Here is a 72,089-nt window from a genome sequence, read left to right on the forward strand (position 1 = left end):
AGTAGATAGAGAAATTTTTTTCCGTCTTGCAGCACTAGTGCACAGTGCTCTGCATCTGTACTGTTCACCGCTGTCTGCAAGGTCTGGTGTGTGAGTGCAGCTCACCCTGTAGTGTGTGCTTCAACCCCGTCTGGTTGTAGTGCACTCAGTGTGTGTCACTGCCTCATACATTGTCCTTTATTGCCAATTCATAATTTTTCCTGATATCTCCTATTAGTGTGGTGGTTCCATCTGTATTCAGCTAAATTGGTTCCAAACACACTATATAGGAGTAGATAGAGAATTTTTTTCCGTCTTGCAGCACTAGTGCACAGTGCTCTGCATCTGTACTGTTCACCACTGTCTGCAAGGTCTGGTGTGTGAGTGCAGCTCACCCTGTAGTGTGTGCTTCAACCCCGTCTGGTTGTAGTGCACTCAGTGTGTGTCACTGCCTCATACATTGTCCTTTATTGCCAATTCATAATTTTTCCTGATATCTCCTATTAGTGTGGTGGTTCCATCCATATTCAGCTAAATTGATTCCAAACACACTATATAGGAGTAGATAGAGGAGCCTTTCTGCAGCATTGGGCCCTGCAGCCCCAGCCAGATTAGTATTAGCCTATTTTTTGCAGCCTCATCTATTGCATTGTAGGTTACCTTCCTACATTGTAATAGCTACAAAAAGTTTGTGATACTATCGTTATTACATCTTTAGGCACATCCAGTGTCTTTTTGTGACAAAAAAAACCTAAATAAAGTTCACCAAACACTCCACTTTACAGTTGTGTAGGCCACATTAGCTCATATTAAAGTCTAGTCCACACTTTATAAAATTAGTGTTTCTTATACCTGTTAGCAGCTGTTCAGGAATAAGCACACTAAGCCCTTAGTACTTTTCTGCCTATCTTTATCAGTCTACCAAGATGAAGAAGGCAGGGAGTAAGGCATGTGGTCGTGGTCATGGGCGTGGGCGTGGAGTTTCTGCAGGGAGAGGACGTGAGGATTCTGTGCCTGCTGCGGGCACCAGTGACTCAGCATCCCCCAGTTTTACCAGGGAACAGTCCTTTATGCGCAGCTTTGTAGGAGCTAGCCGTACCCCACTGCTGCGCGAGGACCAAATTGAAGCCGTTGTCGGATGGATGGCAGCTAACGCATCGACTTCAATTAGTTCCAGATCCTCTCAGGTCCTGAGCACTGAAGAGCACCCATCTGTCTCTTCACCACCTGCCAAATTGCCCAGGCAGTCAGAGAGCCCTGGACAGGAGCCATCTCTACTTCTGTTCTCTGAATCTCTTGGCTTGGAAAGAGGGGGCCAGCCAAGCAGAATTCGAGAATTTGAAGAAGAGGTAGTATGCAGTGATGCGCAACCGTTTTGTCTCTCTGAATCTGAAGAGGCGGGTGGGCCAGTGCCTATGGTCAGCAGCACACCTCAGTACGCATCTGATGATGAGACTCAGGTGCCACTTTCTGGTGCGTACTGTGCTGTCGAGACTACCCAGGAGAAGCAGTTGTTTGAAGAGGGTGGTGTAGATGATGAGGTCCTTGACCCATCATGGCGTGAGGGACAGGAAGGTGGTGGGAGCAGCTCTGAGGAAGAGATTCCCCGAACGGCCCAAAAAGGAGGGAGAGGGAGGGGGCAGACTTGGTTGCCTGTAGCCTCCACTTCGGCACCCATTAGGAGCATGGCTCTTCCAAAATCCAAAGCGGGCGCTCCCAAGACTTGCAGTGCCTGGTCCTTTTTTGACACAGTTGCAGATGACATTTGCTTTGTCAAATGCAAGCTGTGTAATCAGAAGGTGAAAAGAGGGAAAAGTGTCAGCAACCTCAATACCACAAATATGTGGAAACATGTGCGGACCAAGCACGTGGTGGAGTTACACAAACACACTGAAGACCTAGGCCAACCTACAGCGCCACCTACCACCTCTTCAGCTCGTGTTGTAGCCTCTTCCTCCAGCTCACACACAGCTGGTTCGGCTTCCTCACAGGATCGCCATGGAAGAATCTCTGGCACTGTTGTACAGAGACACAGTGTAATTCCACCCACAGCATCACTTTCCCAGTCATCCTCACACTCCCAGGCCAGTCTACAGCCATCGTTAGCACAGGCATGGGAGAAAAGGCGCCCATACTCGGCAAACCACCCCCGAGCACAGGCTCTGAATGCTGGCATTGCTAAACTACTGGCCCTTGAAATGCTATCATTCAGGCTGGTGGAGACTGACACATTCCGTAACTTTATGGCATTGGCAGTCCCACAATACAACGTGCCCAGCCGCTTTTATTTCAGCAGGCAAGCCGTCCCTGCCCTGCAACATCATGTGGAGGGAAAAATTAAACATGCGCTACAAAACGCCGTCAGTAGCAAGGTCCACCTGACCACTGATGCGTGGACCAGTAAGCATGGACAGGGACGATACCTTTCCCTCACTGCCCATTGGGTAAATGTTGTGGAGCCGGGTACAGATCTTGAGAGTGGCGCTGTACGTGTTCTGCCAACTCCAAGGATTGCAGGAATCCAGTCTGTACACATTGACTCCTCCTCATACTCCAGTTCCTCTGAATCAGCGCTGCAGGAGCCGTCACGGTCTACCTCCACATCGACCCGTGAACGGTTACCTGTTATGATGACCGATATGAGCACAGCCGTGGCCAAACGTCAACAGGCCGTATTAAAATTAATTTCTTTGGGGAATCGAAGCCACACAGCGCAGGAGCTCTGGAATGCCATCAAGCAGCAGAGTGACGTGTGGTTTGTGCCAGCGAATCTCCAGCCAGGCATGGTAGTGTGTGACAATGGCCGAAATCTGGTGGCAGCTCTGGGCCTAGGCAACCTCACTCACATCCCATGTCTGGCACATGTGCTCAACTTGGTCGTGCAGAGTTTTTTGAGGGACTATCCGGATCTTGATGCACTGCTTCACAAGGTCCGCATAGAGTGCGCTCACTTGCGGCGTTCCAGCAATGCAAGATCACGCATTGCAGCTCTGCAGCGCCGATTATGTCTTCCGGAACATCGCATCATATGTGACCTACCCACCAGGTGGAATTCAACGTTACATATGTTGGAGAGGTTGTGTGAGCAGCAGGCAGCAGTAATGGAGTACCAGCTGCAGCAGGCGCAAACAAGTCGCAGTGCGCGCCGTTCACACTTCACCACCACTGAGTGGGCCTCTATGAAGGACATTTGCCACGTTTTGCGTGCCTTCGATTATTCCACGCGGATGGCGAGTGCAGATGATGCACTAGTCAGCATGACTATCCCCCTTATCTGCCTGCTTGAAAAAACACTGCAAGCACTAAGGGACGAGGTTTTGGAAGAGGTGGAGGATGAGGAGTCACAAATGCCATCTGCTTCTCTACAGTCTGCGCAACGTGGTTCCTCACAAAGGCCTAGGCAGGGGACACTTTGTGAGGAGGATGAGGAGGAGTCAATGGATGAGGAAGACATCTGTCCAGAGGAGGGAGGTACACAATGCTCTAGTAGTCAGTATCTAGAGCGAGGGTGGGGTGATGCAGAGCAGGCAGAGATCACGCCTCAAGCAGGGGACAGCGTTTCTTGGCCAGTTGGCAGTCTGCAGCACATGGTTGATTTCATGCTGCAGTGCCTCAGAAACGACCGCCGCATCGCCCACATTCTCAACACGGCTGATTATTGGGTGTCCACCCTCCTAGATCCTCGCTACCGGGACAACTTACAAAGCCTCATAACACCATTGAACCGGGAGCGTAAAATGCGGGAGTACCAAGACGCACTGGTGCATTCCATCATGTTCTCCATTCCAACCGAGAGCAGTGCTGCTAGTGCTTTACAAAGCAGCTCAGTGCGTCGAGGCAGTGGAGGAAGCTCTGCACAAAGAGGGAGCAGAAGCAGCGCCTCAGCACAAGGCAAGACCAGTATGGCCGAAATGTGGCAAAGTTTTGTGTCCCCGCCGCCACAAATGTCTACACCATCACAGACAGCTCCAGTCAGCAGGAGGCAACGTTTCCGTCAGATGGTGACAGACTACATGTCTTGCCCTCTTAGTGTACTCCCAGACGGCTCTTCTCCCTTCAAGTTTTGGGTCTGTAAGCTGGATACATGGCCAGAGCTTAGTCAGTATGCACTGGAGGTGCTAGCTTGCCCTGCTGCTAGTGTATTATCGGAACGCGTCTTTAGTGCCGCAGGTGGTGTACTAACAGACCGTCGCATGCGACTATCCTCCGATAACGTTGACCGGCTTACTTTTCTCAAAATGAACAAGGCCTGGATCTCTCATGAATTTGCCAGTCCTCTTCCAGAATAAATAATTGGTTGGCAACAGTATCCAGGTCTCCTGTTCTGTTCATGTTTCTACCACCTGAACTGTAATCCCTGAGCTCCAACACCGCCAGTTGGCGCTCGGAAGTGCCGTCTGCACAGTCAACACTTGCTGCCGTGTTATTGGGGTTCAGTAACGTCAGCTATTCTCCTGCTGTGCGGACGGCAATTTCTCCTGATTTGTCCACATCCACTGTACTACACATTTTAAAGTTGCTCCAATTACTCCTCTGGCTCCTCTGTTTTCATTCTTATCCCTGGGCTCCAGCACCGCCAGTTGGCGCTCGGAAGTGCTGTCTGCACAGTCAACACTTGCTACCATGTTATTGGGGTTCAGTAACGTCAGCTGTTCCCCTGCTGTGCGGACGGCAATTTCTCCTGCTCTGTCCACATTCTCACTACTACAGATTTTAAAGTTGCTCCAATTACACCTCTGGCTCCTCTGTTTTCATTCTTATCCCTGGGCTCCAGCACCGCCAGTTGGCGCTCGGAAGTGCCGTCTGCACAGTCAACACTTGCTGCGGTGTTATTGGGGTTCGGTAACGTCAGCTGTTCCCCTGCTGTGTTCACGGCAATTTCTCCTGCTCTGTCCATATTCACTGTGCTACTTATTTAAAACTTGCTCCAATTACACCTCTGGCTCCTCCGTTTTTAGTATTTACCCTGGGCTCCAACACCGCCAGTTGGCGCTCGGAAGTGCTGTCTGCACAGTCAACACTTGCTGCCGTGTTATTGGGGTTCAGTAACGTCAGCTGTTCTCCTGCTGTGCGGACGGCAATTTCTCCTGCTTTGTCCACATCCACTGTACTACACATTTTAAAGTTGCTCGAATTACACCTCTGGCTCCTCTGTTTTCATTCTTATCCCTGGGCTCCAGCACCGCCAGTTGGCGCTCGGAAGTGCCGTCTGCACAGTCAACACTTGCTGCCGTGTTATTGGGGTTCAGTAACGTCAGCTGTTCTCCTGCTGTGCGGACGGCAATTTCTCCTGCTTTGTCCACATCCACTGTACTACACATTTTAAAGTTGCTCGAATTACACCTCTGGCTCCTCTGTTTTCATTCTTATCCCTGGGCTCCAGCACCGCCAGTTGGCGCTCGGAAGTGCCGTCTGCACAGTCAACACTTGCTACCATGTTATTGGGGTTCAGTAACGTCAGCTGTTCCCCTGCTGTGTTCACGGCAATTTCTCCTGCTCTGTCCATATTCACTGTGCTACTTATTTAAAACTTGCTCCAATTACACCTCTGGCTCCTCCGTTTTTAGTATTTACCCTGGGCTCCAACACCGCCAGTTGGCGCTCGGAAGTGCTGTCTGCACAGTCAACACTTGCTGCCGTGTTATTGGGGTTCAGTAACGTCAGCTGTTCCCCTGCTGTGCGGACGGCAATTTCTCCTGCTCTGTCCACATTCTCACTACTACAGATTTTAAAGTTGCTCCAATTACACCTCTGGCTCCTCTGTTTTCATTCTTATCCTTGGGCTCCAGCACCGCCAGTTGGCGCTCGGAAGTGCTGTCTGCACAGTCAACACTTGCTACCATGTTATTGGGGTTCAGTAACGTCAGCTGTTCCCCTGCTGTGCGGACGGCAATTTCTCCTGCTCTGTCCACATTCTCACTACTACAGATTTTAAAGTTGCTCCAATTACACCTCTGGCTCCTCTGTTTTCATTCTTATCCCTGGGCTCCAGCACCGCCAGTTGGCGCTCGGAAGTGCCGTCTGCACAGTCAACACTTGCTGCGGTGTTATTGGGGTTCGGTAACGTCAGCTGTTCCCCTGCTGTGTTCACGGCAATTTCTCCTGCTCTGTCCATATTCACTGTGCTACTTATTTAAAACTTGCTCCAATTACACCTCTGGCTCCTCCGTTTTTAGTATTTACCCTGGGCTCCAACACCGCCAGTTGGCGCTCGGAAGTGCTGTCTGCACAGTCAACACTTGCTGCCGTGTTATTGGGGTTCAGTAACGTCAGCTGTTCTCCTGCTGTGCGGACGGCAATTTCTCCTGCTTTGTCCACATCCACTGTACTACACATTTTAAAGTTGCTCGAATTACACCTCTGGCTCCTCTGTTTTCATTCTTATCCCTGGGCTCCAGCACCGCCAGTTGGCGCTCGGAAGTGCCGTCTGCACAGTCAACACTTGCTGCCGTGTTATTGGGGTTCAGTAACGTCAGCTGTTCTCCTGCTGTGCGGACGGCAATTTCTCCTGCTTTGTCCACATCCACTGTACTACACATTTTAAAGTTGCTCGAATTACACCTCTGGCTCCTCTGTTTTCATTCTTATCCCTGGGCTCCAGCACCGCCAGTTGGCGCTCGGAAGTGCCGTCTGCACAGTCAACACTTGCTACCATGTTATTGGGGTTCAGTAACGTCAGCTGTTCCCCTGCTGTGTTCACGGCAATTTCTCCTGCTCTGTCCATATTCACTGTGCTACTTATTTAAAACTTGCTCCAATTACACCTCTGGCTCCTCCGTTTTTAATATTTACCCTGGGCTCCAACACCGCCAGTTGGCGCTCGGAAGTGCTGTCTGCACAGTCAACACTTGCTGCCGTGTTATTGGGGTTCAGTAACGTCAGCTGTTCCCCTGCTGTGCGGACGGCAATTTCTCCTGCTCTGTCCACATTCTCACTACTACAGATTTTAAAGTTGCTCCAATTACACCTCTGGCTCCTCTGTTTTCATTCTTATCCCTGGGCTCCAGCACCGCCAGTTGGCGCTCGGAAGTGCTGTCTGCACAGTCAACACTTGCTACCATGTTATTGGGGTTCAGTAACGTCAGCTGTTCCCCTGCTGTGCGGACGGCAATTTCTCCTGCTCTGTCCACATTCTCACTACTACAGATTTTAAAGTTGCTCCAATTACACCTCTGGCTCCTCTGTTTTCATTCTTATCCCTTGGCTCCAGCACCGCCAGTTGGCGCTCGGAAGTGCCGTCTGCACAGTCAACACTTGCTGCCGTGTTATTGGGGTTCAGTAACGTCAGCTGTTCTCCTGCTGTGCGGACGGCAATTTCTCCTGATTTGTCCACATCCACTGTACTACACATTTTAAAGTTGCTCCAATTACTCCTCTGGCTCCTCTGTTTTCATTCTTATCCCTGGGCTCCAGCACCGCCAGTTGGCGCTCGGAAGTGCTGTCTGCACAGTCAACACTTGCTACCATGTTATTGGGGTTCAGTAACGTCAGCTGTTCCCCTGCTGTGCGGACGGCAATTTCTCCTGCTCTGTCCACATTCTCACTACTACAGATTTTAAAGTTGCTCCAATTACACCTCTGGCTCCTCTGTTTTCATTCTTATCCCTGGGCTCCAGCACCGCCAGTTGGCGCTCGGAAGTGCCGTCTGCACAGTCAACACTTGCTGCAGTGTTATTGGGGTTCGGTAACGTCAGCTGTTCCCCTGCTGTGTTCACGGCAATTTCTCCTGCTCTGTCCATATTCACTGTGCTACTTATTTAAAACTTGCTCCAATTACACCTCTGGCTCCTCCGTTTTTAGTATTTACCCTGGGCTCCAACACCGCCAGTTGGCGCTCGGAAGTGCTGTCTGCACAGTCAACACTTGCTGCCGTGTTATTGGGGTTCAGTAACGTCAGCTGTTCTCCTGCTGTGCGGACGGCAATTTCTCCTGCTTTGTCCACATCCACTGTACTACACATTTTAAAGTTGCTCGAGTTACACCTCTGGCTCCTCTGTTTTCATTCTTATCCCTGGGCTCCAGCACCGCCAGTTGGCGCTCGGAAGTGCCGTCTGCACAGTCAACACTTGCTGCCGTGTTATTGGGGTTCAGTAACGTCAGCTGTTCTCCTGCTGTGCGGACGGCAATTTCTCCTGCTTTGTCCACATCCACTGTACTACACATTTTAAAGTTGCTCGAATTACACCTCTGGCTCCTCTGTTTTCATTCTTATCCCTGGGCTCCAGCACCGCCAGTTGGCGCTCGGAAGTGCCGTCTGCACAGTCAACACTTGCTACCATGTTATTGGGGTTCAGTAACGTCAGCTGTTCCCCTGCTGTGTTCACGGCAATTTCTCCTGCTCTGTCCATATTCACTGTGCTACTTATTTAAAACTTGCTCCAATTACACCTCTGGCTCCTCCGTTTTTAGTATTTACCCTGGGCTCCAACACCGCCAGTTGGCGCTCGGAAGTGCTGTCTGCACAGTCAACACTTGCTGCCGTGTTATTGGGGTTCAGTAACGTCAGCTGTTCCCCTGCTGTGCGGACGGCAATTTCTCCTGCTCTGTCCACATTCTCACTACTACAGATTTTAAAGTTGCTCCAATTACACCTCTGGCTCCTCTGTTTTCATTCTTATCCCTGGGCTCCAGCACCGCCAGTTGGCGCTCGGAAGTGCTGTCTGCACAGTCAACACTTGCTACCATGTTATTGGGGTTCAGTAACGTCAGCTGTTCCCCTGCTGTGCGGACGGCAATTTCTCCTGCTCTGTCCACATTCTCACTACTACAGATTTTAAAGTTGCTCCAATTACACCTCTGGCTCCTCTGTTTTCATTCTTATCCCTGGGCTCCAGCACCGCCAGTTGGCGCTCGGAAGTGCCGTCTGCACAGTCAACACTTGCTGCGGTGTTATTGGGGTTCGGTAACGTCAGCTGTTCCCCTGCTGTGTTCACGGCAATTTCTCCTGCTCTGTCCATATTCACTGTGCTACTTATTTAAAACTTGCTCCAATTACACCTCTGGCTCCTCCGTTTTTAGTATTTACCCTGGGCTCCAATACCGCTAGTTGCTGCTCAGAAGTGCCGTCTGCACAGTCAACGCTTGCTCCAGTGTTATTGGGATTCAGTAACGTCAGCTGATCCCCAGCTGTGTGTCCGGCAAATTCTCCTGCTTTGTCCACATCCACTGTAGTACGGATTTAAAACCTCCTCCAAATACACCTCTGGCTCTTCTGTTTTTAGTATTTACCCTGGGCTCCAGCACCGCCAGCTGGTTCTCGGCAGTTCCATTGGCTCTTGTACCTTCTGCTACCCATCCGGGTTCCAGTACCGTCAGCTGGTTCTCGGCAGTGTCTTTGGCACGGGTACTCCCTCCTGCCCAGCCTGGTTCCAGCACGCCAGCTGTTTCCGGGTAGTGTCAACGTCACTTTGCCTCCAATGCGTTGTCCTGTCGTGTTGCGGTCGGGTTAGCCGACTCTATGGTGCCTGCAGTTTAGGTGACTCCTATGTGGGCTGCGGGATCTGGCAATGAAGGCTGGTTCCATAGTGCCAATAGGACAAGCACCCTCTGTAGGACTGTGGGTTTTGGTAACTGCGGCCGGCTCGCGGCCTTGAACTTTTTTTTTACATGGGTACCTTCTGCTACCCATCCGGGTTCCAGTACCGTCAGCTGGTTCTCGGCAGTGCCTTTGGATTAGGTGCCTCCTTCTCGGTATCCAAGTTCCACCAACGTCTGCTGGTCCTTGGTAGTGCTTTCTGGCACAGGTACCTCCTGCTTAGTAACCGAGTTCCAGTAACATCAGCTGGTCCTCGGTAGTTCCATTGGCTCTTGTACCTTCTGCTACCCATCCGGGTTCCAGTACCGTCAGCTGGTCCTCGGTAGTTCCATTTGCTCTTGTATCTTCTGCTACCCATCCGGGTTCCAGTACCGTCAGCTGGTTCTCGGCAGTGCCTTTGGATTAGGTGCCTCCTTCTTGGTATCCAAGTTCCACCAACGTCTGCTGGTCCTTGGTAGTGCTTTCTGGCACAGGTACCTCCTGCTTAGTAACCGAGTTCCAGTAACATCAGCTGGTCCTCGGTAGTTCCATTGGCTCTTGTACCTTCTGCTACCCATCCGGGTTCCAGTACCGTCAGCTGGTCCTCGGTAGTTCCATTTGCTCTTGTATCTTCTGCTACCCATCCGGGTTCCAGTACCGTCAGCTGGTCCTCGGTAGTTCCATTTGCTCTTGTATCTTCTGCTACCCATCCGGGTTCCAGTACCGTCAGCTGGTTCTCGGCAGTGCCTTTGGATTAGGTGCCTCCTTCTCGGTATCCAAGTTCCACCAACGTCTGCTGGTCCTTGGTAGTGCTTTCTGGCACAGGTACCTCCTGCTTAGTAACCGAGTTCCAGTAACATCAGCTGGTCCTCGGTAGTTCCATTGGCTCTTGTACCTTCTGCTACCCATCCGGGTTCCAGTACCGTCAGCTGGTCCTCGGTAGTTCCATTTGCTCTTGTATCTTCTGCTACCCATCCGGGTTCCAGTACCGTCAGCTGGTTCTCGGCAGTGTCTTTGGCACGGGTACTCCCTCCTGCCCAGCCTGGTTCCAGCACGCCAGCTGTTTCCGGGTAGTGTCAACGTCACTTTGCCTCCAATGCGTTGTCCTGTCGTGTTGCGGTCGGGTTAGCCGACTCTATGGTGCCTGCAGTTTAGGTGACTCCTATGTGGGCTGCGGGATCTGGCAATGAAGGCTGGTTCCATAGTGCCAATAGGACAAGCACCCTCTGTAGGACTGTGGGTTTTGGTAACTGCGGCCGGCTCGCGGCCTTGAACTTTTTTTTTACATGGGTACCTTCTGCTACCCATCCGGGTTCCAGTACCGTCAGCTGGTTCTCGGCAGTGCCTTTGGATTAGGTGCCTCCTTCTCGGTATCCAAGTTCCACCAACGTCTGCTGGTCCTTGGTAGTGCTTTCTGGCACAGGTACCTCCTGCTTAGTAACCGAGTTCCAGTAACATCAGCTGGTCCTCGGTAGTTCCATTGGCTCTTGTACCTTCTGCTACCCATCCGGGTTCCAGTACCGTCAGCTGGTCCTCGGTAGTTCCATTTGCTCTTGTATCTTCTGCTACCCATCCGGGTTCCAGTACCATCAGCTGGTCCTCGGTAGTTCCATTTGCTCTTGTATCTTCTGCTACCCATCCGGGTTCCAGTACCGTCAGCTGGTTCTCGGCAGTGCCTTTGGATTAGGTGCCTCCTTCTCGGTATCCAAGTTCCACCAACGTCTGCTGGTCCTTGGTAGTGCTTTCTGGCACAGGTACCTCCTGCTTAGTAACCGAGTTCCAGTAACATCAGCTGGTCCTCGGTAGTTCCATTGGCTCTTGTACCTTCTGCTACCCATCCGGGTTCCAGTACCGTCAGCTGGTCCTCGGTAGTTCCATTTGCTCTTGTATCTTCTGCTACCCATCCGGGTTCCAGTACCGTCAGCTGGTTCTCGGCAGTGTCTTTGGCACGGGTACTCCCTCCTGCCCAGCCTGGTTCCAGCACGCCAGCTGTTTCCGGGTAGTGTCAACGTCACTTTGCCTCCAATGCGTTGTCCTGTCGTGTTGCGGTCGGGTTAGCCGACTCTATGGTGCCTGCAGTTTAGGTGACTCCTATGTGGGCTGCGGGATCTGGCAATGAAGGCTGGTTCCATAGTGCCAATAGGACAAGCACACTCTGTAGGACTGTGGGTTTTGGTAACTGCGGCCGGCTCGCGGCCTTGAACTTTTTTTTTACATGGGTACCTTCTGCTACCCATCCGGGTTCCAGTACCGTCAGCTGGTTCTCGGCAGTGCCTTTGGATTAGGTGCCTCCTTCTCGGTATCCAAGTTCCACCAACGTCTGCTGGTCCTTGGTAGTGCTTTCTGGCACAGGTACCTCCTGCTTAGTAACCGAGTTCCAGTAACATCAGCTGGTCCTCGGTAGTTCCATTGGCTCTTGTACCTTCTGCTACCCATCCGGGTTCCAGTACCGTCAGCTGGTCCTCGGTAGTTCCATTTGCTCTTGTATCTTCTGCTACCCATCCGGGTTCCAGTACCGTCAGCTGGTTCTCGGCAGTGCCTTTGGATTAGGTGCCTCCTTCTCGGTATCCAAGTTCCACCAACGTCTGCTGGTCCTTGGTAGTGCTTTCTGGCACAGGTACCTCCTGCTTAGTAACCGAGTTCCAGTAACATCAGCTGGTCCTCGGTAGTTCCATTGGCTCTTGTACCTTCTGCTACCCATCCGGGTTCCAGTACCGTCAGCTGGTCCTCGGTAGTTCCATTTGCTCTTGTATCTTCTGCTACCCATCCGGGTTCCAGTACCGTCAGCTGGTTCTCGGCAGTGCCTTTGGATTAGGTGCCTCCTTCTCGGTATCCAAGTTCCACCAACGTCTGCTGGTCCTTGGTAGTGCTTTCTGGCACAGGTACCTCCTGCTTAGTAACCGAGTTCCAGTAACATCAGCTGGTCCTCGGTAGTTCCATTGGCTCTTGTACCTTCTGCTACCCATCCGGGTTCCAGTACCGTCAGCTGGTCCTCGGTAGTTCCATTTGCTCTTGTATCTTCTGCTACCCATCCGGGTTCCAGTACCGTCAGCTGGTTCTCGGCAGTGCCTTTGGATTAGGTGCCTCCTTCTCGGTATCCAAGTTCCACCAACGTCTGCTGGTCCTTGGTAGTGCTTTCTGGCACAGGTACCTCCTGCTTAGTAACCGAGTTCCAGTAACATCAGCTGGTCCTCGGTAGTTCCATTGGCTCTTGTACCTTCTGCTACCCATCCGGGTTCCAGTAACATCAGCTGGTCCTCGGTAGTTCCATTTGCTCTTGTATCTTCTGCTACCCATCCGGGTTCCAGTACCGTCAGCTGGTTCTCGGCAGTGTCTTTGGCACGGGTACTCCCTCCTGCCCAGCCTGGTTCCAGCACGCCAGCTGTTTCCGGGTAGTGTCAACGTCACTTTGCCTCCAATGCGTTGTCCTGTCGTGTTGCGGTCGGGTTAGCCGACTCTATGGTGCCTGCAGTTTAGGTGACTCCTATGTGGGCTGCGGGATCTGGCAATGAAGGCTGGTTCCATAGTGCCAATAGGACAAGCACCCTCTGTAGGACTGTGGGTTTTGGTAACTGCGGCCGGCTCGCGGCCTTGAACTTTTTTTTTACATGGGTACCTTCTGCTACCCATCCGGGTTCCAGTACCGTCAGCTGGTTCTCGGCAGTGCCTTTGGATTAGGTGCCTCCTTCTCGGTATCCAAGTTCCACCAACGTCTGCTGGTCCTTGGTAGTGCTTTCTGGCACAGGTACCTCCTGCTTAGTAACCGAGTTCCAGTAACATCAGCTGGTCCTCGGTAGTTCCATTGGCTCTTGTACCTTCTGCTACCCATCCGGGTTCCAGTAACATCAGCTGGTCCTCGGTAGTTCCATTGGCTCTTGTACCTTCTGCTACCCATCCGGGTTCCAGTACCGTCAGCTGGTTCTCGGCAGTGCCTTTGGATTAGGTGCCTCCTTCTCGGTATCCAAGTTCCACCAACGTCTGCTGGTCCTTGGTAGTGCTTTCTGGCACAGGTACCTCCTGCTTAGTAACCGAGTTCCAGTAACATCAGCTGGTCCTCGGTAGTTCCATTGGCTCTTGTACCTTCTGCTATCCATCCGGGTTCCAGTACCGTCAGCTGGTCCTCGGTAGTTCCTCAGCTTTCTTGTACCTTCTGCTACATTTCCAAGTTCAAGCTTTTTGAAATGGTTCTTGGTAATCACTCTGGATCTCCCTGACGAGGACCCTGAAGACGAGGACCCTGAAGACCAACCCTAAGAAGACGAGGACCCCGAAGACAATGACCCTGAAGACGAGGACCCTGAAGACCACCCCGAAGAAGACGAGGACCCTGAAGACCACCCCGAAGAAGACGAGGACCCTGAAGACCACCCCGAAGAAGACGAGGACCCCGAAGACGAGGACCCAGAAGACCAACCCGAAGAAGATGAGGACCCCGAAGACGAGGACCCCCGAAGACGACGACCCTGAAGACCACCCCGAAGAAGACCAAGAAGATGACCCTGAAGAAGTTGACCAAGAAGACAAAGAAGAGAAGACAAGCACCAAGATACAGAAAAACAAGAGACAGAAAACCAAGAAGCAGAAATACAAGAAGCTGCAGAACAAAAAGCGGAAGAACATTAAGCATAAGACTAAAAATCAGAGCAAAAGATAATATCTAAATTATAAGCAGAAGATGACTAAGCAGTGTATGGGGGTGAGTCCGTTCCTCCTCGTGGTGCCCCTGGAAAAGACCTGCTGCTGCAGGCCAAACTGAACGCGGACAAATCCTGTTGTAAATCTTTTGTGACGGGCAGAACGAAAGGTGTAATGTCCAACCTTTTATAGATAACAACTACAGGAATGCCTGTCACAAATAAGAATATGATGAAGAAGAAGAATATGAAGAAGATGAAGAAGTAGAATATGAAGAATGTAAAAAAAAGAATAATACGAAGAAGGTGAAGAAGAAGAAGGTGAAGAAGAAGTGGATGAAAAAGATGCTGAGGATGATGAAGGAGAAAGTGTGGGAGAAGTAAAAAAGAAGGTGAAGAGCATGGAAGTAGTGAAACATAAATATCTGACAAAATATAAAAATACTTAACATAGTTAATATTTCCGTAACTCAGAACATAATAAAAAAATATTAATTCCTGCTATTCCATTTGACTGGGCTAAACCTCTATGCCTTTATTGTCTCCCCCACCTCCCCCAATACATTCTACATTATTCTTAGTTGTTTTCCTTCATGTAGAAATAACCTACAAGGAAAGAAAGGGTTTATTTTAATTCCGATATTTATGTCCCATTGACTTGCATTGGTTTCCGGTATCGGAATCGGCGATATCCGATACTTTTTCGGTATCGGTCCGATCCAATCCGATCCGATATTTCCCGATATCGGAAGGTATCGCTCAACACTACATATGACATAAATGTATGTCATATTGTGAAGAGTAGTGTTGAGCCACCCCCGTAGTGTTCGGGTTCGGTTCGGTTCGTCGAACACCGGGATGTTCGAGGAACTGTTCGTCGAACTGTTCGTCGAACACCTTAGAACACCGTCGAACACCGTTAAAACCAATGGCAGGCAAACAAAAACACATAGAAACACATAGAAAACACCTGCAAAGGTGTCCAAAAGCTGACAAACTGCTCAGAAGACACTCTCTTTAAAAAAGCCAGCCGGCAAATTCAGCAGCGGCATACACCGGTACCCGACAATTTAGACAAGAAGGAATAGAGCATCACACATAGATTAGATAGATAGAAACATGTCAGTCACACATATAAGAAGCACAGTGACAGTGTTGGTTACTGCACTTGTCATTTAGTGTAAAGGATTTATTAAAAAAAATATTAGTGTTTTCATGCACCGTCTCTTTAAAAAAGCCGGCCGGCAATTCAGCATCTGTACCCGACAATTTAGAACAGAAAGAATAGAGCTTCACACATAGATTAGATAGATAGAAACATGTCAGTCACATATATAATAAGTACAGTGACAGTGTTGCTTACTGTACTTGTCATTTAGTGTAAAGGATTTATTTAAAAAAATAATAGTGTTTTCATGCACTGTCTCTTTAAAAAAGCCGGCCGGCAATTCAGCAGCGGTACCCGACAATTTAGAACAGAAAGATAGAGCATCACACATAGATTAGATAGATAGAAACATGTCAGTCACATTTATAATAAGTACAGTGACAGTGTTGGTTACTGTACTTGTCATTTAGTGTTAAAATAAAGGATTTATTAAAATAAAAATTGGCGTGGGATCCCCCATAATTTTAGGCTCTAGCGGAGGTTAAGCAGACGGCTGGGGCAGATGTTTGAAGCCTCGGAAGGGGGTAATACCCACGGAGCTTCCCAGGCTACTAATATCAGCCCCCAGCTGAAAACTTAGCCTTTACTAGCTATTAAAATGGGGGACCCCCCCAAAAAAATGACGTGGGGTCCCCCCTATTTTAATAGCTAGCAAAGGCTAGGCAGACAGCTGGGGGCTGATATTAATAGCTCAGGAAGGGTGCCATGAATATTGGCACCCTCCCAGGCTAGAAACACCAGCCGTCAGCCGCCCCAGAAATGGCGCATCCATAGGATGCGCCAATTCTGGCACTTAGCCTCGCTCTTCCCACTGCCCTGTAGCGGTGGCAGTGGGGTAATAGGGCTGGGGTTGATGTCAGCTTATAATGCCAGCTGACATCAAGCCCAGGTTAGTAATGGAGAGGCGTCTATAAGACACCTCCATTACTAACCCCATAGTCAAAGTTAAAAAAAACACAAACACCCAGAATAAAGTCCTTTAATTGAAATAAACACACAATTCTTTATTGTTCTAAATTAAACCATACTTACCGTCACGCCCATTCCAGCTGAAGCCAACGATCTCCTGTAATAAAAATAAAATAATAAACCAACATCATCCTTACCTTTCCATGGTTCCCAGGACAGCTCCAGCTCTGCTACATCGAGATGACTGGCTGGACCGCAGCAGAACGCTGCCATCCAGCCTGTCATCCCGCAGACACTGAGAAGCGCAGGCATGCTTGCGCTCCTCACTGTCTCGCTGTGACGGCATCCAGATGAGCCGAGGTCATGTCCAATGAACTCGGCTCACCTCTTGCACGTCACTGACAGCGTGGGAAAATTCTCACGCTGAAGCGCTGAGTGCAGGAGAATTTTCCCACGCTGTCAGTGAGGTGCATGAGGTGAGCTGAGTTCATTGGACATGAGCTCACCTCATGCACGTCACTGACAGCGTGGGAGAATTCTCCTGCACTCAGCACTTCAGCGTGAGAATTTTCCCACGCTGTCAGTGACGTGCATGAGGTGAGCCGAGTTCATTGGACATGACCTCGGCTCATCTGGATGCCGTCACAGCGAGAAAGTGAGGAGCGCAAGCATGCCTGCGCTTCTCAGTGTCCGCGGGATGACAGGCTGGATGGCAGCGTTCTGCTGCGGTCCAGCCAGTCATCTCGATGTAGCAGAGCTGAAGCTGTCGTGGGAACCATGGAAAGGTAAGGATGAGGTTGGTTTATTATTTTTCTTTTATTGCAGGAGATCGTTGGCTTCAGCTGGAATGGGCGTGATGGTAAGTATGGTTTAATTTAGAACAATAAAGAATTGTGTGTTTATTTCAATTAAAGGACTTTATTCTGGGTGTTGTGTTGTTTTTAAATACTTTACTAGAAATTCATGGCGGTCATGTCTAATACTGGCGTGACCCCATGAATTTTGGGCTTGGGGCCAGCTGATAATACCAAGCTGGCCCTAACCCCTTTATTACCCAGTGAGCCACCGCACCAGGGCCCTGGATGAGTTGGGTACAGCGCCAGAACATGGCGCTTCTATGAACGCGCCATTTTCCGAGGTGGCTGCGGACTGCAATTTGCAGCGGGGGGGGGGGCAGAAAGCTTGGGCCTCCCTGCGCTGCAGATTCCAGCCCCCAGCTGCCTAGTTGTACCTGGCTGGACACAAATATAGTGCGACGCCCCACTTCAATTTTTTTTAATTATTTCATGAAATTCATGAAATAATTAAGAAAAAAAGGCCTTCCCTATATTGTTGTGTCCGGCCAGGTACAAATAGTCAGCTGGTGGTTGGGGGCAGCCCGTTCCTGCCTGCTGTACCTGGCTGGACACAAATATAGTGCGAAGCCCCACTTCAATTTTTTTTAATTATTTCATGAAATTCATGAAATAATTAAGAAAAAAAGGCCTTCTCTATATTGTTGTGTCCGGCCAGGTACAAATAGGCAGCTGGTGGTTGGGGGCAGCCCGTTCCTGCTTGCTGTACCTGGCTGGACACAAATATAGTGCGAAGCCCCACTTCAATTTTTTTAAATTATTTCAGGAAATTCATGAAATAATTAAAAAAAAATTGACGTGGGGCTTCGCACTATATTTGTGTCCAGTCAGGTGCAGCAGGCAGGAACGGGCTGCCCCCAACCACCAGCTGCCTATTTGTACCTGGCCGGACACAACAATATAGGGAAGCCCTTTTTTTCTTAATTATTTCATGAAATAATTTAAAGAAAATTGACGTGGGGCTTCGCCCTGTTTTTGTGTCCAGCCAGGTACAACTAGGCAGCTGGGGGCTGGAATCCGCAGCGCAGGGAGGCCCAAGCTTTCTGGGCCACCCCCGCTGCAAATTGCAGTCCGCAGCCACCCCGGAAAATGGCGCGTTCATAGAAGCCTGGCGCTGTACCCAACTCATCCAGGGCCCTGATGCGGTGGCTCACTGGGTAATAAAGGGGTTAGGGCCAGCTTTGCATTATCAGCTGGCCCTAAGCCCGAAATTCATGGGGTCACGCCAATATTAGACATGACCACCATGAATTTCTAGTAAAGTATTTAAAAAAAACACAACACCCAGAAAAAAGTCCTTTAATTGAAATAAACACACAATTCTTTATTGTTCTAAATTAAACCATACTTACCATCACGCCCATTCCAGCTGAAGCCAACGATCTCCCGAAATAAAAGAAAAATAATAAAGCAACATCATCCTTACCTTTCCATGGTTCCCATGACAGCTTCAGCTCTGCTACATCGAGATGACAGGCTGGACCGCAGCAGAACGCTGCCATCCAGCCTGTCGTCCCGCAGACACTGAGAAGCGCAGGCTTGCTTGCGCTCCACAGTGTCTCTCTGTGAGGGCATCCAGATGAGCCGAGTTAATGTCCAATGAACTCGGCTCACCTCATGCACGTCACTGACAGCGTGGGAAAATTCTCCTGCACTCAGCGCTTCAGCGTGGGAGAATTCTCACACTGAAGCGCTGAGTGCAGGAGAATTCTCCCACGCTGTCAGTGACGTGCAGGAGGTGAGCTGAGTTCATTGGACATGAGCTCACCTTATGCATGTCACTGACAGCGTGGGAAAATTCTCCTGCACTCAGCGCTTCAGCGTGGGAGAATTCTCACGCTGAAGCGCTGAGTGCAGGAGAATTCTCCCACGCTGTCAGTGACGTGCAGGAGGTGAGCTGAGTTCATTGGACCTGAGCTCACTTTATGCACGTCACTGACAGCGTGGGAGAATTCTCCTGCACTCACCGCTTCAGCGTGAGAATTTTCCCACGCTGTCAGTGACGTGCATGAGGTGAGCCGAGTTCATTGGACATGAATTCGGCTCATCTGGATGCCGTCACAGAGAGACGCTGAGCAGCGCAAGCAAGCCTGCGCTTCTCAGTGTCTGCGGGATGACAGGCTGGATGGCAGCTTTCTGCTGCGGTCCAGCCTGTCATCTCGATGTAGCAGAGCTGAAGCTGTCGTGGGAACCATGGGAAGGTAAGGATTATGTTGCTTTATTATTTTTCTTTTATTGCAGGGGATCGTTGGCTTCAGCTGGAATGGGCGTGATTGTAAGTATGGTTTAATTTAGAACAATAAAGAATTGTGTCTTTATTTCAATTAAAGGACTTTATTCTGGGTGTTTGTTTTTTTTTTAACTTTGACTATGGGGTTAGTAATGGGGGAGTCTTATAGACGCCTCTCCATTACTAACCTGGGCTTGATGTCAGCTGGCATTATAAGCTGACATCAACCCCAGCCCTATTACCCCACTGCCACCGCTACAGGGCAGTGAGAAGAGCGAGGCTAAGTGCCAGAATTGGCGCATCCTATGGATGTGCCATTTCTGGGGCGGCTGACGGCTGGTGTTTCTAGCCTGGGAGGGGGCCAATATTCATGGCTCCCTTCCTGGGCTATTAATATCAGCCCCCAGCTGTCTGCCTAGCCTTTGCTAGCTATTAAAATAGGGGGAACCCCACGTCAATTTTTTGGGGGGTCCCCCATTTTAATAGCTAGTAAAGGCTAGGCATTCAGCTGGGGGCTGATATTAGTAGCCTGGGAAGCTCCGTGGGTATTACCCCTTCCCAGGCTTCAAACATCTGCCCCAGCCGTCTGCTTAACCTCCGCTAGAGACTAAAATTATGGGGGATCCCACGCCAATTTTTTTTAAAATAAATCCTTTATTTTAACACTAAACGACAAGTACAGTAATCAACACTGTCACTGTACTTCATATATATGTGACTGACATGTTTCTATCTATCTAATCTATGTGTGATGCTCTATTGCTTCCATTCTAAATTGTCGGGTACAGATGCTGAATTGCCGGCCGGCATTTTTAAAGAGACGGTGCATGAAAACACTATTATTTTTTTTAATAAATCCTTTACACTAAATGGCAAGTACAGTAATCAACACTGTCACTGTACTTCTTATATATGTGACTGACATGTTTCTATCTATCTAATCTATGTGTGATTCTCTATTCCTTCTATTCTAAATTGTCGGGTACCGCTGCTGAATTGCCGGCCGGCTTTTTTAAAGAGACGGTGCATGAAAACACTAATATTTTTTTTTATAAATCCTTTACACTAAATGACAAGTACAGTAATCAACACTGTCACTGTACTTCTTATATATGTGACTGACATGTTTCTATCTATCTAATCTATGTGTGATGCTCTATTCTTTTGGTTCTAAATTGTCGGGTACCGGTGTACCGCTGCTGAATTGCCGGCTTTTCATGTTTCACTGTGAGCACAGTTCCCATCGATTTGGGCAATCACTGTAATGCCACAACCACCATGGCTGTGGCATTACAGTGAGTGGCAGACAATCCCTGCATGATTGGTGCTCTAAATAGCGCCAGACATGCAGGACACGCTTTTGGTGCACGAACAGTTATCGAACATAACCTCGAACAGCCGAATTTTTTGCAAATAGTTCGGGTTCGTCGAACAACTCGAACATCGTCCAAAACAGCTCAAATTTGAGATTGGCGAACAGTTCTAGTCGAACACCGCTCATCTCTAGTGAAGAGGTTAAAGAGCTGCAAACTGTAAATTATTGTATAATTCAAATCATTTTCACACCTTTTTTTGTGATACATGAGACCTAATTTTTATGCCTTTTTGTATATTCTCTATATTTTTTTTCCAACATTAGGTGATAACTAGTGTTGAGCCACCCCCGTAGTGTTCGAGTTCGGTTCGGTTCGTCGAACACCCGTGTGTTCGCCGAACAGTTCGTCGAACTGTTCGTCGAACACCTTCGAACACCGTTAAAACCAATGGCAGGCAAACAAAAACACATAGAAACACATAGAAAACACCTTCAAAGGTGTCCAAAAGCTGACAAACTGCTCAGAAGACACAACTAACACATGGAAAAGTGACAAGTACATATAGTCATGCGAAAAGAAAAGAGGTGGAGGAGTAAAAGGAGGGGGAGACACAGATATAGGCATGTCATGCCCTTCTAAAATCCAAAAAGTGAGAAGCCGAGACGGCCAGTCCGCTCCTGCCCGTGCCACCTCCGTGTCGCCGGGTTTGTGCCAGAGCCACGGTGAACCCTGACGGCCAGCCCCCCTCTCCCAATACTGGTGCCTGTCCGCTGGTGGGTCGAGAGAGCCCCCCTGTGGTGGAGGCAGCTCTAAGCTTTTTAATTTAAATTGTCCCTCTAATTTGAATGAATACACTTTAAATCCATTTACAAGGATCTATTGGAGGGCAAGTCTCATGCCAGCAGCCGCGTAATTCCAGCTCCAGTAGCGTCCACTAAAGCTGCTGCAGTTAAAAAGCTTTTATAAGGATCGAGCTCGGCTGTCCACCGCAAGGCATCCTAGTGCCAGTCCCAGCCCCTATGCCTTGGGGTGCCTCCTGATGCTCTTCACTAAGTATCCCGTGGTCCCGAAGCATTTCCTTTGAAAAAATTAAGTGTCCAAACTACAGGTGGTGTAGCTTGCTTAACAGCCGGGATAATCCGCTGACTAGCAGACACTGCTACTAGGCACAAAGTATTTCCTGGGCTAGATGCAGTTAAAAATTTGTAAGTAGATACTCTCGTTGGATGCTGAGAAAGCATTCCATAGAGTCTCCTGGCACGCCATATATGATTCTCTTAAAAAGCTTGGGGTAGGGGTCTAGGGGACCCTTTTATAGCCAAAATCACGGCCCTGTATCACAATACGTCACCTAGGCTGAAGATAAATGGAACTGTAGCACCGAGGGCTCGGTTGCTACAGACGTATTGCACCTCACCCAGAGGTGTGATATCTCACTCTCAGATAAGGATGGAGTGTGGATCAGGACCCGACACCTGCATGCATTACACTACATTGCCGTGGGGCAGGGCGACCAATATGCCCCTGAGATGGGCACGACAGTCCCTGTCCCTGGCTGGAGTGGGGGGAGGGAACACTGAGGAAGGGGAACCCTGCAGTGCAGGAGCAGGGAGGAAGCAGTTCCTGGGTGCATTGAGAAGGGAGTATAAAAGGTGGGCACCATCTTAGTTCAGTGCAGAGAAGTCTGAGCAGAAGTGGCAGGGAGCAGGGGCTCTGCATGAGCTCTGCTCCGGAGGCGGGCCTAGTAACAGAGGCCCAGGCCTGCAAGAGGGAGAAGGAAGGAAGAGGAGCGGAGAAGGCTCCAGGAACGAGGAATGAAGGGATCCCAGGGGTGCGGATGGGCGAGTCGCCACCGCACGCCCGAATCCACCTGCGTGGAGGGGTCAGGCCAAAGGGGGAGACCAGTCCCCGAACTAGTGGAGGCAGGAAACGACCCTCAGCTAGAAACCGGAGGCTCTGACATTTTATGTGGCGCAGCCCCTTGCTCCACCCGCTAGGAAGGCACCACATAGGGTCAGGGAAACTGGCGCCAAGTTTACCAAGAGGAGGCCCGAGGCAGCCGGACAGAAGTGTTGGTAAGAAAGGCCAGACAAAGGACACACAAAGGGGGTCCTGTGAAGCGCTCCAAAGTTATCTGGGAGTTGTCTGAGCCCCTCACCTGGTGAGCACAGTACGACGTGGGCAGCCGTTACCTGCAGACGTGGTCTGGATAATAAGAACTGTGAGTAAAGGCCCTGAACTGCATCACTGACTCCGTGTCGTTACTGCTGCTGCCCTGCACCATCACCCCCATCCTCCGCATACACTGCCCTGAGGCTATACTCCTCCCGTGGGGAGTTATGCTACGCTCTGCTGCACCCACAACACCAGCCTTAGCGGTCTGCCCTGTAGCGGCGGTTCACTCTGACCGCAATCCACGGGTGGCGTAGTCGGACATTTAAACATCAAAACCACATAAATAGTTCCGCCACTGGTTTGACCGCCCTGAGCCACGGAACCGGATCGCCGCCACGAAGACTACAACCACCAGCATCCACCAAAAAGGGTCCGGCTCCGGGTGTCCCAAGGCCCAGGGGGTGCGTCAGAACATTTTCATCACCTTTCACAATCACCAATGGGACAAGGCAGGGATGTCCTCTGTCCCCTCTCTTATACATCCTAGTGACGGAGCACCTGCTCTCATCAATTCGCCATAACCCCAATATTAGGTGGATTGAGGTGGGAGGCACCGAGTACAACTGCTCTCTATTTGCTGATGATGTCCTAGTATATATCACTCAATCACATATATCCATCACTACAGTTATGGCTGAAATAGATCACTTTGTTACATGGTAAAATTTTAAAATCAATGCAGCGAAGTCTGAGGCCCTCGATGTCTCCCTCCCTAAATCCATATAGGATTCCATCCAGTCCAACTTTCCCTTTGCCTGGCCCTCACAGGGTATCAAATACTTAGGAATTCCTATTCATAGAGACCTCTCCCATCTATGTTATCTTAATTTTGGGCCCTTTATTGAACAATTCCATACAGACCACGGTTGGCAAGTTAGAACTGTAAGATTCACTACGTGAACCACTGGTGTTTTGTGGAAAAGCACATGTACACCGCGTTCCAAATTATTATGCAAAAAGTGTTTAGGAGTGATAAGGTAAGAATTTTTTTGTTTGTCAGTTAAACTCATTGATGGTGATGTGTGTCAGGGCTCTTTATATCACTGTAAGCAATTGCAGACACCTGTGCTAATTAGTTTGGCAGGTGTGTCCAATAAAGGCAAGACTACTTAAGAAGGCTCTCTCACATTATTAAGCAGCCTACATTTTCTGCCAAAATGGGAAAGAAAAAGGATGTGTCGGCTGCTGAGAAGCAACAAATTGTGGAGTGTTTAGGTCAAGGCATGACTACAATCAACATTGTGCGATGATCAGGATGAAGTGTCTTGGCAATCAAGAAGTATGTAGCTGATTCACAGTACACACGTGTGCGTGCTGATAAGGGCAAATTGAGGACTCTTTCCTACAGGCAATTACGTCAGGTTGAAAGAGCAGCGGTAAAAAAGCCTTGTCATAGCAGCAGACAAGTTTTTGAAGCTGCTTGTGCCTCCAACGTCCCCCGAACAACAAATGCAGGGTCCTTCAGAGGTTTGCAGCTGCGCATACGCCATCCTGTCGACCTCCTCTATCCACTTCACACAAGCAGAAACGGCTCCAGTGGGCCAAACATTACATGAAGACTGATTTCAAAACTGTTTTGTTCACGGATGAGTGCCGTGCAGCGCTCGATGGTCCAGATGAATGGAGTGGAGGATGGCTGGTTGATGGACACCCCACGCAAACACGGCTACAGCGCCAACAAGGAGGAGGTGGAGTAATGTTTTGGGCTGGAATCATGGGGAGAGAGATTGTCGGCCCCTTTAGGATCCCTGAAGGCGCTAAAGATGAACTCCATAATGTATGTGGATTTTCTCAAACAGCACTTCCTGCCATGGTTCAAGAAGAAGAACCGTGTATTTCACAGCAAGATCATTTTTCTGCATGATAATGCACCATCTCATGCTGCACATAAAACATCTGCATCTCTGGCTGATATGGGCATAAAAGGGGACAAACTTATGGTGTGGCCCCCATGCTCCCCTGACCTCTACCCCATTCAGAACCTTTGGAGCATCATTAAAAGGAGTGCCTATGATGGCGGGAGGCAGTTCACATCTAAGCAACAGCTCTGGGAGGGTATTCTGTCCTCATGCAAAACAATTGAAGCAGAAACCATCCAAAACCTGACAAATTCAATGGACGAGAGAGTTCAGAAGCTCCTTTCGAACAAGGGGTCCTATGTGAAAATGTAACATCACCTAGAATAAAGTTTTGAGTTGAAAACTGTTTGATTTCAGTTTCTAACAACCTGCTAATGCTTATAATTTCAAAAATGACCATTTTTTTGGTCTTTATTAAAATGAAAAGGTTGATCGAAAAGTTTGGGGGATCTAAGAGTGTGGCAACCCAGTAGTCATGATTACTTCGAATTCTGACAATATGAGGGTCATGCTGCAGGTAGTGCAGCAAGAAGGCACTTATGTGTCTTGCGCATCTCGGAGCCCCAAAATTATTTTCCGGGCTAGATGCAGCTAAAAATTATTTTTAATTTTAAATCTGGTGAAGCTTATTATAGATGGCCTAATAGGATCAGTGCTGCACACTGCTACAAAGCCCAAATTATTTTCCAGTCAAGATACAGATAAACATGATTAGTAATTTGAAAGCTTAAAACGGTTGGTAGGGTGATTTTAACCAATCATCAAGCTTTTACTCTCCCCAGGATGACACAGGGGTAGAAAAGTCGTTTCGGATCCATGATTTGTTCATCTTTATGAACGTGAGTCTGTCTACATTATCAGTGGAGAGCCGCGTGCGCTTATCTGTCAGCACACCACCAGCAGCGCTGAACACACGTTCAGACAGAACGCTGGCTGCGGGGCACGACAAGATCTCCAAGGCGTAAGTGGCTAGCTCCGGCCATTTATCCAGATTGGAAGCCCAAAAAGAGCAAGGGTCCAGTGACACAGTCGTGGCTTCAATGTTTACTTGGAGATACTCCTGTACCATCGTCTCTAGGCGTTGACTATGTGTCAGACTTCTTGTCTCCTGTGGCCTTGCAAAGGATGGGCTAAAAAAGTGGTGAAATGATTCCGCAAAATTGATGTTACCAGCAGATACTGTGGTTCTGTTACGGTTTGAGTGCTGAACACTTGACGGTCCCACGGTTGGCAAGTTGGAACTGTGAGATTCACTACGTGCACCACTGGTATTTTGTGGAAAAGCACATGTAAGATTCTGCAACAGTCTCTGCTGATACTCCTGCATGCGTGCATCCCTTTCTATGGCAGGAATAATTTCTGCAAATTTACTTTTGTACCGGGGATCTAACAGTGTGGCAACCCAGTAGTCAGGATTATTTCTAATTCTCACAATTCGAGGGTCATGTTGCAGGTAGTGCAGCAAGAAGGCACTCATGTGTGTTGCGCATCCAGGAGCACCAAGTCCCTGTTGTGTTGGTGGCGAGGTAACAATCATGCTTCCTTCCTCTGTCCTCTCCCCCCAACCTCGCACAACAGAAATGTGATCAAGGTCTCCCTCATCTGATGAGTCTTCCATCAGTTCGTCCTCCACTTCTTCCTGGGCTCCTGCACCTTCCTCACTAGTTTGGCTGCTACCATGCGCCCTGGTTAAACCATCTCCCCCACCCTCACATGCCTGCCGCCTTGGTGCTGCCGACCGTCTGGACCTTGCAGATGTTAGCCCTTCCGCATACAACTCCTCCTCCTCTACTTCCTCCACCTCCTCTTGTGCCACCACCTGACTCCGAATTCTGTTTAACATGTGCTCCAGCATGTAAATCACCGGAATAGTCATGCTGATAATGGCATCGTCAGCACTAAACATCTTCGTCGCCATTTCAAAACTGTGCAGAAGGGTGCATAGGTCCCTGATCTGAGACCACTCCTCCAGCGTGATTTGCCCCACCTCTGAATCTCGTTGGCCCAGGCTATACGTCAGAACGTATTGCACCAGGGCTTGTCGGTGCTGCCACAGTCGCTGCAACATGTGCAGAGTTGAATTCCACCGGGTAGGCACATCGCATTTTAGCCGGTGAAGTGGCAGGCCCAACGACTTCTGTAGAGATGTAAGTCGCTGAGCTGCGGGATGTGAACGGCGGAAGTGAGCACACAGCGACCGTGCCCTCTGCAGAAGGCCATCTAGTCTGGGATAGTGGGCTAAAAATTGCTGGACAACCAGGTTCAACACGTGAGCCATACAAGGCACGTGTGTGACATTGCCCCGGCGAAGGGCCGCACCCAGGTTTGCAGCATTGTCGCACACGGCCTTCCCTGGTTTCAGGTCCAGTGGAGACAACCATTCATGAAATTGGTTCTCCAGAGCTGACCACAACTCCTCAGCTGTGTGACTCACATTTCCCAGACATTTCAATGTAAAAACCGCCTGATGACGTTGAGCCCTACTGCCAGCATAGTAAGGAGGTGTGCAGGATCCCTTCTGCGCAGTTAGAAAGCTTGTGGCATGACCAGACAGGCTTTGGGTGCAGGTGGAAGACCGAGAGGAGGTTGAGGAGGCAGAAGCAGTGGAGGAAAAATGACATAAAGAGGATTGACGCACAACTCGTGGGGACGGCAAGACTTGGACAGCAGCCCCTTGTCCTGCTGTCACCATAGTTACCCAGTGCCCAGTCAGCGACATGTAACGCCCCTGTCCATGCCTACTCGTCCAAGTGTCTGTGGTGAAATGCACCCTGTCACACACAGAGTTTCTCAAAGAAGCGGAGATGTTGTGTGCGACATGCTCGTGGAGCGCAGGCACACCTTTCTTTGAGAAGTAGTGCCGACTGGGCATCTGGTACTGGGGCACTGCGACGGACATAAGGTCTCGAAAATCCTCTGTGTCCACCAGGCGGAAAGGCAGCATTTCTGTAGCCAAGAGCTTGCAGATGGTGAAATTCAACCTCTTAGCTTTCTCATGGCTAGGAGGAAATGGTCTTTTACTTGTCCACATCTGAGGGACCGAGGGCTGGCTATTGTGCTTAGACGGGGTTGATAAGGGTGTCCCCGGCAAACTGCCGGTCTGTGAGGAAGATGTAGGCGGACATGTTAGGTTGCCTTGATCCAAAGGTGGTGCTATCGATGTCGGACAGCGCTCAAGACCAGCTGGTGTTACCACCTCCAAAGAAAATGATGACCTGCCAATCACGCTGGCTTTTGCGGGTAAAGAGGTGGCAGGTCTGCGCCCCAAAACAGGTGTGACTGCTGTCCCCCCAGTCACAGAGGATGAAGAGGCCGCGGATGCACAAGATATGGCAGACGGTGGTTGGCCCGGCCGGCTAGACCGCATTGTAGCACACTGAGCTTCCCACTGCAACTTATGCTTCATGTCCATGTGCCGGTTCATGCATGAAGTACTCAAACTATGTATTTTTTGGCCTCTACTTAGCTTTTGCTGACAAATGTTACAGATAACACGAGTTGGGTCATCTTTATCGATCTGAAAAAATGCCCAGGCTATGCAAGGCTTAGCACCCATGCGACCTGAAGAGCCACCACGACTTGTGGTGAGAGGCAGAGTTGTGTTTGAGGATGCAGTTGTTGACGTGCTTCCAGTACTACGTCTCTGTCCAGGAAGGCGCAACCTGACCTCGTCGTCACTAGCATCTTCCTCCACCTCCTCTGCTGACCTCATCTCTTGGCTGACTGTGGGTTGACAGTAAGTGGGATCTCCGACCTCATCATCATCACCCTGTGCGTTATCACACCCGTCGTCCTCAGAGCCAACCTGTTCCTGCCCTGACAAAAAACTAAAGTTGTCGCTCCAATCAGGTATTTGAGTCTTATCATCGTCTTCCTCATTGTCTCCACCAACAGGAGTTACAGTTTGGGAATGAGGGTCTACATTATGGTCAGAACCTTCTGCGTCTGGTCCTGGATCCGACTCATAAAGATTCTGGGCATCAGTGCAGATCATTTCCTCGTCTGGATTCACAGAAGCGCTGGAGTCGACCTCTGATTCCCAGGCTATAGTATGAGTAAACAGCTCTGCAGACTCAACCATCTGTTCTACCTCATACTCAGACGGGCAGCTGGAGATTTGGGAGCTGTGAGGAAGCAAGTGCGATTTGGGTGACACCTTTGAGGACTGGAGTATTTGTGATGCTGAAGTTGATGTGGAGGAGAGCCCACTTAAAGGAGCACTTGATATCCGTTGAAGCACCTGCTGTTTTTGTGCCTCATCTGGAATTTGTAGCGATTGGCATGGCCGTAAGAAAGGGATCTTATCACATTGTCCGCTAAAAGAAGTAGACATTTTAGTTTGGCTGGAAGATGGTCTTTCTTCTGCACCTACCCCACGGACACAACCTTTTTTCCCCTTCCCAACACGCCTATTCCCCTTTCCACCAGCAGCAGGCCTTTTTCCACTCATTTTGGTGGTTAACTAATTCACAACTCTGGAGTTGTTTGCACAAAAAAACAATGGATGGTAACCGAGCAGAGCTGAGTGGCCAAACTGTGGTATTAGGCCAAAACTATTGGCTGGGTTAGATGCAGAAAAAAATTATTTTTAATTTGCAACCTGATGGAGGTCAGTATAGATGGACTAATAGACCAAGTCCCACACACCGCTAGAAGCCCAAATATTTTTTCAGAGCTAGATGCAGAAAATTTTTTTATTCAATTTGCAACCTGATGGAGGTCAGTATAGATGGACTAATAGACCAAGTCCCACACACTGCTAGAAGCCCAAATATTTTTTCAGAGCTAGATGCAGAAAAAAATTATTTTTAATTTGCAACCTGATGGAGGTCAGTATAGATGGACTAATAGACCAAGTCCCACACACCGCTAGAAGCCCAAATATTTTTTCAGAGCTAGATGCAGAAATTTTTTTTATTCAATTTGCAACCTGATGGAGGTCAGTATAGATGGACTAATAGACCAAGTCCCACACACTGCTAGAAGCCCAAATATTTTTTCAGAGCTAGATGCAGAAAAAAATTATTTTTAATTTGCAACCTGATGGAGGTCAGTATAGATGGACTAATAGACCAAGTCCCACACACTGCTAGAAGCCCAAATATTTTTTCAGAGCTAGATGCAGAAAAAAATTATTTTTAATTTGCAACCTGATGGAGGTCAGTATAGATGGACTAATAGAACAAGTCCCACACGCTGCTAGAAGCCCAAATATTTTTTCAGAGATAAATGAAGAAAAAAATTATTTTTAATTTGCAACCTGATGGAGGTCAGTATAGATGGACTAATAGACCAAGTCCCACACACTGCTAGAAGCCCAAATATTTTTTCAGAGCTAGATGCAGAAAAAAATTATTTTTAATTTGCAACCTGATGGAGGTCAGTATAGATGGACTAATAGACCAAGTCCCACACACCGCTAGAAGCCCAAATATTTTTTCAGAGCTAGATGCAGAAAAAAATTATATTCAGTTTGCAACCTGATGGAGGTCAGTATAGATGGACTAATAGAATGATGCTATGCCCAAAAGATTTTACTTCACTAGGTGCAGTTAAAAAATTGGTATTCTATACACAGGTGGTATATCTTGCAACACAGATAGGCTACTCCACTGACTAACACACTCTGCAATAGGCCAAAAAGGATTAGCTTTGCTAGATTCAGCCAAATGCTGTGAAAAAAACTTGCACAGCACTGGCACAGACCTGCCTGGCAAAAACTGATAGGAACTGATGTAACCTAGTCCTGAAAAGGACTCCAATTACAATTAGTCTTTACTCCCACAATCTATCTATTTAAGAGCACAGACCTGCCTGATAAAAGTCGTAGGAAATGCTGTAACCTAGTCCTTAAAAGGACTGCAATCACAACTATTCCCTACTCCCAAGCTATCTGTATATTTGTGCGAAAATTGGCTTGAAATTAACAAGGTATAGCGCACACAGCAACAGCGGTGCCGTCTAACACGCAGCTGCAGCAGTGAGAAAATGGTGGCGACGGGGAAAATGGCTTGGTCTTATAGGGCAAGGACATGTGACATACACTGCCAATCACACATGCCCTTGCTTGTGTGAAAAAAAGCACTTCGCTCCGTGTGTGCGCTGCTGATAGGCTGACAGATTGCACCTCCCCACTGCAAATGCGGGAAAGAGAAAAAAAAATGGAGATCTTCATTGTTCCTGCAGAGATCCATCCCCTGCCCCTCCCCCCGCCCCGCTGTACACTCAAACTGCGTATTAACATTAATTTTCATCATTACTGAGAAAAAATCCAGTTATGATTTTGGTGCACGAACAGTTATCGAACATAACCTCGAACAGCCGAATTTTTCTCAAATTGTTCGTGTTCGCCGACCGGCTCGAACACCGCCCAAAACAGCTCGAATTTGAGATTGGCGAACAGTTCGAGTAGAACAACGCTCATCTCTAGTGATAACAGAGGGGGGAAAAGGAATAACAAGTCTATTTTTCTACTTTTCTCAGTTTTTTATGACCACAAAGGACTACTAAAATACATTTTAAAATGTGTTCCCTTTTCCATAAAAATTATTTTTCTATATTGCATTGGACAAGTGTTTCATTTTTTTATGGGGATGATTTTAGACATAGCAAAAAGGTGATAGTATTTACCAGCCAAGGTCACAAAGGAAAATGCACAAACACGATGCAGCAGACCCCCTTTCTAAAGGAGGTTTTTATTTTACTGTAGTGTAGGGACTCAAGATGGTGAAGACCCTTGACGTGGGTTGTGAGCTTGCATATTTTGGCCAAAATATTAACCAATACCTCCTAATATTATTATATAACATTTTTGAACATTTTATCTTTACAGGGTACAGCCAGGCCCATCAATGGTGACCTTGTAAACTAGAGGCTTGCACCTCTGTGATTCTCTGGTAAAGTGCCAGGCAGTCCACCTAATAAAATAGAAGGGGCGTGTAATAGGCTGTTAGCTGGGTACTGTGCTATACATGTGTGTGACTTGTGCTCAATGCAAGCTTCATCTGTGTGCAATTCTAATACTAGGTCATCAGCATTCTGCACCTGTGTTACCTCCTTTAGTAAGGGGGTCTCCTGCATCCTGTTTGTGAATTTTCCTTTGTGACCTGGTAAATACCATTGCCTTTTTGCTATGTCTATAATTGAACTATATGGGGAATTTTTTAAGCTCCTTTTACTTCTTTGGCTGTGCTGTTGACTTTACTGTAATGGGGGTGGATTTAATCAAAGCTATTTGAACTATAAGCAGCTTTTATTTTATTTATTTACTTTTTTCCTCATTATTTATTTATTTTTCATTTATGTCACATATTGTGTACCCCATAGTTTCAAAACAGACCTTTGGGGTGCATTTCATCATTTAAATACTTTCTTTTTAAATTGGTTTCCACTGTAATTTTAGCTGGTATATTAGCCCAAGTTACAGGGGAAATTCAGCCTCTTGTCTGCAGAGTTGACTAAACAGCTTCTGTTCTCTCCCTGTATCCAGCAGTTACACAGAATCAGGAAGCTAGAGACAGTAATAAACTCTCTTTGCCTTTTCTACCAGGAGTCTGGCTGTATCTCCCAAAGCCACACATTCTTGGACACCTCCTATACTATGCAGTGACTAAATTAAGTTAACTAAATTTGCCTAAAGGTAATAGGTGGTGATAGGTGTCTAAATATAATACAGATCTAACTAAGACACACGGATCTGTACAGTCACAGTGCAAAAGGCATCATCTTTAAAATGGTCCATTTAAATGAAATAAGTAGTGAAAAGATGTTTGATCTTCCCTAGGTCAAACATATACTTGATTTGTTGTCAGCAATCCTAATGGTCTGTAAAACTGAACATCTGGAAATAGCTTCTTGAAGTGCACAAACTAGGCGTCAACAGCTTTTTGTCGTTATTGAAGGTTGACTTGGCAACTGTATATTTACAATGTTCCGTTTGAAGAACCTACTGATAATTTACGCCTGGGAGACACGTGTGGATCTATGTTCTCTTCCCTTTCAAATCATGCAGAACCAGCCATAAATAATACACAGTTACATTGTCCTAGCTCTACAGCGGATTTATCTTTGTATCCCTTGTTACCCTGCAACTCACATTTGTACACAAGAAAAAACAGTAGTAACTAACATTTGTGCCTTTGGCAATAAAACCACAGGCCCTGCAAACCCCAAATGGCAAAAAGACATTTCCATTCCAATCCCAGTTTTAAATTAAACTGTAATGAAAAATCAGAAGAGGCAGCTGGGACCATAGACAGTGATTGTAGACTGGAACGCACACACGAAGAAAACAACAGAGAGACAGAAGAGAAAGAAAGATTGTGAAGGAAGGCTCCATAGAGCAATAAAGCAGCTGGTAAACATAAAAGTGAAGAGAAATTAGAAAAACAAATCTAGGATGGAGACAAGCAAAGATGTCTACATTGCCAAATACATTCTGGGAGGATGGCAAGACAGATTCGATGAAAATGAACTGAAGGGAATTACACAGTGGAGGATTTACATAGTCTTACACTGACACCTGCAGGAAAAGACATGAATTGTTTAATTTTTTTTTTCAATGCATTGACAGCATAAGCATATCATTACATAAAGCTCTTTGGTTGTTGTAGTTATCATAAAGGCATTGTAGGACTATAAATACATATGGCTGACATAACAGATCCATGCTGTGCTTTATATTCATGCATATTTTTTAGTCCCATTATCTGTAGTTAAAAGGAATGGAGAGAGTCACAAAAGTGTGTAAAGACTGAAGGCCATGGTCTGCTACCCTTATGGATATGTAACATTACTGGGGGAACCATATCTCAAAGTGGAGATTTTTTGGCTAGCACTGAATGAGAGCACTGTAATCGAGGTGCTATAGGACCTAATAAATGTATTGCAGTACATCCACATAACATTTACAGTAGATGTAATTTTTTGTCAACCACTGATGAGGCTGTCACCAGTGTCGGAATGTGGTGCCTAGGACCCACAGACAGAACTGACTCTAGGCGACCACACTATGTCTATATGCAAATCAAGCCAAAAATCAGCTACATGTAGAAAACGTATATAAATAAATAAATATGTACATTTTTGTATAAGTAGTACTATGCTTACTCATAAGGGCAAATAATTTACATGGTCATATCTTAAATACATATACCAATTAGACTAAATATAACAACTAACAAACTGAAGAGAACTAAAACATTTAATATAAATATAAATTGATATACTGCTTATGAAATGGTAGACCCTACATTAAATATGATAATATGATAATATGATAATATATGATCAATGTTATATAGGATTATGTACCTGCCCTACTGATGGCATCACCTCCTATCGGTATGGCACCACAAACGTCCCGACGCGCGTTTCGGTATCTGCCGGACGTCTTATGACGAAGGCAGACGCCAAAACACTCGTCGGGACGTTTGTGGTGCCATACCGATAGGAGGTGATGCTATCAGGTTTGTTATGATATGACATTCTGATTTGGTTACTTACTGACGGGACCTTTTAGAGAATAGGGCAGGTACAACATCCTATATAGCATTGATACCATCAAATTTAATGTAGGGTCTACCATTTCATAAGCAGTATATAAATTTATATATACAGTTTTTCAGTAAAGGGACTTTTCCTTTATACCTCTTTGCACTGATGCATATATATTTATTTATGGCCTAAAGCACTGATGCTCTTTTTGGAATATTTAGTATCTACTTGTAATGAATTGGCTTATGGTCATAAGCACTGATGCACTTTTTTGGAATAATTTGGTATATATATATGCAAATAACTGTTACACGTTATCCCCGTTAGAGTAGCGTTAAATGTAAAAAAAAGTTGGCTCATTAATAACTACTGTGCCCAAATCATAACTATGATGTATAATTATGGTAGTGGACATTAAAGCGGCTATTCCAGGGACCCCCAACCTGTGGCTTGGGGGCCACATGTGACTCACTGGCTCATGATATGTGGCTTGTGGCTGTCTGCCAGCTTGGGGCTCTACCACCAGGTCTAGTAAACAGCTATGAAGAGCAAGTCTCCAGATGGTGACTTTTTTGAGTATCTCAGCACAGAATAGCGGATATGGATGCGCATATACTGGCCTTGAGGGTTCAGAGATAATTTAAGTCTGGTAAGCTGGAGATAGGATGATACTGCTAGTCAGAGGAAGTGTTTGAAGCTGGATGGAATGGTGTGGATGGGGTGCTTGTTGAAGGTGGGTCAGGTGGGAATCCCTGGATTTTGGTATACTGCCTTGTTGTGATTTCTGCGGAAAAGCTTTGACAGTCATTATACCGGTAATGGGGGCTCTGGGTTTCACCACTGTGAGGGGGGCAGGAGCTGGATGTGGCTCGCGACCCTCTCTCAGAGCTAAATGTGGCTCGCGACCCTCTTTCAGAGCTGAATGTGGCTCTCAAGGTCAGAAAGGCTGGCGAGCACTGTTAATCAGCAGGCAAAAGGCCCCAATATGCAAATGAGGAGGCATAAAGCACAAAACTCTTGGCCACGCCAAGGGTGCACCAAATCCTTCTCATTTACATATGAATTAAAAGTTATTTTCTCAGGCACTGTACGAGAAACAGGTCAGTGCTAGCATGTTTGTTATAGGGGCTAAGTGCCCTTTAACACTATATAGCCCATTTGAAAAGCATTTTTGGGGTGACTGACTCCCTTTAAAGGAGTGTTTTGGTGAAAACAAGTTATCACCTATCCAACTGCAGGAGTTCAAAGTTTTGTCCCCGACCGAATATTTTTATCCCGAGTTCAAAATAGAGTGACAAGCCTGATGTTTGACCACTACTCCATTCATTCTCTTTGGGGCTGCCAAAAAAAGCTAAGCGCACCTCTCGGCATCCACATAGGGAATTGAGCTTTGGTTCAAATATGCTGCTCCAGTCTAACGAGGATAAAAGTTCTCTATTCTGTTGATCAGTGCATGTCCTATAAGAATAAGCTATCACTTATTCTGTCGATAGATGATAACCTGTTTTCACTGGAGAACCGCTTTAAAGGGGCTCTGTCAGCACAGAATGTTCACACCAAGTTGGTTTTGGTTTTGTCAAATAATTTTTATTAAGGGAATCTTACAATAATAAAGGAAACAGGAAAAAAGGGAAAAAATGCAAATCACAAAAACTTAGAATAAGGGGATAGGAATGGAAAGAAAGAAGAAAGGGAGGGGAGACTGGAGATGGGAAAAAGGTTATAAAGGTTAAAGGAAAATAGGGTATGGGTAAGGGAAACCAAGTTGGTTTCCATCTACATCCTCCCTTCTTCTGGAATAATTAGCGAACCCCGTGTCCTGTTTGGAATGCCCCTGATGTGCCTAAACAGGGGAAAACCCCACCAAGTGACATTTTGGAAACTAGATGCCACAAGGAACTTATCTAGATGTGTGATAAGCACCTTGAACTCCCAGGTGCGTCACAGAAGTTTATAACATTGAGCTGTAAAAATAATATTTTCACATTTTTCCCACAAAAATGTTTTTCAGCCTCAAAATTTGCATTTTTATAAGGGTAATGATGCGCCCCCTGGGCCGTGGGGTACTCAGTAGCCAGGCCGGTCAGTGCTGGGGGAAGTCACAGTGGCAGTGACCCAGTCCGTGACCCAGGGTGGTCAATTAAAGGGAAAGTAAAAGGGGAATAAAGTTTTTAGGATAATAATGTTCGTGACGCCACCTGTGGTATGCGGCTATATGGGGCTGCCGCTGTGGTGCAGATCCACTGGAGCTGATGGTGACGCAGCAGAGTTGGTTCAGCTCTCCACAGGTAGAGCTAAGCTCCAGGGCAAGAAATAATAAATTCTAGAGGTAGATGTTGCTGGTGCTGTGTAGTGCAGGGCTGGTGATGGTGCAGCAATTATTCAAGTACACAGTGGGGTGCAATCTTCAGGTTTTACTCACAGTTGTTAAGTTCCTCAGGTTACACTTTCTGGATTATAACCGCCCACGTCGTCCTGTGTCCTCCGGGGTAGTGATCCAGCAATCTCTCAGGTACCTCAGGAGCACTTAAACGGGACCTCGTTCTATGTACCTTTCTCAGTCGTCTCACTGCGCAGGCTCTCACCCTCCTGCCCTGCGCCTCACAATAAGTGTCCCAAGCCAGTGTCCTCGGGCCTTGTCGGGCGACTTGCAATCCCCTGGACCCTCTGTGGCCACCTTTTTGGCGATATAATTGTGGCTGTTGGCTGCAGCACCTTGAAAATGCAGCAGCCTCCGGTTATCTAGCTGAGCCTGGTTGCTCTCCACTAGTTTAGGGGCCGGTCCCCTCTCTGCGGCCTAATCCCTCCTCGTCAGCGTGGATTCGGGCGCACGGGTGGCATCCGCACTCACTGTGCCCCTGGGATCCCCTCTGTCCTCCTGGAGCCCTCCTCACTGCTTCTTTCTTCCCTTAACTCTTTCCTTCTCCTGGGCCTCTCTCACTGGGCCCTGCTCCTTTCTCCACTCCTGAGCAGAGCTCCTCCTGAACTCCTGCTCCCAGCGCTCTCTCCTCTGTACTCTCTCCTCAGAACTGACTGACTGCTTCTAGATGGTTCCCCTTCTTCTTATACTCTTCCTGTCTGTGCTCCCCTGATCTACTTCCTCCACCCACCTCCCCTACCTAGTTCCACACTCCAGCTAGGGACCAGGGACTGTGCTCTCCCTATGGAGCAATCTCGCCCTTCCCTACTGAAGTGGAGTGTATTGGATGTGGGTGTGTGGGTCCCGGGTAGTACTCCCTCCTTACCTGAGTGTGGGGTACCACACCTCTGGGTGAGATGCAGTACCTCTGTGGCGACTGAACCCGCAGGGGCGCCACATACCTCCAGGAGGTAACAGAAGTTGCACTATAAAAGTTGCACTATAAAATTTGTTGTGCAATTTCTCGTGAGTAAACCGATACCCCATACATGGGGGAAAACCACTGTTTGGGCGCACGGCAGGGCTCGGAAGGGAGTGCCATATTGCATTGGGAGAGCCACTGATGTGCCTAACAGTGGAAAACTCCCACAAGTTACCCCATTTTTGAAACTAGACCCCTCAAGGAATTTACTTACATTTGTGTTGAGTGCCATGAATCCACAGGTGCTTTACAAAATTTTACAAATTGGATCTGTAGAAATGAAAAAAATATATTTTTCCCACAAAAATGTTTTTAGCCCCAAATTTTTTTCATTTTCACAAGGGTAACAGTAGAAAGTGGACCCAAAAGTTAGTTGTGCAATTTTTCCTGTGTACGCCGATACCCCCATATGTGGTCGGAAACTACTTTTGATGCACAGTGCAAAACGTAGAAGGGAAAAAGCGCCATATTAGAGTTCAGATTTTGCTGGACTGGTTTGAGGGTACCATGTCACATAGGCGGAGCCTCTGAGGTGCCAGATCAGCCGAACCCCCAATAAGTGACCCTATTTTACAAACTACACCTCTCAATGAATTCATGCAGGGGATCATATTGACTCCACAGGTGTGTCACTGCATTTTATTCCATTGGGCAGTGAAGAAAAAATAATTAAATTTTTACCACCAAAATTTTCGTTTAGCCCCAGATTTGACATTTTTTCACTGGGAAATGGGTAAAAATGACACCAAAATTTGTAATTTCTGTTGAATGTAGAAATACCCCATATGTGGTTGTACCATACTGCTTAGCCACTATATTATTATTATTTTGTGGCATTTTTTAAAATATATTTACAACTTGTTTTATTTTTTTTCACTTTTTTTTACTTTTTCACTTTGTCCCACTATGGGACTTTCACTTTTTACAGTCTGATCACTTGTATAAAATAGGGATGCAACAGCATTCCTATGCTATTCAAACTGTCAGCCCTGCACTGACAGGCAAGTTTGTTAGATCATGCACTGTGCATGATCTAACAACTTTGCTAGCTCTGGTGACCTGGATGTCGTCATGATCACATTGGGTCACCATGGCAATGATTGAGCCCCACGATGACGTCGTGCGGTCTCCGATCCAAGGTCAGAGGGGCTCTCTTCCCTCTGCAGCCTGCTGCCTGCACGCTAGATAATGCAATCACAGTAATCACAGCATTTAGCGGGTTAAAGTGCCAAGAGTGATGTGGCACCGCTCCTGGACCTGAGTCCCGGGTGTCAGCTGTCAGAATCAGCTACACCTGGCGGCGATCGCCTGTGCACAACCCCCTATGCGCGGGCGATCGCCATGACATATATATACTCCATCGGTCGGCAAGTACTTCCCGACGATGGCATTTATATACTGCAAATGTCAGGAAGCGGTTAATATCCCTCTCTGTGGCCACTATACTGTATAATATACCCTCTGTGGATGCCATAGAGTATAATGCCCCCCTCTGTTACCCCATTTAGTAAAATGTCCCCCTTTTTGGCACTCTTTACATGGAAATTAAAAAAAAAATTCTACTCACCTGTCCCCTCTCCTATGATGAAAGACTCCATCTTCCTGTTCTATTGCAAGTCACAAACAGGACAATGCAGTAACGTCATTTCCCCAACTGTCATGTAACTTGTTGCCGCTGGCCTGTGATGCTGTGCACAGATATTGTGGGGCTCTTTCATCCACAATACTTTTCAACTGGATGTGAATCCATCAATCTGAAACTACTGCTGGCACCGGTGGGCCTAATCTCCATGGACCTGGTCACAATCACACCATCTGCGACCACAATCTTTATGAAATGTGTCAGGGTCCCATATTACAATAAATGAGAAAATTGAACATTTTTATGGCCCTTTTCAGAGAAATGATGTTTAAATGTGATATACACTTTTTACTTGAAAACAAAAACTAGTTTTCCACATGTCAGTAGCTAGTTTAGTTTAAAAAAATGCTGTTAGTTTCAGCGTGCATTCTTAACTCCATCATTAATTTCAGGCCTTCTGATATTCCGTTTGCAGTGTCATCCATAATTTTTCTCTTGTGGAAGTATTTCTCCAAGAAATATTGCTTGGCTGTGGTTAATTACCTAATTAACCATCTCAACTTCTATCCTGCACTTATTTCCTATTCATGTGCTTTAATGCTCTTCTACAGCATATTTTATCTTCCCTCAGTCGGACTGTAGCTGTTTTTTCTGGTTTCCACACTGTGGGTACTATCCCTTTCTCTCCTGCTTTCTCTAACACTGATAAAAGGGAGGGGAAGAGTAGAGAGAGCCCTGAGCAGGGGCGCGGAAGCTCTGACAGATTTATAACATTTTTGCAGATTGATCAGCTGGACTTACAGACACTCTTCAGCAGCAAACTGTGCATTTAGGAAGTAAAGAATTACAGATAAGCAGCAAATATTGCCTAAAATCAAGTTCTACAGATTCACCTAAATTCAGGCAGAAAATTCAATTTCCATTGAAAAAAACTGATGCAAATTGAATACGTCAGGAAGCTGTAGAAAAATATCCCTCTTAGGCCATGTGCCCACAATGCAGAAATGAAGCGGAAAATGTTCTGCTTCATTTCTGCATCGTGGGCACATAGCCTTATACTCACCTCTCTGAAGACCTCTGTTGAGCTCCTCTTATTGCTTTTCTCTTCTGCCTTCAACCTTCCACTTTTTCTCGGCCCCTGGAGCTGCCATTATTCACAAGGCTCCATGACATCAAGGTGAGTGCGATGTTCTAGAGGGAAGCTTTGGGTCCTAGAGTTTTTGTTACTTTGACACGTGCCACCTACCTCAACACTTCCAGGACCTTGTTCTTCTTTACGCTAAAGATAGTTCTTAATGACATTGGCTGTATGCTTGTGGTTGCTGTCTTGCTGCAGAATAATTTTGGAGCCAACCAGACACCTCTTTGCTGTTATTGCAGGATGGATAACTATCTGCCTGTATTACTCAGCATCTGTAAAACTCTAATCTGTCAAAATATACAGTGGGTACGGAAAGTATTCAGATCCCTTTAAATTTTTCACTCTTTGTTTCATTGCAGCCATTTGGTAAATTCTAAAAAGTTAATTTTTTTTCACATTAAAGTACATTCTGTACCACATCTTGACTGAAAAAAAACATAAGTGTAGAAATTCTTTCAAATTTATTAAAAAAGAAAAACTGAAATATCACATGGTCATAAGTATTCAGGTATGCAGACCCTATGCTCAGACGCTCATATTTAAGTCACATGCTGTCCATTTCCTTGTGATCCTCCTTGAGATGGTTTTACTCCTTCATTGGAGTCCAGCTATGTTTAACTAAACTGATAGGGCTTGATTTGGAAAGGCACATCCCATCTATATAAGACCTCACAGTTCACAGTGCATGTCAGACCAAATGAGAATCATGAGCTCAAAGGAAATGCTCAATGAGTTCAGAGACAGAATTGTGGCAAGGCACAGATCTGGCCAAGGTTACAAAAGAATTTCTGCATTCCTCAAGGTTCGTAAGCGCACAGAGGCCTTCATAATCCTTAAATGGAAGAAGTTTGGGACTACCAGAAGTCTTCCTAGACCTGGCAGTCCAGCCAAACTGAGCAATCGTGGGAGAAGAGCCTTGGTGAGAGAGGTAAAGAAGAAACCAAAGATCACTGTGGCTGAGCTCCAGAGATGCAGTAGGAAGATGGGAGAAAGTTCCACATAGTCAACTATCACTGCAGCCCTCCACCAGTCGGGCCATTATGGCAGGTTGGCCCGGCTGGAAGCCTCTCCTCAGTGCAAGACATATGAAAGCCCGCATAGAGTTTGCTCCAAAACACACGAAGGACTCCCAGACTATGAGAAATAAGATTCTTTGGTCTGATGAGATGAAGATAGAACTTTTTGGTGATAATTCTAAGCGGTATGTGTGGAGAAAACTAGACACTGATCATCACCTGCCCAATACAATCCCAACAGTGAAACATGGTGGTGGCAACATCATGCTATGGGGGTGTTTTTCAGCTGCAGAGGCAGGACGACTGGTTGCAATTGAAGGAAACATGAATGCGGCCAAGTACAGAGATATCCTGGATGAAAACCTCTTCCAGAGTGCTCTGGACCTCAGACTTGGCCGAAGGTTCACCTTCCAACAAGACAATGACTCTAAGCACACAGCTAAAATAACAAAGGAGTGGCTTCAGAACAACTCTGTGACCATTCTTGACTGGCCCAGCCAGAGCTCTGACCTAAACCCAAATGAGCATCTCTGGAGAGACCTGAAAATAACTGTCCATCAATGTTCACCATCCAACCTGATGGAACGGGAGAGGATCTGCAAGGAAGAATGGCAGAGGATTCCCAAATCCAGGCGTGAAAACTTGTTGCATCATTCCCAAGAAGACTCATGGCTGTACAAGCTCAAAAGGGTGCTTCTACTCAATACTGAGCAAAGGGTCTGAATACTTATGACCATGTGATATTTCAGTTTTTCTTTTTTAATAAATTTGCAAAAATTTCTACATTTCTGTTTTTTTCAGTCAAGATGGGGTGCAGAGTGTACTTTAATGAGAAAAAAATTAACTTTTTAGAATTTATCAAATGGCTGCAATGAAACAAAGAGTGAAAAATTTAAAGGGGTCTGAATACTTTCCATACCCACTGTAAAATTAATTAACCGACTTAGTAAATGGTATAGTGAGAAAATGAATCAAAACATCAGAATTTTGGCTTTTCGGCCACCACAATGTTGCAAAAAATTGCAACAAGAGGCAATCAAAACATTGTACCTATCTCAAAATGGTATACATAAATTGTTAGCTCAGGATAAAAAAAAACGCTTTCAGCTCCATCAACTGAAAATTAAAAACACTATGGGTTTCAGAAAATGGTGATACAATCAACATTTTCTTTTGACGAATTTCCACATTTTTTTCACCACAGAAATAAAAAAATTATATGCATGTTTAGTATCACCATAATTGTACTGACTTGGAGAATCATATTGTTAAGTAATTTTTACAGTGTAATGAATGCTATAAAAACAAAATAAAAAAAAACACACCAAGCACTGTAGGTAGAGTAACACTAGCAAACAATCTAAATTACAAAATGGATGTCAGAATATGCATACAGACCCTGTGGTGGAGAAACACTAACACCTATGGTAACTTGATCATGGGCAGATGTGTTTATGTGTTTATTGGTAGCCTAATAAAAAATTCTATTGTGGTGCCATGTCAGCCAGAAAAAAAAATGCAATTAATTTTATGTCAAATAAGACAAAAAATATCACTCCTTCAATAATTTTGTCTTTTGTCATTAAACTTTTAACATAGACTTTTCAATTACAAGCTGGGTGTGACATGACTCTCTATGTGCAGCCATCTTATGGACCCTTTTAATTTCACCTCATATCAGGATATAAGGCTAGGTTCACATTTGTACATTGCATTCCACTGGATGTATACATCTGAAATAATTGTGTTCAGACAGATATGGCAGCATATCCATAGCCAAAATAGCTAAGAAAATATAGTTCGGTGCAAATGTTTGGAGCAGATTTGGAAAAAATACTGAAAAGTAAGAATACTCAAAAATAAAAGTGTTAATAGTTTATGTTTAACCATTAACAAAATGCAAAGCGAATGAACAAAAAAGAAATCTAAATCAGCGGTGCACAGCCTGCAGCCCAGGAACCACATGTCATTCTCTGTGGCCCCCAATTATCTTTGGCTCATCTGTGTTCATTAACAGTCATGGACTATGGGAATACCTGTACTCATTATATAGACATCTTGACTTTTTGTTCTGAAGTGGTAAATAGAAGAGCAGAGGACACTCTTTGTCTACCATAGTGGAAGTTCCAGAAATGGAACCCCCACTTATTATTACTATGCAATATATAGTACTATCAATATGTACTTCAGATAAGAATAGCCTTTCAAATTTTATGCGGCCCTTAGGTGTGGTAAATAAATAAATTTGGAGCCAATCAGCAATTTTTTCCAAACCTGCCTAAAACTTTTGCACAGTACTTCAGTTGACTATGTTTTTTTCTTCTGAAAAAAAAAACAAAACTAAAAATACAAGAAAAATGTATTAAAAGACATTTAGTTTTTTTGTCCATCATTCTCAATGGGAGATGCATTAAAACGTTTAGCAGTATGTTTCAATTAGTCTAAAATAGAGATGAGTAGATAAATTCATGGTGGATCGAGTTTGAACTAAATTTTCTGAAATTCGTGGTTTCATACAATTTTGAACATTTTGAGATTTGAATCGTGGTTCACAAAAAAGTTTTTTAGCCTAGCACAAATTCCCACACTGCTTAAGTATCATAGCAGGCAAACGTAATTTTGCATTACCGCATGGGCCTCCCCATAATGCCCTGTAGCTATAACATCTTATGGATTATCATACAGTGGGTGCAAAAAGTATTCAGACCCCTTTAAATTTTTCACTCTTCTTTCATTGCAGCCATTTGGTAAATTCTAAAAAGTTCATTTTTTTCTCATTAAAGTACACTCTACAGTCATGGCCAAAAGTTTTGAGAATGACACCAAAATTATATTTTCACATGATCTGCTGGCCTCTGGTTTTTATTAGTGTTTGTCTGATGTTTATATTACATACAGAAATATAATTGCAATCATATTATGAGTACCAATAGGTTATATTGACAGTTAGAATGAGTTATTGCAGCAATTCAATATTTGCAGTGTTGCACCTTCTTCTTCAAAACCTCTGTAATTCTCCCTGGCATGCTCTCAATCAACTTTTGGACCAAATCCTGACTGATAGCAGTCCATTCTTGCATAATCAATGCTTGCATTTTGCCAGAATTTGTTGGTTTTTGTTTGTCCACCCGTCTCTTGATGATTGACCACAAGTTCTCAATGGGATTAACATCTGGAGAGTTTCCAGACCATCGACCCAAAATATCTATGTTTTGTTCCATGAGCCATTTAGTTATCACCTTTGTTTTATGGCAAGGTGCTCCATCATGCTGGAAAAGGCATTGTTGGGCGCCAAACTGCTCTTGGACGGTTGGGAGAAGTTGCTCTTGGAGGACATTCTGGTACTATTCTTTATTCATGGCTGTGTTTTTAGGCAAGACTGTGAGTGAGCCGATTCCCTTGGCTGAGAAGCAACCCCACACATGAATGGTTTCAGGATGCTTTACAGTTGGCATGAGACAAGACTGGTGGTAGCGCTCACCTCTTCTTCTCCGAATAAGCTGTTTTCCAGATGTCCCAAACAATCGAAAAGGGGATTCATCAGAGAAAATGACTTTGCCCCAGTCCTCAGCAGTCCACTCCCTGTACCTTTGCAGAATATCAGTCGGTCCCTGATGTTTTTTCTGGAGAGAAGTGGTTTCTTTGCTGCCCTCCTTGAAACCAGCCCTTGCTCAAACAGTCTCCGCCTCACAGTGCGTGCAGAAGCACTCACACCAGCCTGCTGCCATTCCTGAGCAAGCTCGGCACTGCTGGTAGTCCGATCCCACAGCTGAAACAGTTGTAAGATACGGTCCTGGCGCTTGCTGGTCTTTCTTGGGCGCCCTGGAGCCTTTTTGACAACAATGGAAGCTCTCTCCTTGAAGTTCTTGATGATGCGATAGATTGTTGACTGAGGTGCAATCTTTGTAGCTGCGATACTCTTCCCTGTTAGGCCATTTTTGTGCAGTGCAGTGATGGCTGCACGTGTTTCTTTAGAGATAACCATGGTTAACTGAAGAGAAACAATGATACCAAGAACCAGCCTCCTTTTAAAGTGTCCAGTGATGTCATTCTTACTTAATCATGACTGATTGATCGCCAGCCCTGTCCTCATCAACACCCACACCTGTGTTAATGGATCAATCACTAAAACGATGTTAGCTGCTCCTTTTAAGGCAGGACTGCAATGATGTTGAAATGTGTTTTGGGGGTTAAAGTTCATTTTCTGGGCAAATATTGACTTTGCAAGTACAGTAATTGCTGTTAAGCTGATCACTCTTTGACATTCAGGAGTATAATAAAATTGCCATTACAAAAAATGAAGCAGTAAACTTTGGAAAAATTACTATTTGTCTCATTCTCAATACTTTTGGCCATGACTGTACACCTCATCTTGACTGAAAAAAAAAACTGTAGAAATTTTCGCAAATTTATTAAAAAAGAAAAACTGAAACATCACATGGTCATAAATATTGAGACCCTTTGCTCAGTATTGAGTAGAAGCACCCTTTTGAGCTTGTACAGCCATGAGTCTTCTTGGGAATGATGCAACAAGTTTTTCACACCTGGATTTCGGGATCATCTGCCATTCTTCCTTGCAGATCCTCTACAATTTCATTAGGTTGGATGGTGAACGTTGGTGGACAGCCATTTTCAGGTCTCTCCAGAGATGCTCAATTGGGTTTAGGTCTGGGCTCTGGCTGGGCCAGTCAAGAATGGTCACAGAGTTGTTCTGAAGCCACTCCTTTGTTATTTTAGCTGTGTGCTTAGAGTCATTGTCTTGTTGGAAGGTGAACCTTCGGCCAAGTCGGAGGTCCAGAGCACTCTGGAAGAGGTTTTCATCCAGGATATTTCTGTACTTGGCCGCATTCATGTTTCCTTCAATTGCAGCCAGTCGTCCTGTCCCTGCAGCTGAAAAACACCCCCATAGCATGATGCAGCCACTACCATGTTTCACTGTTGAGATTGTATTGGGCAGGTGATGAGCAGTGCCTGGATTTCTCCACACATACCGCTTAGAATTATCACCAAAAAGTTCTATCTTCATCTCATTAGACCAAAGAATCTTATTTCTCATAGTCTGGGAGTCCTTCATGTGTTTTTGAGCAAACTCTATGCGGGCTTTCATATGTCTTGAACTGTGGAAAGGCTTCCGTCGGGCCACTCTGCCATAAAGGCCCGATTGGTGGAGGGCTGCAGTGATAGTTGACTTTGTGGAACTTTTTCCCATCTCCCTACTGCATCTCTGGAGCTCAGCCACAGTGATCTTGGGGTTCTTCTTTACCTCTCTCACCGAGGCTCTTCTCCCACGATTGCTCAGTTTGGCTGGACGGCCAGGTCTAGGAAGACTTCTGGTGGTCCCAAACTTCTTCCATTTAAGGATTATGGAGGCCACTGTGCTCTTGAGAACCTTAAGGAATGCAGAAATTATTTTGTAACCTTGGCCAGATCTGTGCCTTGCCAAAATTCTGTCTCTGAGCTCCTTGGGCAGTTCCTTTGAGCTCATGACTATCATTTGGTCTGACATGCACTGTGAGGTCTTATATAGACAAGTGTGTGCCTTTCCAAATCAAGTCTTATCATTTTAATTAAACACAGCTGGACTCCAATGAAGGAGTAGAACCATCTCAAGGAGGATCACAAGGAAATGGACAGCATGTGACTTAAATATGAATGTCTGAGCAAAGGGTCTGAATACTTATGACCATGTGATATTTCAGTTTTTCTTTTTTAATAAATTTGCAAAAATGTCTACATTTCTGTTTTTTTCAGTCAAGATGGGGTGCAAAGTGTACTTCAATGAGAAAAAATGAACTTTTTAGAATTTACTAAATGGCTGCAATGAAACAAAGAGTGAAAAATTTAAAGGGATCTAAATATTTTCCATACCTACTGTACCTTGTATAGTGGTGATCAGTTCCGGGGCCATCACAGATAAGTGGTTTCACAGTTTGTATGGCAGAGATGTTTTCCAGCTCTAGTCGCTGTGTAAGTCTCTCTATTTTGTAGAGTGTAAGCTCTTATGATCAGTGGGGTCCTCTCTTTCTCCCTCTCGCTCTCTTTCTTACTTCTGTAGAGTGTAAGCTCTTATGGTCAGCAAGGTCCTCTCTCTCATAAAGAGTGTAAGCTCTTATTGTCAGCAGGGTCCTCTCTCTCCTAAAGAGTGTAAGCTCTTATTGTCAGCAGGGTTCTCTCTCTTTTGCAGATTTTAAGCTCTTATACGTGTATTTTACAAGCATTTACAACCTTTCCAGTATTGAAATCCACACAAAGTTTGAGAATTAAAATATTAAAGGTACCACTCATCTCTAGTCTAAAACTTTTTCATTTACCTATCTGTAACATCAAAAACTAGTGGAGAAAAGAATGAAAAAAAGACGTATATAGATGTAGATGGATGTAGATTAACGTATGTGTCGAAATTCAGACATAGTTTTATGTATGGCACAAGCTTCCATACCTTAACCCCTTCAAGACATACGCCGTACATGTACGGCAGATGGCGTGTGTCCCCCTTTGATGTGGGCCCGGCAATGAGCCCGCACTTTTCCGGGCACTTTCGACTGGTGCAGCTCAGTGGTTGGCACTCAGAATTTCTAGCCTTCTACATTCAAACACATTCAGGACAATGTCCGTTTCCTGATTCCGGTGTGACTTGCTTTATATTTCTGTGAAATTCAGTGCAATTATACTGTATAAGTAAGGAAATAGATAACTTGCTTAACGAGTTTATATGATTTTTTGCTCATTATTCTTTCAAGAGAACAGGATATTTATAAGTAATCAGTGCAGAACATTGTATTATTCTTTTAATTATAAGAAATACTTCAAAGAAATGTCTGCATGTTATATAAAAAAAAATCAAACCAGAATAACCATTTTTTTTATATTGTTTTGAAAATGTACCCCATATATCTATTTCTCTGCTGCCCCTTTATGTTAATAGGATCTTCATATCATAATCATTTTCCCAGGAAAACATTTGTTACCATGGCAATATGATGTTGTTTTCCTCATGATAGATATGGGGGAAGGTTACAATTACACGGCACAAAGAAATGTTTTAATTTAAATTTGTAATGTTAAAGACATAACTAAATGTTCTCTAATTATTCTATTGTGCTAATCGAACATTGCTAAAGTAATGCTATGTGTCATCAGCAGACAAAGAGGGCTTTCCAACTGCAATATTTTCTGACAGATCTTTTAGACAGAATAATAAATTGGAACGAATTACCCGTATGGGTGCCCTGCAAAATGGTCCAGGTTGGTCAACCACTAAGGTTTTCTTGAACAAGTGCTATCCATGCTTTTCACAAATAGCATTCAAACTACTGATAGTCTAAGGGGTAGTCCAGGCATTTCTCCCTACTTTTACAGAATAGAAAAAGGGATAAACTATGTGGTAGGCAGAAAATCTTGACCACCTGGCCTTGCCACACCCCCAAACCACTCCCATTTACCATTTCTTTCTACCCTGTCAGGAGGGAATGTCAGAGGGGGCATAGTAGCCATTAGGGACATTCAGCAGACCACCCAGTATTGCAGGGCGTAGACCAAAATCCGGGACTGTCCCTTTGCATCTGGGACGGATGCGATCTTGTTAACTGCAATAATTGTTGGGACCAGTCAAGGATGGGAGGAGTATCGTAGGCACAAGAGAGTGTAGCTTCCTGTTATTAAGAAGATAGGGGAAAGTATTGGGAAGTGAATAGACCTAAGGTCTTGTTGCTCACAGACCTGAATGTAAATGGGTGTTTGCCAAGAAGGGAGGATATATGGGATAGTATGTACTGAAGGAAAGTAAGGATTTAGTGGCAATCAGATTCAGTATCTCTGGCAGGGGGCCTACCAAGGATAAGAGGAGGATAGGTTCCTTATTTCAGGCCAGGAGGCCTAAAGCAAGGACTAAGATGAAAGGATTCCTTATCTTAAGCAAGAGGGTCTTAAGAAAATGATTATCTATACTAGATAAGAAGCTAGAGTGTAGCCAGGCATGAGGCCCATCAAGAAGAAGATGGTCAGGCTGGGATTAAAGTTGTCCTATGCGAGCTGAAGATGCAGTGGCACAGCAAGGAGCATGTGGCCCTCATTGAATGGACTTCGAGAGTAGTAGTTAGGAGACGTACTGATGTACCTCAGTCAGTGAGGTTCTCACAAATCAACTGTGAGCTGAGAAGGGACCCGCGCGGTCCTCATCGGAGAATAAGGATTCCAGAATGGTTTTCGGGACTGATGTTACATTTAAAGGAAGTGATGTACCGCTAGGTTTACTGTGAAATTCCTGCCTCTAGATTGTGCTGATGAAGCAATCGTAAAAGCTTGTGTCTGCTATCTGATGTATATACTTCTCATAAAATTGCTGTTCAGTAAAGAAATGTTTATTTTTGGACACTGGTCTGCCTCATTCACATTTACCTCATCTGTTCCCGGCCTGCCATATCAAGTGGTAGCATGCAGTCTGCAGAGGCGTACTACCAAGGTAACAGCAGTGCACACATCTAGCTAGGACCCCCATTTTCCTGCTGGCCCTGACCACGTTACTTTTTCATTTGTACATATACTTCGCTATATAAGGCCTTTTTTTTGTGTCTTTGAGGCCGTGTTCACACGTTGCGCAAATACTATGGGTATATATTTTTTCAGGTTTCTGTACCACACTACGCTATAACCATCTCTCTCATTGCATTTTTGCTGCATTTTTTGTCATTTTCCCTTTTATTTGATGCATTTTTGAGCAGATTTGTAGCAGCATTTTTAATGTGTTTTTTTTATAATACAGAAAAACTTTGATTCTGTACTTAAAATAATAAATGTGATTTTACATGCATTTTTTCAGGCTCCCCATAGAAGCCTATTGATAAAAAAGCACAAAAGCAGCACAGTTCCACAGCACCTTAAGATGCATAATGAGTAGGAGTTTTCATAAAATCATATCCGGTTTGCTTGGACAGTTAAATGCAGCAGAATTTCTGGGCAAAAAAATGCAGCAGTAAAAACGCAGCATTTACACTACATGTGAACATGAGTCAGACCTAAATGTCCAAGCAATGTGGATCTAGTTTCATGAAAATTCCTGACCATGGTACGTTTAAAGATGCTATTGAACTGTGCGGTTTAGGTGCGTCTATTTCGAGCCTGAATAAAAAGCATGTAAATCAACGCCGTTGCATTTTTAAATATAGAATCAAAGTTTTTCTGTATTATAAAAAAGCTTTAAAATGCAGATCCACATCTGCACCAAAACGCATCAAATAAGGGAGAAAACGCATAAAAGAAAAATAGCAAAAATGATCAGAGAAGACTGTTATCGTGTAGCGTGGTGCATGCATTACATTTGTATTACATTTTTTATGTGTTTAATGGAGAAAAAAATCAATAGCGCCATTTTTTACACCATCTCACATGTAAAGCGCCATGGAATAAATGGCGCTTTAATAATAAATTATAATAATTTACCAATCATCGTACATAATCTGTTCATTTTATTGTATGAGTTGTTACAATTTAAGGGATACTACACACGGGGTCAAAATTGTTGGTACCCCTCGTTTAATGAAAGAAAAACCCACAATGGTCACAGAAATAACTTGAATCTGACTAAAGTAATAATAAATTAAAAGTCTATGAAAATGAACAAATGAAAGTCAGACATTGCTTTTCAACCCTGCTTCCACAGAATTTAAAAAAAAATTGAACTCATGAAATAGGCCTGGACAGAAATGATGGTACCCCTGAAAATAATGTGACAAAAGGGACATGTTAAATCAAGTTGTGTCCACTAATTAGCATCACAGGTGTCTACAATCTTGTAATCAGTCAGTGGGCCTGTATATAAGGTTACAGATACTCACTGTGCTGTTTGGTGACATGGTGTGTTCCACACTCAACATGGACCAGAGGAAGCAAAGGAAAGAGTTGTCTCAGGAGATTAGAAAGAAAATTATATACAAGCATGTTAAAGGTAAAGGTTATAAGACCATCTCCAAGCAGCTTGATGTTCCTGTGACTACAGTTGCACATATTATTCAGAAATTTAAGATCCATGGGACTGTAGCCAACCTCCCTGGACGTGGCCGCAGGAGGAAAATTGATGACAAATCAAAGAGACGGATAATACGAATGATAACAAAAGAGCCCAGGACATCTTCTAAAGAGATTAAAGGTGAACTTCAAGCTCAAGGAACATCAGTGTCAGATCACACCATCCATTGTTTTTGATCCAAAGTGGACTTAATGGTAGACAACCAAGGAAAACACCATTGTTGAAAAAAAATCATAAAAAAGCCAGACTGGAATTTGCCAAACTACATGTTGACAAACCACAAAGCTTCTGGGAGAATGTCCTATGGACAGATGAGACAAAAATGTAATTTTTTCGCAAGGCACATCAGCTCTATATTCACAGACGGAAAAATTAGGCATATCAAGAAAAGAACACAGTCCCTACTGTGAAACATGGAGGTGGCTAAGTTATGTTCAGGTGCTGCTTTGCTGCATCTGGCACAGGGTGTCTTGAATCTGTGCAGGGTACAATGAAATCTCAAGACTATCAAGGGATTCTAGAGAGAAATGCGCTGCCCAGTGTCAGAAAGCTTGGTCTCAGTCGCAGGTCATGGGTCTTGCAACAGGATAATGACCCAAAACATACAGCTAAAAACACCCAAGAATGGCTAAGAGGAAAACATTGGACTATTCTGAAGTCGCCTTCTATGAGCCCTGACCTAAATCCTATTGAGCATCTTTGGAAAGAGCTGAAACATGCAGTCTGGAAAAGGCAACCTTCAAATACGAGACAACTGGAGCAGTTTGCTGATAAGGAGTGGGCCAAAATACCTGTCGAGAGGTGCAGAAGTCTCATTGACAGTTACAGGAATCGTTTGAATGCAGTGATTGCCTCAAAAGGTCGCTCAACAAATATTAATTTAAGAGCACCATCATTTCTGTCCAGGACTATTTCATGAGTTTAATTTTTTTTTAAATTCTGTGGAAGCAGGGTTGAAAAGCAATGACTGACTTTCATTTGTTCATTTTCATAGACTTTTAATTTATTATTACTTTTGTCAGATTCAAGTTATTTCTGTGACCATTGTGGGTTTTTCTTTCATTAAACGAGTGGTACCAACAATTTTGACCACGTGTGTAAATATGTATTTTGCTACTTTATTTTTTTTAAAGTGCATGAAAATGTAATTTTTTAGTAATTTTATAGGGTGAAAAAATCAGACTTTTATTTTCACAACAGAATACAGGTACACGTAAATGCACTGGTATACACAGATGTATCTCTATGTATCTGTGCAACCTACCTGTAATTTCTGAGCCCACAAAGCACATTCCAGTATAGAACATTCTCCTGTACTTGTCAGTGAAGGCCTTGGCTCTTGGTTTTTGCTATTGTCTACAATGATACAAGTTGTGGGTTTGAGTTTCGGTGAGATTTGATCTCAAGAAGAGGGAATTGTTTATTATATGAGCAGAGCAAAGAGATTCCAGCCCCATCCCCTGAGGAGGAGGAGCTACCAAGCAATGAAGATGGCAAGAGAGAAGACATAGCACAGAGTGAGTGGAAGTTGGGGCACAACCCTGACCTCCTGGGACCCACTATGAGGTTTGCCGTGACGTGGCAGTGGGCTTCATACAGTCTGATCAGAATGTTAAACTAAGAACCTCATGTTCAGTTATATATATTTTTGCCGAGAGGCATTAGATCAAATGTATGATTTTTGGAGGTGCGGTCCATGCTTCTTCTTTTTTTTGCATTGCATATTCTTTCCCCTTTTTTGGACCAGCACTCCTCCCATTTGGCACAGGCAATTTTAATTAGCAGGAGACTGCTAATTGTAACTGCAAATGTTTTTGCTCTCATTTGAGAGCTTGAGGAAGGTGAGCTACAATGCTCCTTTCATGTGGTGTTGGTGCAGTGTGTCGGCCATTGTTGCTGTGGTTTTGTGCTTGTGGGGCGGCGCGGCCTGGAGTCATGGGGACTCGGTCTTGCAGCATGGGTGCTGTGAGGCACCAGACCGCCCGCCCTGCTGGTGCATTGTCGCTGTGGCTGTGGTTGGCGCACGGCTCCGCTCCCGTTCAGGTAGGAAATGTTAGGACCCACTACGAGGTTTGCCGTGACGAGGCAGGGGGCTTCATACAGTCTGATCAGAATGTTAAACTAAGAACCTCATGTTCAGTTCAGTCCATGCTTCTTTTTTTTTTTGCATTGCATACCTCCTGGGACTGCTCACTCAAATCGGGAAAGTCCCGTTGGATCCGGGACAGTTGGGAGCTATGGTTCAGGTGTGGACACTGACAGAATAGGGCCCCTGTGGAATAACAGTATATGGGCTTTTTGCAGTCCAATAGCTTATCATTTTGTACAATTCTACCTACTTTGGAGGTGGAAATTGGACCCTTAACTCTTTGGCCCTGTGCAGCTGTAAAAGTTGTAGCATTGGTATGTCCTTCCCTGTGGTAGTTCACATATCCTTTTTTAACTCAAACTGAGTGGCCCACACAAAAGCACGGAGACTTGTCCAATATTGTTCTGAGTCTAAAATCAACTTCGCCAATGTAAGTCGATAGAACTATGAAAAAATTGGACAGCATTTGGATGCCTTCGATGTGATGTCCATTTTTCATGGACTGTTTTGTTTGAGAAACTTGAAAACTGTCATCGTTTTTTTTTCATCTGAGTAATACTGATGAAACTCTGATCAAAAACATTAACCAAACTCTGATGAGACTGTGATTAATAGCACTGATGAAACTTGGAATGGTTTTTATAATGAGAAAAGTCACTGATGTGTGAATGAGCCCTAATACTACCAGGTGTGATAAAGTCCATATATAACGTATAAATGTCATATGATGAAATGCCTAATAATGTTCGTGGCGCAGTGGGCTCCAACTTCCAAACTCCTGATGACATAATATTTTGACAGCTAGTGAAGGTCATAGTTATGTAAGTTGAAAACTAACTTAGGTCCATTAAGTTTAATCTTTCACCATCAGTTATACATTGTCTATCGCTATGCCATTTGTTGCGAGAAAAGCATCCAGTCCTTTTTTAAAAGCTGTTTTAGTGTCTGCTATTACTCCCTCTTGTGGTTGGGCATGCCGCAGTCTAACTGCTCTAATTCTAAAGAACCTTTTACTATTTAGTTGAGGAATCACCTTTCTTCTAACTGTAATGAATGCTCTCCAGTCCTTTGTAAGGTCTTTGGAAGAAATAAGTCATGTGCCAGTCCTTTGTATTGACCACACATCTAGTTATACATATAAATGATATCTCCTCGGAGACGTCTTTGTTTCTAAGCTAAACAAGCTCAACTTTTCCAACCACTCATCATATGAGAGACGTTACATCCCTTTTAATAGTTTAGTTACCGTCTTTGAACTAATTCTAACTTTCGAATATCCTTTTTAAAATGTGGAGCCCAAAACTGGATTCCATATTCTAGATGTGGCCTTACAAGTGATTTACAGAGGGGTAATAATTCATTGGGTTCACATGATTTTAAATTTCTTTTATACACCCTAAAATCTTGTTTACTTTTGCAGCTTTTGCTTGAAATTATCATGATTAATGATTATTTGTAATTTTGCACCAGGCAAAATGTTCTGACATTGAGCATTGACTACAGTATAAGGTGATGAAGAAGGCTTTCTCTCTCAGGTATTTGGCCGGTTGTAGCTTCAGAATTTCTGGGGTCTCTAAAAAGAAGAAAAAAGTATAAAAGTCTCTTTGCCAAATCCATATTTTTTCTCAGTCTATGTTTCCTGTATGCAGAATAAAAAAAATTGTCAACAGTGTTAAAATGAATATTTGTACTGGAAAAAAAAAATGTCCGTAATATATTTGTTACTTTGGCACGTATAAACTGTTGTCTGAATGCCTCAGCTGTAAGCATAAAGCCCTGAAGTCACTATATGTTTAGCGCAGTAGTAATGTCAAACAGAATAGCCAGCACACTATAAATCACAAGGCCGCATTATATTAAATTTCACATTATGTTTCAGAATAATACAGTACCTCAAGGGTACAGTCATGAGCAGGGGAGAAAAATGACCATACAGTGTTTGAAAACCACAAATGCTGACAAATTAGCATTAAATTCATTTTTTTCTTCGGCTTCTGATAAATGATCTGATGCTTATTTAATTACTGTGATACATTCTATATATTTTAATGCTAAATGGGTTTATTTAGCTTGAGAGCAGAGGCATAAAAATATGCATGTAATAACTCTGCTCAGCACAATGGTATAATCATTCCTACCGGTCTCTTTAGGTGCAAATGACAGCGTGGATAATTTAAACAAGGCTTTTTTCTTTATATTGTCAGATCTTTTGCTACAATGAGCCCACGAAGGAGTTTGATTTTCTTTTTTTTTATATATGAATTTTTACGTTATGAATGCAATAGCTAAAACAATAAACCTTCATAACCTGTAGTTACAGATCTATTTCACAAGTTTAACCGGTTCAGGACCGCCCACTGTACATAAACGTCGGCGCTGCCCGGGCTCTGTGCAGCGCCGACGTTTAAAAACCGTGGGTGGTCCCGCAGCGCTCAGGACCCCCAGGGTCCTGCTAGCGCTGCGGTACCGGTTCAGAGCGATAGCTCTGACATGTGGCATCATGGGGACCTGAATGGATCAGGTCCCCATGATGTTAACCTGTTCCTATCTTCTAGATGCCGCGATCCATAGCGATCGCGGCATTTAAAAGATAGTAACAGCTGGTGGTCGGCGATCGGGACCCCCCACATACCTCAGGAGCGGCGGGGATCCCGGTGCTGTGACCTCTGACATCATTGAGACCTGATTGGCTCAGGTCTCGATGATGTCAGCGTCACACCAGCCAATCAGAGAGATCACCAGGGAAGTTTGTTTTAGCAACAAACTTTCCCGGGCGATCTGCCTGATAAATACACTGTTTCTCCTCCGATCTCAGTGAGAGAGCAGAGGAGAAACAGTGTGACAAGAGTTGTGTCAGCCTTGCCACTGTGAAAGTAAACAAAATAAAATAAAAAAGAAAGTAAGAGTTAGGGTTAGTGAGTCTGTCAGATCAGTCAGTCCTGTCAGATCAGTCCTGTCAGATCTGTCAGTCAGTCAGTCCTGTCAGATCTATCAGTCAGTCAGTCCTGTCAGATCTATCAGTCAGTCAGTCCTGTCAGATCAGTCAGTCAGTCCTGTCAGATCAGTCAGTCAGTCCTGTCAGATCTATCAGTCAGTCAGTCCTGTCAGATCAGTCAGTCAGTCCTGTCAGATCAGTCAGTCCTGTCAGATCTGTCAGTCAGTCAGTCCTGTCAGATCTGTCAGTCAGTCAGTCCTGTCAGATCAGTCCAGTCAGTCAGTCCTGTCAGATCAGTCCAGTCAGTCAGTCCTGTCAGATCTGTCAGTCAGTCCTGTCAGATCTGTCAGTCAGTCAGTCCTGTCAGATCAGTCAGTCAGTCCTGTCAGATCAGTCAGTCCTGTCAGGTCAGTCAGTCCTGTCAGATCAGTCAGTCCTGTCAGGTCAGTCAGTCCTGTCAGGTCAGTCAGTCCTGTCAGATCAGTCCCGTCCGTTCAGTCTGGTCCGTTCAGTCCAGTCAAAAAATCTAAAAATAAAATGGCCCGTCAGACTTATACCGCAGAGGAGGTGTATGCCCTGCTGTGTTCTGACACTGATGACAGCGCAATCTCAGATGGAGATGTGGATTTTGAGGGCTTTAGTAGCGGCGACACTGAGAGCTCAGAAATGAGCAGTGATTCTGGTCCATCCTCAAGCCCAAGGACCAGTACAACAATAGGGGCAAATAGCGCTACTGGAGAAACGTCTCCAAATCAGGGAACACTGCCCAGTACAAGCGCTGTCCCTGCTACTAGTGAATTGGCGCACGCCAGTGTACAAGGGGCTTTGCCACATGATCTAGCATTTCCCAGATGGGAGGCTTCGGATTCAGCTGCTCCATTCAGCCCTGATTTCAACGCCACTCCTGGTATAAATATGGAGGTGGAAGATTTTGGACCAATTCATTTTTTTAATTTGTTTTTTACAGACAGCTTGCTAGAGCATATTGTCGTGCAAACAAATTTATATGCATCCCAATTCATAAGCCAGAATCCCCGATCTTACTATGCTAGGGCAAATTTATGGACACCAACTAATGTCCCGGAAATAAAAAAATTTTTAGGACTTACATTTGCCATGGGGCTTGTTAAAAAACCGAGCATTCGATCCTACTGGTCCAACCACCCTGTTCAAGCCACTCCTATGTTTTCAGTCATTCTGCCTAGGACCCGTTATGAAATGCTCATGCGGTTTTGGCATTTTAACGACAATAGTCAATGCCTGCCCAGAAATGCCCCAGAACATGACAGGTTATATAAAATTAGACCCATCATTGAAAATTTGTCAGAAAAATTCTTAAGCCTCTACACCCCAACACAAAATATTTCTATAGATGAGTCCCTTGTAAAATTCAAAGGAAGACTGCACCTCAAGCAATTTATCCCATCTAAAAGGGCAAGGTTTGGAATAAAGATCTATAAAATGTGCGAAAGTTCAACCGGATACACATCCGCTTTCCGCATATATGAGGGGAAAGATAGCCAACTAAACCCACCAGGATGCCCTACTTATCTGGGGACATCTGCAAAAATTGTTTGGGAGCTGATAAGTCCATTTTTTCAAAAAGGCTACAATCTATATGTGGACAATTATTACAACAGCATACCCCTATTTAAAAGTCTGGTTGAACACAACATCGGGGCTTGTGGGACCATCCGTAAAAACCGTCAGGGGTTTCCACAACCATTGGTCAACCAAAAGTTCCAAAAGGGGCAGTCAGGGGCTGTACGCAACGGAGAGCTGCTTGCCCTGAAATATAGGGATAAGAGGGATATTTTTGTCCTCAGCTCGATCCACACAGATGCCACAAGGGCCACTGTAGAACTAGGATCCACCACTCCGAAGCAAAAACCTGTGTCAGTCATTGACTACAACAAACACATGGGGGGTGTGGACCTTGCAGACCAGGTTTTACAGCCATACCAGGTATCAAGAAAGTCCTATACCTGGTATAAAAAGTTGGTTATCTATTTGTTTCAGGTGGCCACATACAATTCTTTTGTGTTGTACAAAAAAGCAGGAAATTCAGATCCTTTTCTTGATTATCAAGAAAAGGTAATTGAAAATCTTGTCTTTCAAAGTGTTAGCCCCGCTCATCCATTAGAATCTGAGGATGCGAAAAGACTCACTGAGCGACATTTTATTGCACTTATTCCAGCAACGGAAACAAGAAGGAACCCCCAGAAAAGATGTCGTGTATGTACTAAGAGAGGAATGAGGCGTGATACCCGCTACTATTGCCCACAATGCCCATCATTGCCAGCCTTATGCGTCACTGACTGCTTTAAAATCTACCACACAGAACCACGTTTTTAAACTGTAAAAATGTATCCCAATTTGTCATTCAAACATTTGGTTCATTTAGTGAATGACATATTCGAGTAGAGCTCACTTAATTTCCAGGGGGGGTTCTCCAGAATCTAAACCTTCCATTGCGTGCTTGTTTCTGGAAATCATCCATCGAGTTAAAATGGTCACTAAACCCATAGATGAATTCCCAGAGGGGTGTCATTTCCAAAATGGGGTCACTTCAGAGGGGATTCTTTAGCTCTGGTACTCTGAAAAGTGCCAGAACAGCATAATCCCCCCTGAAGTGACCCCATTATGGAAATGACACCTCTGTGGGAATTCATCTATGGGTTTAGTGACCATTTACCTACTTATTTTCCCACCACTAGATTAATTTATACAGAGGAGTAGATTGTAAAATTCGGTCACTTGTTGTGGGTTTCCTCTGTTTAGGCACCTCAGGGGCTCTCCAAATGCAACATGGCGTCCGCTATCCATTCCAGTCAAATTTCCATTCCAAAAGTCAAATGGCGCTCCTTACCTTCCGAGCCATGCCGTGCGCCCAAACAGTGGCTTTGCACCACATATGGGGTATCAGCGTGCTCAGGAGAAATTGCACAACACATTTTGGGGTCCATTTTTTCTGGCTGCCCTTGTGAAAATTAAAAATTTGAGGCTAAAGTAGCAGTTTTGTGTTAAAAATGTGTTTTTTTATTTTCACCCTTCAACATTATAAAATTGTGTGAAGCCCCTGGGGGTTCAAGGTGCTCACCACACATCTAGATAAGTTCCTTGAGGGGTCTAGTTTCCAAAATGGGGTGACTTGTTAGGGGTTTCCTCTGTTTAGGCACCTCAGGGGCTCTCCAAATGCAACATGGCGTCCGCTATCCATTCCAGTCAAATTTCCATTCCAAAAGTCAAATGGCGCTCCTTACCTTCCGAGCCATGCCGTGCGCCCAAACAGTGGCTTTGCACCACATATGGGGTATCAGCGTGCTCAGGAGAAATTGCACAACACATTTTGGGGTCCATTTTTTCTGGCTGCCCTTGTGAAAATTAAAAATTTGAGGCTAAAGTAGCAGTTTTGTGATAAAAATGTGTTTTTTTATTTTCACCCTTCAACATTATAAAATTGTGTGAAGCCCCTGGGGGTTCAAGGTGCTCACCACACATCTAGATAAGTTCCTTGAGGGGTCTAGTTTCCAAAATGGGGTGACTTGTTGGGGGTTTCCTCTGTTTAGGCACCTCAGGGGCTCTCCAAATGCAACATGGCGTCCGCTATCCATTCCAGTCAAATTTCCATTCCAAAAGTCAAATGGCGCTCCTTACCTTCCGAGCCATGCCGTGCGCCCAAACAGTGGCTTTGCACCACATATGGGGTATCAGCGTGCTCAGGAGAAATTGCACAACACATTTTGGGGTCTATTTTTTCTGGCTGCCCTTGTGAAAATTAAAAATTTGAGGCTAAAGTAGCAGTTTTGTGAAAAAAAGTTAAATGTTCATTGTTTTCTTCCACATTCCAAAAATTCCTGTGAAGCACCTGAAGGGTTAATAAACTTCTTGAATGTGGTTTTGAGCACCTTGAGGGGTGCAGTTTTTAGAATGGTATCACTTTTGGGTATTTTCTGTCATAAAGGCTCCTCAAAGTCACTTCAAATAAGATGTGGTCCCTAAAAAAATGTTTTTGTAAATTTTGTTGTAAAAATGAGAAATCGCTGGTCAACTTTTAACCCTTATAGCTTCCTAACAGAAAAAAATTTGGGTTCCAAAATTGTGCTGATGTGAAGTAGACATGTGGGAAATGTTATTCATTAACTATTTTGTGTGATATATCTCTCTGATTAAAGGGCATGAAAATTCAAAGTTTGAAAATTGCAAAATTTTCAAAATTTTCGCCAAATTTCCATTTTTTTCACAAATAAACGCAAGTGATATCGAAGAAATTTTACCACTATCATGAAGTACAATATGTCACAAAAAAACAATCTCAGAATCAGGGGGATCCGTTGAAGCGTTCCAGAGTAATTACCTCATAAAGTGACAGTGGTCAGAATTGAAAAAATTGGCCCGGTCACGAAGGCAAAAACAGGCTCTGGCGCGAAGTGGTTAATATTATTTCTCCAGCCCAGTGTTTTATCAGATAAAGCTTGCAAAGAGCTGAAGTTTGAAATATTTATTGTGTTTATTAAATGTTGATACAAAATAATTCATCCACTCGCTGATAGAGCAAGATGCCAGCCAACAGCCTTTTAAAGAACAAAGCTATATATCTTCATTCTGTAATTTTTAAGTTTAGGTTTCATAGGTCACTAAGTGGGACTATACATTCACTTACTTTCTGTAATGCAATAAGAAAGATGATCATGATTCAGTGTGTGGCCATTTTTCATCCTAAGATAATTCTTTTTCAGTTTAGTGCTCTGTATTATGTTACCCCTTCATTTAAGGAAAACTATTGAGGATTCAATGGCTTCAGATTAGATTAGGTTGTGCTCTGTGAACATGTCACGTTTCGCTTTATAACTCAGCATCTGTTCCTGCAGTCACCAAACTCTCGATTCCAGTGCCCATTCCAGCCAACTGAACGTCCTATTCACTGTCTCTCTCAGTAACATGCTCACAGCTTTTGTCTTGCAGGTCATTTCAAGTTCATCTTAGAAGTTCATTAGTTAAGCTTTTGTATTCTTTAACAATAATATATCTTGAGGGGGTAGGGTTCATTTCCCACTGAAAGGGATCATTGGTTATCTGCTGTGTATCAAACCAAGATGTGCTGGCCATCTTCATGATAAAGACCACTCAGACGTTTACTCTGTAATGAGAGATCAGTCAGAGCTGAGGTCACGAGATCAAATGTTCACAGAGTGTAATATTAGGAAAAGCGCATTGAGATTATTATTATTATTACCATTAAAGATTTCAATTTCAATTGCCCAGAATGAATGAAGCTGTGTCTTAACCACCCAGTGTATCTTTTATCCTTTCTGGAAAGAATCTAGAATTATATAAATAACTCTTGATGTGGAAGCTAGAGATGAAATGACTTGAACTTAGTTACATCAAGATGAGTTGAGTTTATTCAACCTCATGTGATATCACCCTCATGATTAAACTCAGAATTAAAACTTTCAAAACCAATTCACCAACCCATACAACGCTCATTGATTTAGCAAAGCCACATTGTGCTCCAAATATCATTAAAGAAAACCTGTCAGCAGGATTTTGTAATATAAAGTAAACACATGATTAAATGGTGCTGAAACACTGATTACATTGATACCTTTAGTGAAGAAATCCACTTTGTTGTTCTTCTTTAATCACCACTTAAAGTTTTCTGCTAATTAGATTTCAGTGCACAGGGACCGGACTGTGCACTGGGTCTTCTCCTCCCTGTCTTTAATTCCCCGGCTCCTCTGCAGACCAGAGGCAGATGGAAGGACCTAGGAATCACAGGCAGGGAGGAGAAGACACTAGGTACAGTCCGGCCTCTGTACACCACAATCTAATTAATAGAAAACTTCAAATAATGATTGCAGATGAGCAAAAAAAGTGGATTTCTTCACCAAAGGTATCAATGTAATCAGTATCACAGTGCCATTACAGCCACATCTTTACTTTACATTACAAAATCGTGCTGACAGGTTCTCTTTAAACTTTCTATCTACACTCCTCAATGTTGAAATTGCAACATCAGAAGGAAAAGTCATGGAATTTAAGGAAATCACAGGATGGATAGTCATCGTAAAGGACAGCACGGTGGCTTAGTGGTTAGCACTGCAGCCTTTCAGGGCTGGGGTGCTGGGTTCAAATCCCACCAAGGACAACATCTGCAAGGAGTCTGTATGTTCTCCCCATGTTTGCGTGGGTTTCCCTCGGGTTCTCTGGTTTCCTCTCACACTCCATAGACATACTGATAGGGAATGTAGTTTGTGAGCCCCAATGGGGACAGTGCCAATAATGTCTGTGAATTGTGAAGCACTGCAGAATATGTTGGCGCAATATAAATTAAAACATTATTATTATTATTATTATCTTAATAGTATGAAAATGATGAAATCATGGAAGTAAAATTTAGAAAACAACTTGATTTATTTAGTATCAAGTATGAGCACCATGGTAGCCCACTTTGCAATAACTGATTAATGACATCCCAATGTGCTCAATGGAAGATAAGTCCAAAGATGCTGATGGCCATTTTAGCACACTTAGGCGATGCTGGCAGCTCATGGTATCAGAAGAAACATGCAGCCTGGCATTACATTGTTGAAAAGCTATTGCTGAGACACTTTGGACAAATGGCCATACCACTGATTCCACGACCAAATAAATGCAATGCCGAGCTGTTAATGTATCTGTAATGAAGATTAAAGCAATCCAGCAACCATACTGTCACGGGTGTGTCAGAAGTGACAGACAGTCACCCTGCAGTTGGTGGCATAAGATCTCTTTGTTTGGCATTACAGACACCTTCTTAGAAGCTGTCTCTCTAGGACAAAGCGGCGACCTTCCTCTCACTAATTAAAACCCTGGCCTAGGTGTATAAATACCTGCTGTTTGCTAGAGGGAGGTGCCGGCGATTCTCACATGACCGCTTGTGAAGGCTTGGAGCAAGTGCATTACTACTTCCTCTCTGGTGTTAAGAGGACGTGTATTCATCTCTCTGAAGTTGACTAAAGCTAAGCTATCTTCAATTGTTTGCTCACCCTTGTTGTCTTTAGTAGTCAGTGGGGATCGACTAGCGCTCATCCCCTCCCTTCCCTAGCCAGGGCCAAATGCCAGGGAAAGATAGGGCGAGTCTGAATTCCGTAGATGGGCAACGGATTCTAAATGGAATGACTCAGCCCTTAAATGACAATTTTGTAAGGGTCTTACTGAACCCTCAGTCCTTGGAAGCTGCCATGTCGTTGGCCATACGTGTTGATAAATGCCTTCGGGATAGATGGGTGAGACCACTTTCTCCGGGGCCATCTTGTCGGGGTTATGTACCTCTGCCGTGGGACCGGTCTGGCGGTGAACCAGTACGGGGGAAGGTGGAGGAACCCATGAACTCAGGGGGGGGGCTTTACATCATACATTTTCCCCGGAGATTCGCAAGAAAAAAGATGTAAGTTTTTTTGTGGGAAAAAGGGACATTTTATTGGGACTTGTCCTTCAATTCCTAAACAAAAGGAGATTCGATTAACTCTTGGTAGTCTGGAGTTGGAAAAGAAAGGGGTGCGTTTGTTGCCAACCTGCAGTTCAAAGTTTGTCCTGACAGCAGAGGTGGTGTTAAAGAGAAAAAACAAGAATATTTCTGTGTTTGTTGACAGTGGAGCCGGAGTCAGCATGGTTGATGCTTGATGCTGAGTTTGTGAAAACTCATGGTCTTGCTTGCTGTGCTTTAGCTAAACCTATTTCCATCTTTGCCATTGACTCGGCACCACTTGCACAGAAAGCATTTACTCAGATTGTACCTAATGTAAAACTGAGGGTGGGGTCGGTTCATTGTGAAATAATCCCTTGCTATGTCCATTACAGTCTTCCCACCCCAATTGTTTTGGGTCTCCCTTGGTTGGTGAAACATAATCTGTTGATGGATTGGCAAGCCATGGAGATCATTGAATGGGGAGATTACTGCCATGAGAACTGTTTAGAAATTTCCCTTGCTACAGTCTCTACAGAAATATTACCTGCTTTTCTGTCTGGTTTTGAGGATGTTTTTTCTGAGAGGGGGTGTCAGGAATTGCCTCCTCATCATGCATATGACTGTCCTATTAACCTTACCCCAGTAGCTAAAATAGCGAAGTCCAGACTGTATAATCTTTCTGGCCCTGAGAGACAAGCCATAAAGGATTTCATTGCGGAAAGTCTAGAGAAGGGATACATTAGGCCCTCATCTTCGCCTGTGGCGGCAGGGTTCTTCTTTGTGAAGAAAAAAGATGGCGGTCTACTTCCCTGTTTAGATTTCCAGGAATTAAATCAAATTACCATCCGTGATCCATACCCTCTTTTTCTGATTGCTCATTTGTAGTGTTGAGCCACCCCCGTAGTGTTCGAGTTCGCTTCGGTTCGTCGAACACCCGTGTGTTCGCCGAACTGTTCGTCGAACTGTTCGACGAACACCTTCGAACACCGTTAAAACCAATGGCAGGCAAACAAAAACACATAGAAACACATAGAAAACACCTTCAAAGGTGTCCAAAAGCTGACAAACTGCTCAGAAGACATAACTAACACATGGAAAAGTGACAAGTACATATAGTCATGCGAAAATAAAAGAGGTGGAGGAGTAAAAGGAGGGGGAGACACAGATATAGGCATGTCATGCCCTTCTAAAATCCAAAAAGTGAGAAGCCGACACGGCCAGTCCGCTCCTGCCCGTGCCACCTCCGTGTCGCCGGGTTTGTGCCAGAGCCGCGGTGAACCCTGATGGCCAGCCCCCCTCTCCCAATACTGGTGCCTGTCCGCTGGTGGGTCGAGCGAGCCCCCCTGTGGTGGAGGCAGCTCTAAGCTTTTTAATTTAAATTGTCTCTCTAATTTGAATGAATACACTTTAAATCCATTTACAAGGATCTATTGGAGGGCAAGTCTCATGCCAGCAGCCGCGTAATTCCAGCTCCAGTAGCGTCCACTAAAGCTGCTGCAGTTAAAAAGCTTTTATAAGGATCCACCGCAAGGCATCCTACTGCCAGTCCCAGCCCCTATGCCTTGGGGTGGCTCCTGATGCTCTTCACTGAGTATCCCGTGGTCCCGAAGCATTTCCTTTGAAAAAATGAAGTGTCCAAACTACAGGTGGTGTAGCTTGCTTAACAGCCGGGATAATCCGCTGACTAGCAGACCCTGCTACTAGGCACAAAGTATTTCCTGGGCTAGATGCAGTTAAAAATTTGTAATTAGATACTCTCGTTGGATGCTGAGAAAGCATTCCATAGAGTCTCCTGGCACGCCATATATGATTCTCTTAAAAAGCTTGGGGTAGGGGTCTAGGGGACCCTTTTATAGCCAAAATCACGGCCCTGTATCGCAATATGTCACCTAGGCTGAAGATAAATGGAACTGTAGCACCCTGAGGGGTCGGTTGCTACAGAGGTATTGCACCTCACCCAGAGGTGTGATATCTCACTCTCAGGTAAGGATGTAGTGTGGATCAGGACCCGACACCTGCATGCATTACACCACATTGCCGTGGGGCAGGGCGACCAATATGCCCCTGAGATGGGCACGACAGTCCCTGTCCCTGGCTGGAGTGGGGGGAGGGAACACTGAGGAAGGGGAACCCTGTAGTGCAGGAGCAGGGAGGAAGCAGTTCCTGGGTGCATTGAGAAGGGACTATAAAAGGTGGGCACCATCTTAGTTCAGTGCAGAGAAGTCTGAGCAGAAGTGGCAGGGAGCAGGGGCTCTGCATGAGCTCTGCTCCGGAGGAGGGCCTAGTAACAGAGGCCCAGGCCTGGAAGAGGGAGAAGGAAGGAAGAGGAGCGGAGAAGGCTCCAGGAACGAGGAACGAAGGGATCTCAGGGGTGCGGACGGGCGAGTCGCCACCGCACGCCCGAATCCACCTGCGTGGAGGGGTCAGGCCAAAGGGGGAGACCGGTCCCCGAAACTAGTGGAGGCAGGAAACGACCCTCAGCTAGAAACAGGAGGCTGTGACATTTTATGTGGCGCAGCCCCTCGCTACACCCGCTAGGAAGGCACCACATAGGGTCAGGGAAACTGGCGCCAAGTTTACCAAGAGGAGGCCCGAGGCAGCCGGACAGAAGGGTTGGTAAGAAAGGCCAGACAAGGGACACACAAAGGGGGTCCTGTGAAGCGCTCCAAAGTTATCTGGGAGTTGTCTGAGCCCCTCACCTGGTGAGCACAGTACGACGTGGGCAGCCGTTACCTGCAGACGTGGTCTGGATAATAAGAACTGTGAGTAAAGGCCCTGGACTGCATCACTGACTCCGTGTCATTACTGCTGCTGCCCTGCACCATCACCCCCATCCTCCGCATACACTGCCCTGAGGCTATACTCCTCCCGTGGGGAGTTATGCTACGCTCTGCTGCACCCACAGCACCAGCCTCAGCGGTCTGCCCTGGAGCGGCGGTTCACTCTGACCGCAATCCACGGGTGGCGTAGTCGGACATTTAAACATCAAAACCACATAAATAGTTCCGCCACTGGTTTGACCGCCCTGAGCCACGGAACCGGGTTGCCACCACGGAGACTACAACCACCAGCATCCACCAAAAAGGGTCCGGCTCCGGGTGTCCCAAGGCCCAGGGGGCGCGTCAGAACATTTTCATCACCTTTCACAATCACCAATGGGACAAGGCAGGGATGTTCTCTGTCCCCTCTCTTATACATCCTAGTGACGGAGCACCTGCTCTCATCAATTCGCCATAACCCCAATATTAGGTGGATTGAGGTGGGAGGCACCGAGTACAAGTGCTCTCTATTTGCTGATGATGTCCTAGTATATATCACTCAATCACATATATCCATCCATGCTGTTATGGCTGAAATAGATCACTTTGTTACATGGTCAAATTTTAAAATCAATGCAGCGAAGTCTGAGGCCCTCGATGTTTCCCTCCCCAAATCCATATAGGATTCCATCCAGTCCAACTTTCCCTTTGCCTGGCCCTCACAGGGTATCAAATACTTAGGAATTCCTATTCATAGAGACCTCTCCCATCTATGTTATCTTAATTTTGGGCCCTTTATTGAACAACTCCATACAGACCACGGTTGGCAAGTTAGAACTGTAAGATTCACTACGTGAACCACTGGTGTTTTGTGGAAAAGCACATGTACACTGTGTTCCAAATTATTATGCAAGAAGTGTTTAGGAGTGATAAGGGAAGAATTTGTTTGTTTGTCAGTTAAACTCATTGATGGTGATGTGTGTCAGGGCTCTTTATATCACTGTAAGCAATTGCAGACACCAGTGCTAATTAGTTTGTCAGGTGTGTCCAATGAAAGGCAAGACTACTTAAGAAGGCTCTCTCACATTATTCAGCAGCCTACATTTTCTGCCAAAATGGGAAAGAAAAAGGATGTGTCGGCTGCTGAGAAGCAACAAATTGTGGAGTGTTTAGGTCAAGGCATGACTACAATCAACATTGTGCGATGATCAGGATGAAGTGTCTTGGCAATCAAGAAGTATGTAGCTGATTCACAGTACACACGTGTGCGTGCTGATAAGGGCAAATTGAGGACTCTTTCCTACAGGCAATTACGTCAGGTTGAAAGAGCAGCGGCAAAAAAGCCTTGTCATAGCAGCAGACAAGTTTTTGAAGCTGCTTGTGCCTCCAACGTCCCCCGAACAACAAGATGCAGGGTCCTTCAGAGGTTTGCAGCTGTGCATACGCCATCCTGTCGACCTCCTCTATCCACTTCACACAAGCAGAAACGGCTCCAGTGGGCCAAACATTACATGAAGACTGATTTCAAAACTGTTTTGTTCACGGATGAGTGCCGTGCAGCGCTCGATGGTCCAGATGGATGGAGTGGAGGATGGCTGGTTGATGGACACCCCACGCAAACACGGCTATAGCGCCAACAAGGAGGAGGTGGAGTAATGTTTTGGGCTGGAATCATGGGGAGAGAGATTGTCGGCCCCTTTAGGATCCCTGAAGGCGCTAAAGATGAACTCCATAATGTATGTGGATTTTCTCAAACAGCACTTCCTGCCATGGTTCAAGAAGAAGAACCGTGTATTTCACAGCAAGATCATTTTTCTGCATGATAATGCACCATCTCATGCTGCACATAAAACATCTGCATCTCTGGCTGATATGGGCATAAAAGGGGACAAACTTATGGTGTGACCCCCATGCTCCCCTGACCTCTACCCCATTCAGAACCTTTGGAGCATCATTAAAAGGAGTGTCTATGATGGCGGGAGGCAGTTCACATCTAAGCAACAGCTCTGGGAGGGTATTCTGTCCTCATGCAAAACAATTGAAGCAGAAACCATCCAAAACCTGACAAATTCAATGGACGAGAGAGTTCAGAAGCTCCTTTCGAACAAGGGGTCCTATGTGAAAATGTAACATCACCTAGAATAAAGTTTTGAGTTGAAAACTGTTTGATTTCAGTTTCTAACAACCTGCTAATGCTTATAATTTCAAAAATGACGATTTTTTTGGTCTTTATTAAAATGAAAAGGTTGATCGAAAAGTTTGGGGGATCTAAGAGTGTGGCAACCCAGTAGTCATGATTACTTCGAATTCTGACAATATGAGGGTCATGCTGCAGGTAGTGCAGCAAGAAGGCACTTATGTGTCTTGCGCATCTCGGAGCCCCAAAATTATTTTCCGGGCTAGATGCAGCTAAAAATTATTATTAATTTTAAATCTGGTGGAGCTTATTATAGATGGCCTAATAGGATCAGTGCTGCACACTGCTACAAAGCCCAAATTATTTTCCAGTCAAGATACAGATAAACATGATTAGTAATTTGAAAGCTTAAAACGGTTGGTAGGGTGATTTTAAACAATCATCAAGCTTTTACTCTCCCCAGGATGACACAGGGGTAGAAAAGTCGTTTCGGATCCATGATTTGTTCATCTTTATGAACGTGAGTCTGTCTACATTATCAGTGGAGAGCCGCGTGCGCTTATCTGTCAGCACACCACCAGCAGCGCTGAACACACGTTCAGACAGAACGCTGGCTGCGGGGCATGACAAGATCTCCAAGGCGTAAGTGGCTAGCTCCGGCCATTTATCCAGATTGGAAGCCCAAAAAGAGCAAGGGTCCAGTGACACAGTCGTGGCTTCAATGTTTACTTGGAGATACTCCTGTACCATCGTCTCTAGGCGTTGACTATGTGTCAGACTTCTTGTCTCCTGTGGCCTTGCAAAGGATGGGCTAAAAAAGTGGTGAAATGATTCCGCAAAATTGATGTTACCACCAGATACTGTGGTTCTGTTACGGTTTGAGTGCTGAACACTTGACGGTCCCACGGTTGGCAAGTTGGAACTGTGAGATTCACTACGTGCACCACTGGTATTTTGTGGAAAAGCACATGTAAGATTCTGCAACAGTCTCTGCTGATACTCCTGCATGCGTGCATCCCTTTCTATGGCAGGAATAATTTCTGCAAATTTACTTTTGTACCGGGGATCTAACAGTGTGGCAACCCAGTAGTCAGGATTATTTCTAATTCTCACAATTCGAGGGTCATGTTGCAGGTAGTGCAGCAAGAAGGCACTCATGTGTGTTGCGCATACAGGAGCACCAAGTCCCTGTTGTGTTGGTGGCGAGGTAACAATCATGCTTCCTTCCTCTGTCCTCTCCCCCCAACCTCGCACAACAGAAATGTGATCAAGGTCTCCCTCATCTGATGAGTCTTGCATCAGTTCGTCCTCCACTTCTTCCTGGGCTCCTGCACCTTCCTCACTAGTTTGGCTGCTACCATGCGCCCTGGTAAAACCATCTCCCCCACCCTCACATGCCTGCCGCCTTGGTGCTGCCGACCGTCTGGACCTTGCAGATGTTAGCCCTTCCGCATACAACTCCTCCTCCTCTACTTCCTCCACCTCCTCTTGTGCCACCACCTGACTACGAATTCTGTTTAACATGTGCTCCAGCATGTAAATCACCGGAATAGTCATGCTGATAATGGCATCGTCAGCACTAAACATCTTCGTCGCCATTTCAAAACTGTGCAGAAGGGTGCATAGGTCCCTGATCTGAGACCATTCCTCCAGCGTGATTTGCCCCACCTCTGAATCTCGTTGGCCCAGGCTATACGTCAGAACGTATTGCACCAGGGCTTGTCGGTGCTGCCACAGTCGCTGCAACATGTGCAGAGTTGAATTCCACCGGGTAGGCACATCGCATTTTAGCCAGTGAAGTGGCAGGCCCAACGACTTCTGTAGAGATGTAAGTCGCTGAGCTGCGGGATGCGAACGGCGGAAGTGAGCACACAGCGACCGTGCCCTCTGCAGAAGGCCATCTAGTCTGGGATAGTGGGCTAAAAATTGCTGGACAACCAGGTTCAACACGTGAGCCATACAAGGCACGTGTGTGACATTGCCCCGGCGAAGGGCCGCACCCAGGTTTGCAGCATTGTCGCACACGGCCTTCCCTGGTTTCAGGTCCAGTGGAGACAACCATTCATGAAATTGGTTCTCCAGAGCTGACCACAACTCCTCAGCTGTGTGACTCACATTTCCCAGACATTTCAATGTAAAAACCGCCTGATGACGTTGAGCCCTACTGCCAGCATAGTAAGGAGGTGTGCAGGATCCCTTCTGCGCAGTTAGAAAGCTTGTGGCATGACCAGACAGGCTTTGGGTGCAGGTGGAAGACCGAGAGGAGGTTGAGGAGGCAGAAGCAGTGGAGGAACTTTGACATAAAGAGGATTGACGCACAACTCGTGGGGACGGCAAGACGTGGACAGCAGCCCCTTGTCCTGCTGTCACCATAGTTACCCAGTGCCCAGTCAGCGACATGTAACTCCCCTGTCCATGCCTACTCGTCCAATTGTCTGTGGTGAAATGCACCCTGTCACACACAGAGTTTCTCAAAGAAGCAGTGATGTTGTGTGCGACATGCTGGTGGAGCACAGGCACACCTTTCTTTGAGAAGTAGTGCCGACTGGGCATCTGGTACTGGGGCACTGCGACGGACATAAGGTCTCGAAAATCCTCTGTGTCCACCAGGCGGTAAGGCAGCATTTCTGTAGCCAAGAGCTTGCAGATGGTGAAATTCAACCTCTTAGCTTTCTCATGGCTAGGAGGAAATGGTCTTTTACTTGTCCACATCTGAGGGACCAAAGGCTGGCTATTGTGCTTAGACGGGGTTGATAAGCGTGTCCCCGGCAAACTGCCGGTCTGTGAGGAAGATGCAGGCGGACATGTTAGGTTGCCTTGATCCAAAGGTGGTGCTATCGATGTCGGACAGCGCTCAACACCAGCTGCTGTTACCACCTCCAAAGAAAATGATGACCTGCCAATCACGCTGGCTGTTGCGGGTAAAGAGGTGGCAGGTCTGCGCCCCAAAACAGGTGTGACTGCTGTCCCCCCAGTCACAGAGGATGAAGAGGCCGCGGATGCACAAGATATGGCAGACGGTGGTTGGCCCGGCCGGCTAGGCCGCATTGTAGCACACTGAGCTTCCCACTGCAACTTATGCTTCATGTCCATGTGCCGGTTCATGCATGAAGTACTCAAACTATGTATTTTTTGGCCTCTACTTAGCTTTTGCTGACAAATGTTACAGATAACACGAGTTGGGTCATCTTTATCGATCTGAAAAAATGCCCAGGCTATGCAAGGCTTAGCACCCATGCGACCTGAAGAGCCACCACGACTTGTGGTGAGAGGCAGAGTTGTGTTTGAGGATGCAGTTGTTGACGTGCTTCCAGTACTACGTCTCTGTCCAGGAAGGCGCAACCTGACCTCCTCGTCACTAGCATCTTCCTCCACCTCCTCTGCTGACCTCGTCTCTTGGCTGACTGTGGGTTGACAGTAAGTGGGATCTCCAACCTCATCATCATCACCCTGTGTGTTATCACACCCGTCGTCCTCAG

Source organism: Phyllobates terribilis, unplaced genomic scaffold, assembly GCF_046119375.1.
Source record: "Phyllobates terribilis strain yellow unplaced genomic scaffold, ASM4611937v1 Scaffold_9__5_contigs__length_417890890, whole genome shotgun sequence".
NCBI classification, from domain to species: Eukaryota; Metazoa; Chordata; class Amphibia; order Anura; family Dendrobatidae; genus Phyllobates; species Phyllobates terribilis.